At 39.7% G+C, this 64,432-nt stretch overlaps 2 protein-coding genes across 3 annotated transcripts in view; one reads left to right on the forward strand and one right to left on the reverse strand.

Annotated features, from left to right (window-relative positions):
- LOC107200542 (transmembrane protein 68-like) overlaps nucleotides 1-4,366 on the reverse strand; it is a 19,816-nt gene extending 15,450 nt beyond the window's left edge. Inside the window, exon 1 of one of the 2 annotated variants that reach the window (XM_015619197.2) lies at nucleotides 4,267-4,366. The gene's annotated coding sequence lies outside the window, so the exon portion shown is untranslated. The remainder of the gene's footprint in view (nucleotides 1-4,266) is intronic. The other variant, XM_015619198.1, reaches the window with a different exon arrangement.
- A 32,092-nt stretch (nucleotides 4,367-36,458) lies between these two features.
- TGS1 (trimethylguanosine synthase 1) lies at nucleotides 36,459-60,139 on the forward strand. Its single transcript, XM_015619639.1, has 13 exons — nucleotides 36,459-36,596; nucleotides 37,273-37,337; nucleotides 38,735-38,907; nucleotides 40,767-41,619; nucleotides 42,396-42,513; nucleotides 43,495-43,581; nucleotides 44,365-44,536; nucleotides 45,989-46,343; nucleotides 47,194-47,367; nucleotides 48,325-48,468; nucleotides 49,455-49,671; nucleotides 50,692-50,770; nucleotides 57,896-60,139. Exons 1-13 carry the CDS (start codon nucleotides 36,499-36,501, stop codon nucleotides 58,010-58,012), a joined length of 2,652 nt encoding a protein of 883 aa, XP_015475125.1. The 5' UTR covers nucleotides 36,459-36,498; the 3' UTR covers nucleotides 58,013-60,139.
- Nucleotides 60,140-64,432: the final 4,293 nt, after the last annotated feature.

Consider the following 64,432-nt stretch of genomic DNA (forward strand, 5'->3'; position numbering starts at 1 on the left):
CTAAGATATGGGAAGATCTGGACATTTTCACTGAAAATAGATTTTATCGATAACATGAAAGAAAAAAGGAATAGTCTGCATGATTCAGATATTAATTTATGGTAGACAGTGTTTAAGAAGGATAAAAGTGATGGTGCAGTGCTACTTTATAGTAAGTTATTGTTTGTAAAGTTCTGATAAGAGCAAGGACTACAAATTCTCAATGAGTGCAAAGCATGCTGTGCTGACAGAGCCCAGGAGAAGGGCATTTTAAGGGGGCTTGCCTCAAGCTACTGAATCAGAAATACTGAGCAGTACTTGGAATAACTTGCTCAGCCTGCAACATAGGGTGAAGAAAGAGTGGATTTTGTATTGTGATTGGGGGTTTGGATCTGGAACACAGACTACTACAGCCAGTAGAAAAAGTGTCCTAAAATCACAGGTACACACATGTCTGTATCCATAGCAAATGCATCAATAATAACCCCTATATGATATGGGGATTAATTTGGATATAGATCACTGATTAACAAGACATCATATAACCTACCAACAAGATTTAAAATGATTCCAAGCACAAGTAATTGCAGACTCAACAGCCAGATAAAGTTCTGGCAAGATAACTGAGAAGCTGGTAACTGATGCCACTCATTCTAATTTTATGGGAAACAGACCTTGTAAACAAATTCACCTCCATTCTTTGAAGAAATTAGAGGTTTAATAGCTTGTACAGGTTTCATGCACATGTATTTTTAACAGGAGCTTTTAAAGAGTCATTTAAAGTCTCACATGAGCTGCTACTTGAAAGTCATCCTTCCACCAGTCCTTCCCGCTATGTTCTTGCCCCCAGCCTGACCTCCTGCAGGATCCCCTGGCTCCCTGCTAAAGGGATGCCAGCAAAAATGCTGGCACAAGAAAAATCACTCTTGGGAACAGCCCAAACTTAGGTTGGCATATGAGTATTATGCAAGTATATTACCAATGCCACTTGGCATTTTTATTAAAAAATAAATCTATTTTAAATGGAGCACATATTCAATGAATGTCGTCATCGACTAGAATGACAATAAAATATCCATCAGTAATGGAATCTCTACCAAATGAGAGCTGAATCTATGCCCTACATTATTCAGCATTTTCAGAATTTTCTTCCAATATTAATAGGATGTTTACATTGATCAATTTTAGCAATGTAACTTTCCACTAATTGCTCTTCCTCCAACCCAATTTTTATGTAGTAGAGAATCACTTTCTGGCTTGGAAAACAAATACCCTTAACTTTGTTAGCTCACAGACTACAGTATAAATTAACATCTTAACTTATTATTTTCTGATTATAAGTTCAATATAGACACCGGAAAAAAAGCTTTAGAAAGAAAGTAAAATGCACCAATGTGCAAAATAATTTTGTTTGCTTTTTTAACCCACAAAACAGATTTAACAGTACGTATTTGATCAAAGACATCTGAAAGTAGTTGTGTATGCACAGAGTGGGTTCATCTTCTGCCAGTTAGCTGGATGGGTGGGATTCAAGCTAATTCAACATCATTCCAGCTGAGTCCAAGGATAGAAAAAGAATAAATTATTGACCAATTGAGGAAAAACTAAAAGCAGCATGGCTTTCTCTGGAAATTTGGTACTGTGGTTCAGTTTCTGCTCTCACAGTTCCGTTGCACTACCTCAAATATTTTGTAAGAAAAGAATGAATTCCAATCACTGAAACCTGGACCCCGGTATTTGGACTATATGATGCGAATCCAACATGGTAAATGCATCCCTCTACTGTCAGTATAACATCAAAGGGCTACAACAGGACAGGACTTCTATTTTTCCATGTTCTACTGGCTATGTCTCACCAATCCCCTGCTGAAACCACAAGTACAATTTTGAAGCATTCTTTCTATCAAACAACATATATGAAATTATTACAACTATATGAGTGCCTATTGCAGGCCTGTTACTAACAACCTCCTTGACTATGCACTAGGAGACAATGCAGGTGTGTCCCCACAAAGCAAACACATTTACTTATAATGGCTTTGGTTTGCCCCAAATGTCAAATTTAAGAGAGAAATTTCTCTTCTGCTTTTATCAAATCTGAGCCAGGAGCAGCTCCAGTGTGCTTCAATACTGAATATCCTCTAAAAGGTTAACAAGTGGGTATAGTGTTGTATTATTAAAAAAAACAAAAACAAAGAAACATTTTTTAAATTGCCTACATTTTTCTCATCTTATCTAGTGATGGACTTGGAGCTACTGTTCTGAGTGGTTTCATTGTTCTTACAGAGAACAACATGTGTGTTGACATGTGAGGTATTTGTCTGGGCTCCACCTATAAAGCATATCGAATTCCAGAGTAATCACTGTATCTACACCTGTAAAATTACAGGTGATGTCAGAGAAAGACAGAACTACTGTGAAAGGTGCTCCCCTTTCAACAAAAGTCTCTTGTAGTACAAGGCGTTCAGATCCTAAAGTCTTGCTGAAGAATCATTTGCTGATAAGGATAATCTTACCAACACTATAATCCCAGGGAAGAACAAAGCTGTCACAAGAGACCTATTACACTAAAATTAAAACCTTGTCGCTGGCTTTCAACCATGATTGAAGAGTCATCATCTTGGTCCTGCTGCTCAGTAGTTTGCTCTTGGCAATAAGTGTAGCAGAGCATAGTGAGAAGATGCTTTACCCAGAAGCGAGTGCAAAGCAACTGCAGAATTTTGGAGAGAAAAATTTTTGACACTTGCTTTCTTGTGACAGGCTCCTACTTTTTGCTTAACTCTAAACTCAATTGTTCTGTTTCATGAGGGGAGTCATCCAACAATTCTGCCCCTTGCTTTTCAATGTAAATGAAGTTACAGTTTTATTTTCCCTGGACATTTTGTGGCAATTCCATGGAAAGAAAATAACTCACTTTCTGGTCTCAACCAGCCGCCACCCACTTTATTTATCTCCATAAATCCACCACCTTGTACCCTCCTGTGTTTGTAGAGTTTCCCCCACCTTCAGCACATCCATCCCCAAAATGAAGAGTCTATCCCCTCCAGACAGAAACTATCAGCAATTACAGTGCTCAATCCATCAGGTTTTTGCAGCCATTCTACCTTTTATACTCTACAGAGGATACTAAACCCAGCACACTGTTTCCCATTTACAACCTCAGCAAATACAAATAACTGAATCCCCACTTGGGTTTATTGAGCATGTGGACATTAGGCACTACCCCTAGCTGAGCATCCTTGCTCAGCTTGGTTGCCAGAAATGCGGCAGGTATGAGCTAGAAGAATAATGAAATCATAGAATGGTTTGGGTTGGAAGGGACCTTAAAGAGCATCTGGTTCCAGCCCTCCCTGCCATGGGCAGTGACATCTTTACTAGCCCAGGTTGCCCAAAGCTCAATACAACCTGACCTTCAACATTGCCAGTGATGGGGCATGCACCACTGCTCTGAGCAACCTGGTCCAGTGACTCCTCATTCTTACAGTAAATTTCTTCCAGATATTTAATCTAAACTGCCCTCTTTCATTTCAAAGCCATTCCCTCTTGTCCTGCTGGTTACATGCCCGTGTAAAAAGTCTTCCTCCAGCCCTCTTGTAGGTCCTTTTCACACACTAAATGGCTGAAATGAGATCTCCCTGGGGCTTTCTCTTTATCAAGCCGAACAATGCCAGTTCTCTCAGCCTGTCTTCACATGAGTCTTCTGATCATCCTTGTGATCCTTCCCTATACCTGTTCCAACAGGTCCGTGTCTCTACCGTGCTAAGAACTGCAGAGCTGGATCAGCACTCCAGGTGATGGCTCACACCTGGAGCAGAGTAGAGGGCCAGAATCATCTCCCTCACCCTGCTGGCCACACTTCTTGGGATCCAGCCCAGGGTATGGTTGGTTTTCCTGACCTGTGAGCACACATGGTCGGGTGTACAAAGAGGGAGTACAAGGAGCAGCATCTGGGTTCAGGTCTGGTACCTGTCTTGCTCAGGCACAAGTGAAACACAAGTGCCCACACCTACACTTGTCCCTTTACTTCACCTGGAAATGTCATTTAACATTTCCAAACGTCAATACCGCGAAGATGGGGGTTTCCTCAGTGCCGGGCGCTAAGGGCCCCTAAGAGCAGATCGTCGCTGAAGCGCTGGAACGCGGCCGGACCTTCCCGCGGCGGCGGCTCCGCTTGGGGCGGCTCAGGCTCCCCCCGCCGTCCCTCGTCCGGTCCGGTCCGGTCCGGTCCCGTCCCCTCCCGTCCGGTCCCGTCCCGTCCGGTCCCGTCCGAGCCCCCGCCCCGCTCACCTGCCCGCGGCGGCGGCGCCGTCCCGGACCCCGCGGCTGAGCCCCGTCCCGGGATAAGAGCACCGCCGCCCCCGCACCCGGGAGGAGGAGGCGGAGCAGAGCCTGGCACACACAGCAGGCTCCGCGCCCACATCTCCGTGTGATTCTTCCACGATAAAAATCCCGGGACGGGCGGCGAGTGCTCCGCCTGGGCTCCTGGGATGGAGGAGCCGCTTCCCATCGCAGGGGAACAGGGGAAGCGCAGAGCCTCCTGCGGCCTCCGCTTATTTGAAGGAACAAGGCTCCCTAGGACGTGCTTCCAGTCAATTCACGTCTACACTTATCAAGAAAACTTCCCGGCAGTGTCACTGACTGCTAAGTTGAGAAAATGCACTGGTTTTGCAAAGGAAATAACCTCTTTACAAAGGTTAAGAGACTTGGGTGTCACACAGATTCAGGATATAATCAAAGCAGAACACTAATAGAGCATTCTAATATGACTAAATTCAGTGGAGGAAACCTGAAACTTAATAAATACCCTTATGCTGTACTGTTGTTCACCTTCCTTATATAGTGGAGGTCTTATTTAGACTGATAACAACTGATAGATATCAATTTTGAAGTTCAGGAAATGGTTCATCCAACCTGTTTAAGGCAGGTGATCAAATTTCTTTGATTGATTTGATGCAGAACAAGAAATTGGTTCCCATGAAGTAAAATGCATGACTCTAGTACTTTGCTTCCCACACACATGCAGTGCTAAAGCTGTGGTCCAGAAGAAGGGGACACAAACCTACAAAAAAAGCATCCACCATTGATGCTTTTCTGTTGGCTTCTGGTTTTTATGGCACAAGACAGATTTGTTCAATAACAGGTTTTCTTGTGAAGGAATAAAAAACTTGATACTCCTTGCCTAGCATGAAGCAGCAAATCATTGGAAAAGTGGTTTTGCTAGTAGAGAGTTTGATAGAATACAGATAGAAAGTATTTAAGAGGTAAAAGTACATTTAGATAATCAGTGCAGAGAGAAAAAATGTTGTACATAACACTTCCCAGCCAACACAAATGTAGCTGAAATTATTTTGTTTTATTGGCATGTATTTTGCTTCCTTGTGTTTGCATGATGGTGTAGTATCATCCAAAGAGTCTGGATGGAAATGCAAGAACTAAAACTACTATTAAAGGACAGAACTAAAATAAAACAGCAACGTGATAATGTGGATATTGAAAAATACGTTGGAATAAAAACTACTGAATAGCATTGTGTGAAGAAAAAAAATAATTGCATTGCTATCTTTGCTTCTCCTCATGTTGTTTTTTGGGTTTTTTTTGAGAGTCAACTTGAAGAAAAAGTGGTATAAGGCTTTTTCAGAGTATTTTTAGGAGTCAGATATGGGCTTCTGTCGGCAGATTTGCATATGAAGGGAGATTTCTAATGACAGACAAAACTACTCTGAGGAATCCATGTAATTACATGAAATCAAAATTTAAGTATTTGGATCTCAGGGAATGGGAAAATATAACAGAGATGAAAAATCTCAACAACATGGAATTTTTAGGTGAAATAATGGCTAAAAATTTTAGAAGGTTTCCGAAATTCCTACAGATACCTAGTGTACAGTGTGTATTATCAAGACTACAAAGATTCTACGAGAAATGGAGCAAAAGGAACTGATTGGCATAATAAACTGTGCCATGTGAATCAGAAGCATATGTTAAACTTCAGCTAAAAATAAAAGCAGTAACCAAGGTGAGATAAATATAAAAAATTAATAGGGCTGAAAAAGTACTTTGCTCTAATTTTGAATTAAGGTAATGAGATGGAGAACTGGCAGATTGATCATAAAGATGAAGGAGGAGAAATAATAAAACGGGAATGAAAAATCAAGGTTCAGACATGGTAAGAATAGAACCAGTTCATTTTCTCAATCTATGCAAGAACAATGTCTATCAGATTTAATTCCTGGCCCAGCAGTAAGGAGTTTCTAGTAGCTTTTTGGAGTTTAGAATACCATGTGACCACAAATAGCAAATTTAACACTTATATTTGAGAAATTAAGAATAATTAGGAGTCTCCTGTATTCTGCACTACCCAGTGTGTTACAGACCAATTAAGTGTTAAGAAAACAGGAATTCAAGATGTGGAGAAATGGTAAACTCATTTCTTTTTCTAATTGTTAATGTTGCCAGGCAGTCCTGCCAATGGCATGAAGCTATGGGAAGGGTAAATACAACCTTAGGGCTTATCTCACAAAGTTCCGGGTAGGATTACCGAAGTGTTACAGCTAACATTGACGGCATGGCTGAGATCTTCTCTGAAATATTTTATTTAATTCTATTTCTTCCTTGTTTGCATAGATCAATTTAGATTGAAACAAGGACAGAAAACAGTCTAAAGAATGAGGCAGAGGCATGTGGCTTTTTTTAACATATCAAAATGAAATTCAAAATGGGATATACCTGTTGCTGTTAAATAATTTTGGGAGTAAGAAGGTAAAAAAGTAACTCAGTTAAAGTTCAGTCAAAGCGCAGAATAAATGAGAGTTAATGGAAATATAACTTTGGCACATTATATATTCCAGTAAGTTTTCCAGAAAGAAAAACTGAAGTTATGAATCTCTTTACAAAAGAAGTAATAGAGTTTCTACTGCTATTTGAAAGTTGAAAATAAATAGTTTACAGAATTTGGTAGTTCCAGTCTGGTGATGCTTGCATGACACTGCAGGTGAGTTGTGCTGTGAGCTGGCTCCCCTTCTTCAAGGATGATTCCAGTAGAACATGGAATGATTAATCCTGTTAGTAGCTGATCACAAGTGGTGTTCACCAGGTCTCAGTATTGGGGGCTGCCCATTTTAATATCTTCATGGATGACCTGAATGAGGGGATTGAGTGCACCTTCAGTCAGTTCACAGACAATACTAAGTTGGGCAGTAGTGTTGATCTGCTGGATAGCTGGAAGGCTCTGTAGAGAGATCTGGACTGGCTGGACCAATGGGCCTAGGCCAGTTTTATGAGGTTTGACAAAGCCAAGTGCTGGATCCTGCCCTTGGGTCACAACAACCCCATTGCAGCTCTACAGGCTGGGGCAGAGTGGCTGGAAAGATGCCCAGTGCTAAAGGACCTGGGGCTGCTGGTCAGCAGCAGCTGAACATGATCCAGCTGTGCCCAGGTGGCCAAGAAGGCCAATGGCATCCTGGCCTGCACCAGCAATAGTGTGGCCAGCAGGAGCAGGGCAGTGATCATCCCCCTGTACTCAGCACTGGTGAGTCCACCCCTCGAGTCCCGTGATCCCTCTTCTCTAAAGAAACAAGCAAGATGAGATGGTGCCAAGTTGTACCAGGGGATGTTAAGATTGGCTATTAGGAAAAATTTCTTCAATGAAAAAGTTTTTCAGGCATCAGAACAGGCTGCCCAGGGCAGTGGTGGAGTCACCACCCCTGGAGCAGTCCTGGAGGTATTTAAAAGTCAAGTAAATGTGGTGAACAGGACATGGTTCAGAGGTGGACTTGACAGTCATAGGTTAAAGCTTGGACTAGATCATAAAAGTCTTTTCTGCCCTAAATTATTGTGATTCTATTCTTAACATAAAATGACAATTAAAAGAAACTGATTACTTGGTTCTAAAAATCTGCCTCAGTCTTGCTTCCTGTCTCTTAATACTTGCTTGAGTATGTATGCCAGAACCTAGACAGGATTAGCAATTGCTACTAACCCCATTCTGGAGCAATGGCAGTCTTCATGGGTTCTTAGGGTTCAATCCTATTTCAGGCAGAAATGTTTCAGAGTGATGGGAATAGAGACCTGTTTCGGAGGTCTCAATAAACTGAACTTGAGCCCTCTCTTTTTTTTTTTTTTTTTTAACACTGACATTCTAAACATATCCTTCACTGATGCAAAATGTGGGAATCAGGATAATACCACTGATGTGGGATTACTTCCAGGCAGGCTTGGAAGCTTTAGAGGTGGCTGCCAAGGCAAAGAATAATTAGTTTTTATCTTCTTGGAGAGATGTTTCACTGATGATGAAGAAAATGTGCTTTTCCTTTAGATACTGAAGGAAACATCTCCCAATAACATTCTTGGAAAGCTGTTATAAAGATAGGATTTGCTGACTGTAGATGTAAGAAACTATACTGCTCAGACAAGGGTATTCAAACATTATGTGAAAACTTGTTCTGTTTATTCCTATGTAGAATCAGCAAAATCAAACCAGATTCTGCCAAGGCTCAACCTTATCCTGTGCTTGCAAATATTGCTACTGTCCTGGAGGAAAACATTAAGTCACTTGACATTAAAATTTAGTGGTCTAAAAACTAACTCAGTTCATTTGCCTTGGAGCAGAAGATGATAATCTGAGGAACAACACAGAGTACTTACTCCTAGCTCCAGGAAGAGCTCCTTCACCTGCATAAGCCATTCCCCTTACATATGCAAGATCATGAGAACCAAGGCTACCTTGCTGCACAAGTTTCCCCATTTCTTTTTCGTATCCCCAATTTCATCCTTTTCTCCTACAGCTGTCAGTGTGGTCAGCTGGCTCTAGATTTAGCATCTAACTACTGTCAGAAAAAGTGGTGTCAGCCTGAAGGACTGGAGACCTCCTAACCACTGCAGCTGGAGGTTGCTGCTTGACAGAGGGGTATCCCTTCACTAATACCACAAGTTTATATCCTGCCTTCTTGTCATCCATGGTTTTCAGCACATCATTTGCTGACAGCAGAGATGTGACAAATCATCAGGATTTTTTGGGTCAATTTATAAGAAAACATTATCTCTAGGAGTTATTGTTATCTTTCTGCATACCTTAATATTTTGAAAGTGGCCTCTGCGTTCTTTTCCAATATATGTGCACTCTACTGATGTTCATATCATTTTCCTGCCTTCCCTTTTTTTCTTACCTAATTTCAGTCTGCATTATTCTTACTCCCTATTTCTTTCCCAGCACTAGTCCTTAGGCTGAGGTTCTCTCTTTTTCTGTTTTCAACATTAATCCATCTCACTTGAATGAGCCCTGCCTTGTCTCCATCACCTTTGTTCCTAGTTTCTTTTCCCAGTTTATCACAGTGTCACCAAAGAAAGTTCCCTTCTATGGTTAGGTGCACTCTTCCCAGCATCCTTTCATTGACCCCAAACTATTGAATCTCCACAGCCTCATTATCTGGAAATGCCACTGTCATTCCCAGCTCTTTTACACACAATGGTTTGTTTGAAAATAATGCTGTTTCCCAGCTTCTTTCCCTCTCTCATACCTGTGAAACCCCACTGATGTTTCACAATTCCCACCCTTCCTTCACACAAACATCACTACTCCCTTGCACTTCTCTTTCCCTCCAGTCTGCTGGAATTCAGCAGATGCCATAAAATTTCATGGCCTGCACTGATAGTCTTGTGCTGTTCAGGTGCCTAGAGGCAGGGTAAAAAGGAGAAGTTTTCTTGTTTTATTATCATTTTAGTCTCATTAACACTATATATTGAGAAAAAATATAGCATAGAGAGGACATAGTCTGGCAGATCATGGAGTCATAGAATATTTTGGTTGGAAGGGACCTTAAAGATCATTTACTTAAAACACCCCTGCCATCTAGACATTTAGGTATTAAAAGGTGGCACTTTTCTGAACATAAGCACTCTACATTTTTTACTGCGTAATAGATCAGCCTCAATTCAGGCCAGAAACATCTGGTGATTTCCCTCCATTCAGTCCAGTGTCACAGTGGATTATTTAGCCTTTGAGTCTATGGCTCAAAGCCTAAATAAGCAGTTGGTAATGTAACCAAGAGCAACATATGGGTCAAAGGATAGAAATACTTAAAATTTGCCTGTAAACCGTAACAAATGTGTCACACACAACCTGCTGTCATCAAGACAGGACAAGAGGGAGGAAGAAACAATTTATCCCAAATACAAACAGAGGTTCAGAAATGTTTGCAGTAGTTGCACACTGTTTCCGGGGTTGCAACACCCGCGGTACCTCAACAAAACAACGCACACATAGTTTCTCTGATAAAGCAGTGCCATTCTGAGCAGAATGAACCAAGACCAGTGTGATGTGAACAGTCAAAATACTAGTGATGGCCAAAAGTTTATATCTTTTAGCAGGACTGAAGTGTATTTAATGTACTGGTCCTGTGTTGTTGTTACTGAGAGCCACAGATGCAAATAATATGGCCATTTGCTATTGCATGGTTATTTTCTAAACTCATGTACATACAGATACAGTAGAGCATGGCCTTATCTCATTAGACATTTTCCATTATGTAGAGTTGTAAGGCTCCTTCCATGGCTGGACTCAGGTCTTCCCTTCAGAATTGTCTGATGGTGCCATTTCTCCTGACATTGTGCACCACTTCAAGCATCATAAACAGCATTTGCCATCAAATCCCAAAATAAACATCGTAATTTAATTTAGATCCGGATTGTCAAGAGGTTGGATGACTTTGCTCTAGTTATTACTTCAGTTAAATACTGTAATAATAGCATTCTTTCTATTGCAAGTAGTTGAGTGGGTGTATATGTAGCAATTATCTAAGTGGGTAGAATTTGCACAGATGAAAATGAAGTAGATGAGCTGTAATATCAAGTGTGGGTGACACACCTCCCTTTATACACCCTTTCACCTTGCCCACACAGGAGGTATATACCAAACAGGGCCAACTTCTGAAGGGCTGGAAGGTCATAAAACCTTAGTGGAGCATGAGTTTTGCTGAATGGATCTGTCTAGGATGCTTTATGCTTCAGGAATTTAAGAGTAAAGTACTTGCTTTTGACATTTATGAAACTGTAACTTCAAATATTCTGCCTAAAGTGAAAATTTTAAGCATGTTTTCTTCTGCATAATTAAGAAAAGGCTATGCGAATTATAATCTTGACTAAGCCACAGCAGATAGAAAATGCTAAAACCTATTTCAGGAGTTTTTTGTTTTGGAGATTTTGGGGGGGATTTGGGGATTCGTTTTGGTTTTTTGTTTTTGAGATAAACAACAACTCTTCTCAGAGGGGAATAGAGTTAAAGACAAATGAGAAAATATTGTAACATCATTTCAGATTGTGGGTGTGTTCCATTCCTAAATAAAACCGGAAAACTCAGCCTGAAATGTGACAAACGTCACCTGTATGTTGACTAGGAGTCAGAATCTGCAGTCAAGTTTCTTACTTTTTAATAATTTTTATTATGGTGGAAAGTACAACAGATGAATGCCTCAATAACATGCTTGGCCCAGTGTCACTGAGACATTTGAACCATCTCTTCAGTAAGCCACTGAACTGGGAAGGACTGGGTCTCCTCAGGAGGGGATCAGATCCATCCCCTTGCTTATGGCAGTGCTGTCTGTGTCCATGTCTACATAGATGTTTGTTTGTATCAGTCTAAAAAAACCCTGGTGATAGATATTACCCCACAACCCTCCAACACAATAATTAATATTATTATTTTGTTATGAGTCTTCTGCAAAGCAAGCTGGCATTTCAGGAGATAGAGGATTGTCTGTTGGAAGGCACTGAAAGACAATAAATTAAAGCACTTTAATATTCCATTAAAATTAGTGGTAATCAGAGATACACATTTTCTTGGTTGTAATTTTAAATGCTCATTGCATGACACAAGAAAAAAATTTAGGAGCTCTTCAGGAGCATGTGAAATACAGTAATCTTCACAATTAAACAATAATAAATCATGATTTCAAGTAATTTTGCAAAGGCAATGCTACTAGCTGAAAGGACCTAAAAAATGGGGAAAACCTTAAGCTTATATTTTAGTAATAAGAAAATGAATCAAAAGCACCATACTTTATTAATTAGACTGGCTGAAAACTTTCATCTTCCCTGCATGTTTTTCAGTCCTCTTTTCCTTCTAAAAAAGGACCAATGTGCTTCTTGAAATTTTTTTTTTCTGGATTTTTAATTTCTAGATTTTCAGTGATCAGCCACACTTTGTACCAAACCAAACAAGGATTTTTCAATACCCCTATGACTAGTAATGAATTAAATAGCTGATTTACAATACAATGACATTATTCTATCCTACATTTACTGGTATCTAAGGTTACATTGTGTCATGTTTTAACCCCAGATAGCAACTAAGCACCACGGTGCTGTTGAATCCAATAGCCTACAGGTAGGATGCAGAGGAAAAGAGGAAAAATTTGAAACCTGTTGAGATAAGAACAGTTAAATAATTTAAATACAGTAAATAATAACAATAACAACAACATGCATGAAAAGGGAGTTAACAAGAAGACATAGAGTAATAAAACCCAGACAGACAAGTGATGCTCATTACAGTTGTTCACCAGCTGCTGACCAATGCCCAGCCCATCCCTAAAGTGGGACTGGCACCTTCCAGCCAACTCCCCCCAGTTTATACACTGAGCATGACATTATGTGATATGGAACATCCTTTTGACCAGTTCAGGTCAGTTGTCCTGGCCATTCCCCCTCCTGGATTCTTGTGCACCTTCCCACTGCCAGAGCATGGGAAACTGGAAAGTCCTTGACGTGGGGTAAGCCCAACTTAGCAACAGCTAAACCATCAGTGTTTTATCAACATTATTTGAATACTAAACCCAAAACACAAAACTGTACCAGCTACTAGGATGGAAATGAACTTTATCCCAGCCAAAACCAGGACACATTTGTAGCTGCAGTGGCTACTGATAAAAACTTGTTAAAATACTAAGTTTTTAACTTGGTTAAAAATTTAACATGCATCTGAAATAGAGTCATCCAAGAAGGAAAATGTACCATCCTTTACATCTTTCAGAATAAAATTTCAATTTACTAGACCCTCTGCAATGTGTTAAACCACTTTGACTTCACTCACTGTACCACAGACATATTTAGGAATGCTGCCAATTCAACAGAGGATCCTTAGTTCTCATCCACATTTGAACTCTTTTTATACTGCTCTAGCAGAGTGAGGACACCTGAAAAATCTTATTATTCATATATCTCTAGGGCTTCTTTACAGTCTTAGAATCTAAAATAAGTTTTCTCTAAAAATACATAGTTTACATTTAAAATGCCCTTCACTTAATGAAAATGTAATTCATTTTAGATGCAGTTCATTTTGAAAATATGTGTTGTATATTCACACATATTCATTCCTCTGCCCAACATGGGAATGTGCCTGTGCTTGGCCATCTCAGATCAAATAATCTGAACAATAAAAATCCTTCTCATCATTTTTTCTGAGGGTATTTTGTAATAAACACTGCTTTGCTTTAAGGATTGAACTAGTTTCCTTTTCCTGTCTGGATAATCAGAGCATTTTTTTCCAGAGTTCATGAAGTGATTTCCCAGAAGATATTTCTGGATATGGATTCTGAGCCACAGAACAATCTGTTCAAGTCATTGACCAGCAGGAGATAAGATGCTGTTTCCAGTTAAGGATGCTGGCCTTGATCTGGACACATCACCTTGATGTAGCTGGTTTCTTTGCCTCTTCTTACAGCAATATTGATAGGAGCTAAAAAGTACTAGCCACAGACATCATCATTACTGATTGCTGGCTGTGCCTATGAGAAAATGATGGAATCTTGGGCAATCCAATATGTTCTTGCATGTCATGATTAAAAGTGTACTTGATAATTTATCATTCATCTGAATGAAAAAGAAGGAAGAAAGTGGCAGGGAGATTTCCCTGTCTTTTTCAGTGAGAAAGCCCAAGACTTTGCCTTTTTCTTCCCACCTTAGCAAAGAACTCAGTGGTGCTCTTCTATTCCAGCCCAGGAATTCCCAGCATAAGGGTTCATCTGCATTTGTAGAATGCTTTTTCTTTCCTTGTTAAACTAAGTTTTCCTTGTTCTTTCTAACTATAAAAATGGATCATGATATCTGGTTAACAAAATGCATCAGATTATCAATATAATGTGTTCTTGTCCCTTTCCACCTGCTGATTTTTAATCATTCTGAACTCTCAATTACAACTGAAGGAGTCTACAGTATTCTTGGGTCAGTCAAAGACTGTGTCGTTTGGTAGCTAATCTGGTAATTAATTTAGGCCACTCCACAGCATTTCTGTATTTCACTATTTCTACAAATATATATATATTTCAATATTTCCATATCAAATTACACACAACTGTTTAAAAGGGATTGGCCAACTTTTTCCCATCTGCAAAAGAGTGTTAGTAAAGGCCTGATGTCAGTATTTGCAGCCTTCCTGTATTCACCTATTGAGCTCCTGGAAATTTATTCATTACATGCATTCAGAAAGGTGTTTTTCCCAATGATAAGTTTCCATGAGGTTGGAAGATACCAAGACAAGTGTGGCTGCTTCTTCAAACATAGCATTCTTTTTTTTGGTTGGGTACCTGTGAGACAAATTTTTCCCAGATGTTAAAATTTAATCAGACAAATGACCTGTGCTCTTTCCTAAACTTTATAACTCTGAAACTTAGACTTTATGTTTATGCTGCAGATGCCAAGAAGGCCATCTCTTTTTTCCCTCTGCAACATTATTTTTTCCCAGGTGGACTGTGTACCTACAGAGCAGATTGCATCAAGGCTTGTTATGACACTGCTAAGGTGGACGGAAGTGCGCTCTGTCATCACAGCCCACACCACCAGTGCTCAGGAGGTATCCTTGGCCTCAGTGTTCTGAGGATATACTGCCATTCTCACACGGCCCACATCTCGTCTGTAACTTTCTGTAACTGCATCCATACTGCTTCTCACTGCCCTGCCACTACTGAGACCTCCAAAGGGACTTGCTCTAGGGATAAAGCCTTCCACATTCCTTATTTGCCTCCAGGATTAAGAAACACGTAACTCAGTAACTCTGAACAACTCCTGAAAGTATCCCATGAAGTTTTAATATGAACATAAACAGCCACATGAAATTAAGTGAGAGTGACTACTCCCAGCTGCAGTCCTTTAAAGTGCATTGCCTTTATGGATATTTGCTTCTTGCCATTCCTCCTTTCTTTTTCAGAATCTGCTAAGAATCTGGATTCTGGGATTTTGGCATCAGGAATTTGGTTAATGCCAGACATTTCCCATCCCACAAACTCATGCAGCAGGCATGGAGGGAGCAGGGGAGATCATGATTGATATACTTTAAGAGTGAAAACTCTCCAAGCTCTGCAGACTGGGCATGCCAGCATGTAAATCTGGATCACACACCTTCAAGATTCCAGTTGCTTTGCTGCTCAGAATACCTAACAGTTGGCAGAGTCTGGGTAGTTCTTAATGCAGCAGCAGCTTTGATACAGGACAGACTCAGGACTGTCTCAGGTTGGAAACAGTCTTAGCCTACTGACCTTTGATGGCCAAGAAGTTTGTTAAACCCTAAGGAGTGAAGTGATTAATTCTGATGGGAGATTATAAAAATAACTATATGTTTTTAAATACTCTGTTATTACCTCTGATTGTTAGGTAAAAGGCAAGTGCACTCCCTCGTTATTTGGTCACGGTTTGGTATTACAGATTTAATCTTGAATTAATGTCCTCTTTCATCTGCCACCCTAGGCTTTGTGACTGCCTGTGTACTACATGACTCAGTACCCCAGCTAAGATCATTCTTGTTTCTAGCCATCAGGGGTACTGGCTGTCCACATAACTCCAAACCTAAAAACTAAAACTGCAAACAAAATACCATTGCTCCTGGTAAGATATTCCTACTACTGTTGTCTTTGGGTAAGAAGCTACTGAATTTTTTACCATTTTCATTTGCAAATATGTGGTTGAATTGATGAGTTAAACAGTACCTGAAATAAAGATGTCCTTTTAAAGGTACTCTTTAAAATACTTGCTGATCAGTGTGTGCAGTTAAGTGCAGCTGTCATTATGCTGCTGTTTTCTATAACATGATGAGCTATAAGTAAATTGCTAGATAGCCTACTCAGTTAACAAGACTTTCAAAAGTTCTGTCTTCTAGTGATAAAGTCCAAAGACCCCTAACGAAACACCTATCTCCTGTACCCTGTAGGGCTTTCAGTACAGTGTCTTTGAATCATTCACCCAACAAGGCAGCTCTGCTAAATGTGCAGCTGAAAGTAGTCAATAAGAAGAAAAAACAGCATTTGTGTAGATTTTTCTTTTCTTGGTTTTCTTGCCTCAGTGGTGTGCCTCCATGCAATGATGCCTCAGTGAAAAAGCATCTCCTGACCTTCACAAATGTGGTCAGTATGAGAAACTCCTTTAAGTCAGAGAGCTCTTCGAGATTCAAGATCCCTTTTTATCCTGCTCAGAACTGACCAGGCTCATTAGAGTAAAAGTGAGAGAACAAACCACTAATTGATTTCACATCTGTGGGTCAAGACCATTTTTAAAACCAATAAAAGTGTAATTTACCTAGACATTATAAGTAATAGAGCAGATATTATAGTCCAACTTCATTAACAGTTTAATCAAAGTTATAACAAATAATTAACTCTTGCATTAACACCACCCAGATGTGGAAATAATATTATTAATCATCCTGAGTAGAGTAGTGCTTGTAAATAATCTTGCATAACACTTGACATTATACAGAGCCTTTCTGTAGAGAAATTTTTTTTTATATATTTTATGTGTCTAGATACAGACTGAGGTTTTGGGGGTTGTTCCTTTTCTAAGAAAAATTTCATAAAAATCCCTATTTAAAAACAAGTTTTTAGAATAACAAAAAAAAATGCTAAAAGGATTTTTAGTTCCTTCAGTGTCTTGATGCATCTGCAATCACCAACTAATATGTGAACCCTATGAAAGGAAAATTTTGCCTTGTTCATCTACAAAAGAGATCAGCTAATGTTGTAGTATTGAGCCTGACACTGGCAACTTCTGATAATATAATAGCAAATCTTAACATCCTTTCTCTTTAGCCCTTGTTTGTAAAAATTAGTTGTGCTTGGCACCAGATGTAGCAAAGGTAGCCTGACTTACATCTAAAGCTGGAAAAATCTAGTAAGGGGGTTGCTCACAACGTAAATGGAGATTTTGAAGGAAGTTAGAGGCAGTTTGAATAAAATTCATTCTCATACTGGACATCTGCTAGGTTAGAAAATCGTGTTCTATTGACATGCTACTACTACTCTGTAAAGTTCCTAGTAGTCCCTCAGGCATTTCCAGAAGTTATGCATATGATAACTGCCACTTTTCCTAATCAATTATGAAAACAAATCTTAAATTTTGGAGGGTAAAATGTCTTTTTCATCTCTGACAGTTTATAGCTCATGGCCACAAAAGGATCATCAAGATTTTGAAAAAAAACCCAGTTAGGTGGTCTGAAACTTTGAAAAATTTCTGCTGAGACTCATAGCATCCTGATATCAGGATATCCACCCTATTACTGTCCTCCCAAATTATCACATCATATCCAAATTATGAGAAGGGTTGACATAAAATCCAGTGGAATTCTTGTAAAAAAACTCAAACAAACAAACAAAAAAACCACATCAAAAATGAAAAAAAAAACCAACAAAACAACGAAACAAAAACCCCACCACAAAATACCCAAAAACAAAACACAAAAAAACCCCAAAAACAAAACAACAAAAATCAAACCAAAGAAAAACAACCCCAACCTGAGATGTATAAAATTATAAAATACAGTGCAGAGACTCAAGAGGTCATCTTGTCTATCCCTGCTCTAAAGGAAGTTCAACCATCCCTCATTTCTCTGAAAGACAGTCATTTCACATGCAGTCCAGAGGGATCAGGATTCAATCCCATGACTTCCCCTGTAAGACCCAAGGTCCATCACTAGAACCCATTAAACAAAAGTATTTCCTTATATTACCTTGCTTGTAAGAAAGCTTTTGTAGTTCTTCAGTAACAACATCTTGGCTGGCCAAAATCTTACCAGTCTAAATATATCTAAATATAGATATTGATATATATCTATCTAATATATCTAAATATATCAATATATTGAATTAGTAAAAGCATATTTTAAAGTTGCTCCTTGACCACCAGCTCTGTGATGAGTTCACAGACTTTTCCAACAAGATTGGTAATTTCCTGATTAATTGCACAGCAATAACACAAAGTTGCTTTGTTTCCTTCTCTTCCCCAAAATGTGTATGATTGATTTCTAGTTTGGGAAACTTTTTTCCAGTCTTCTTTCTGATTTAAACTGTTTTGTCTAAGGCATTTTGGGTAGATAGCATTGACTTCTTGAGATACATATTTGTGAAGCCTCCATGGATGCCTTCATAGACACCTTCATGGACTTTCATGCAGCTCCACTAAGTGCCAAGACACCGACCTCAGATCCGATGTTCCTAGAAAGTAAAAATTGCTCCAGAAGGGAAATGGCATCAGACTTTACAAAAGGGACAACATGTTCTCTAACAGAATAGGTCTCCAAATATATTTTGTGTAAGGCTACAATATTACTTTTAATTACTTTTAATCCACTATTGATTATTTTTGAGACCATGAGATTTTTGAGATCATCCTGAGACCATGGCAGTTTCTCAAGCAAGGATTGTGATAAAAAAAATCCTGATGGACTGACCTTACACTCCTTTTGATATGCCAGTAGAAGAGAAACCAAGGGAATGGTTGCACTTTGCATAAATATTTCTTTTCCAACATGTAATTTCTTATCAGAAGTGTGAACACAGCTCCCTAAGTTCTTACAAACTAAATCTGGAATGCATTAACTGGTTTTAATGAAATGCAATTCTAGAACATCTTCTTTTTTTTTTTTTTTTTTTTTAATCTATAAATTTATATCCTCTTTTCTCATACTATTATTTTTTCTTTACCAGTTAAGTGCAGGAATAAGATTAATTTCTACTGAAAATATCTTTTAAGTCCTGTAATCATAATTTCTTATACTGGTATAATGTGAGGTCTTCATATTTTTGCTTTCCTGCTTGAAGAACACTGCTTTGATTTTTTTCTCTTTTGTAACTTAATGATAATGAATTTAATGTTAAGTACTTTTTGTCATTTTTCTTCTCATTAAACAGCTTTGAAGATTAATTGCTTAGCAAAAACAAACACAGACAACAAACATACGAGTACAGGTAAGAGTCACTTAATCTGTCACATGAAAAAAACATATCAGAGTTTTGAACAAATAAATGCAAACAAAAATAAAAACTAGCAAGCAATCATTTTCTTTTTTAAAAAAGTGGGATTTTTAACCTTTGGAAAAAAATTTGATCTGGCTGATTTTTTTTTCTTTCTGAAATAATATATGTAAGTTGGGTGGTTCTTCCTCGGTAGCTTTCTTTTTATACTATTCCTTGGTCTGTAGAGAAACTGCAGAAGAGAAGAGGCTGCCTGATTCCTTGGAACTGCTTCAAAGTCCAATGCTTCCTGTCCACAAGGGACCTGTGGTGACCCTTGCCACAGAGAACAGAGATCCAGAACTACAGCTAGTCATCTTCTGTACCCATACAAGAGCAGAAATGAATCTGATAGAATGCTTTTATCTCATCCAATCTTATTCAGATGAGAAAAATATTTTACAGCTAGTCCAGAGTATGTATCTCTTTGACAGCCCCTTAGCCCAGTAACATTCTCTATTACAACTCAATTTTATTCAAATTTTAGCCAAATTGTGTATTTTATTGAAAAAACATCAGAACTTTATCTGTATTGAAGAGCTGAAAAGCTAGAGGGATAAAACAGTTATACACTGTAATTTCATGTCTATTTCTCTTACTCCTTAAAATATCAATTCCTTTAAAAATCCATCATCTTTTTTTTGGACTAACCACTGAATTAACTACTCTTCTTCTGATTCTAAGTATCTCGCATTTGATTGTACAAGCATTTTGAGGGATTCAGAATAGTAGTTCACAACCTTGTGGATACTGGTAGCTAATTCAAGCAGGAGGTGAGTCAGTAATCAAGCATGGTTGGTTCACCAGGTGACATCCTTCTTGAGAAATGCAAGATGTCCAAAAGGTAGGCTGTATGTCTAAATCAAACTCCCTTTGTTGCAACATCTTTCCCTCAAGCCTTCCCAGTGATTAAGTTTTCTTGGTCTGTTTTGTCAAGGAGAGCTGGATCAAACAAATTTAAACACGTAAAATAAGATGGGATAAATATTGCTGTCTTTCTGTTTCATTTCCATGGTGTTCGGAAGAGATTAAATTTGTACTTTCCAGGGGGAAAAAAGAGCCATTAGTGTGCAGAATAACTCTAATAGGAAAAAATTACTTGACTCCCTTTTGCAATATAAAAACACAGAACTGATCTGTATGTATCCTGTCTCTAGAAAACTCTGGAACAGGCAGACAGCTACTGAAGAAGCCCATAAAGCATCTACTCTACTTGCAATGGCACATCGTGATGCCATATCAGCTAGCTTAAGAATTTTAATAAGAGGTCAAGAGCCATAGCAATTAAGTGTAATAGGACTAGAATAGAACAGATTAAGGGAGTTGTCAGTGACAGAGTTATCTGCAACAAGAAGGAATTTGTTGAAGAAAACTCACAGATGGTGGGAAAAATCTGTAGTCCCTGCCAGACTGACTTAAGGAAAGATTCTCTGTTGACTGCAATTCTGGCCAAAGGTGTTAATGCTGAACATAAAAGGAGTATGCACTAGAGATCCACCTGTAAGGTTTAATGTCAATAGAAACACATTTTGTCTTGCAAACCCAAGGTTAGGAAAGAGGGGGTAAGGTTACAAAAGAGGCAGGAAGAGCCTTTTGCTCTACTCCAAAGACAAGCAGCAGAAACTGACACACAGATCAACACAGTGTTTGAATTTTCATACAGAAATGCTAATAAAAGTCCCTTTTTCTTACTCCTTCAGAGACAGTAACACATGCAGTATATACGAACATAATTTTCTCCCTGAGAATTTTCTATATAATCCTTCCAAAATGTTTCAAACTCAGTTTTAAAACCCTTCAGGTTTTTCACATTCAGGACATTATTCCAAACCATGTTTTCTGATACTGTTTCCAAATTACGTGTATTTATTACCAAGATATGAATTTTATCTTGTGACAACACTGCCCTTTAACTGAAACAAATCTCCTTTATGCTTTCTATGTGATGGGGTTTTTTTTCTTTTATTTTATCTAGGTCAAAGCATCATATACTTTAAGCCGATGAAATTCAATTCCTCACCTTTCTTTCTGTTTTATCTTAGCATCTGGTGATAACCAATTTGGCTGCAACATTCACTTTGACCTGTATGTTGCTAGTTCATTTTTTTCATCAATCTGACTGTATATCTCAGGGCAGATTTGAGGGCAACCTGGGCTATATTTGATTACAACATTTTTCTTGAAAGCAAGATAAAATCTCACCTGATTCCTTTCCAGCAACTTTTCCACTCATACCTGATGCAACTCACCAGTGGTGTTTTCTGTGCTCTCTCCCTGTTCCCTCTCCTCTTCAGGCTCTGTTTTTCCCCAGGTGTAAGACCTAATAAGTATCTAAAAGCACAGAACTGTGAACACAGTTATGGTAAGTACCAGAAAATCACAAAAAGGTCTGCACTTGATCCAGAGAACAAGTGGAAGGTATTCTCAGAGAAAGCAGCAGAGCAAGTAATAACTGACATTTTAGTAGGGCAAATTACACTATGTATATCAATCACAAGTTGTTTAAAGTAGAGAAAACCAAAGGAAATGGCTGTAAGCAAAAAGTGTAGAAATGCTGGACTTCTTACCTCTGGCAGAAATGGCTACAGGGTGCACCATTAGGCTGGTTTAGGTAACCACATCAGAACAGAATTACATTAAAATTAGATCTGATTGCCAAAACAGGATATGACCACCTATGCTTATCTACCTCCTCCAGTTTTAATGGAGTTTCATTTTAATAGTAAGATTATAAGGGAAAGGCTTGTCTTTGAGGCACAGCTTCCTGGCCCTGTGTTTATCCTGGTACTCCCACCACCTGGAGGTGCAATGAGACAGTCATTCTGCACCATATTATTTTGAAGTTTAGGCAATGTTTATCCCTAAGAGACCAGCCTCCTGAGTGTGTTTCTTAACAACTTAGAATGCATTCATTTCTAGTATCAAGATTCCTATCTGTCAATGAAACTTTGAAATGTCATTAGGGAGGTACTTTTCCTTCTGGCAACATTTGTCCTGTTTTATTTTATTCTCTATATTAATTTCTTAAATATTTTGGAACAAAGAAGTTCAAAATCAGTTCTAAAGTAAATTCCTTGAACAATTTACAGAGATTAAGTAACCATACAGCTCATTTTACTAATAAATGAGAACAATGGAAAATTATTTGGGATCAGTTGCAAAGTGCTTTTGAAGGAAGTTGCATCTGACACATAATCCCAAAGAGCAATCCTGGCATTAACATTGAAGGTTGCTTGAAATCATTAGCTAAATGTTTACTGGCATTTAGACAACAAGGTAGATACTGTCATTTTGTACTAGTGCACAAGTATGATGCACCTAAATCTTGAGTAATTTTTATAGTTGATGTAGTCATATGTCACAAGGGCACAGACAAGTTAGAAAGGGCATAGGGAAAGGCAATCAAAATGATGAAGAGAATGAAACGTGTCTTTTGAGAAGACAAAAAACCTGTGAGAGTGCTGTTTCAGAAGAGAAGGCAGAGAGGAATATATTGAGGTTTATTGTGTCATAAAGGCAGCAGGAAAGGAGAGCAGAGAACTCCTCATCAACCCCACAGCACTGGAACTAAGGCAAGCTCAATAGAACCAGTAGGGGATTGGTTTAAACAAAGATAAAAGGAAATACTTGATTACACAGCAGACACTGGACTTCTGGAATTCCCTATCAAAGAAGCTCATAAAGGGAAAGGTTATCAATGGGTTCAAAAAGGGTTTAGACAAAGTCATGAATAACTGGTCCTTAAACAGGACAGGCAGAAATGTACCCTGTAACACTCCTAATATTTCTGCATGCTGCAGAAACACACAAGTGAAAGAGAAAATAGCCAGACTCACATGGTCTTCCTGGACAGCATCTGCTATTGCCTCTCTCAGACCATGTTGTGCTAACTGGAATTTCTGGTCTATAGAAGTACAGAATGTCTAATATTCTTAAGAAAAAGCAGTGTTTGTGCCCTCTTCTGGATGCATTTGTTAGATGTTCATAAGTACAATTTCCCTTTCTGGTATTAAAGAAAATCTCTGTGTGTAAGATAACATAAATTGATTGGTCCACTTTTTAGAGATATTGACTGAAACTGAGTGAATCTATAACATAATATAGCATTATATATGTAAATGAGCTATACTTAATAGCTTTATACTATAAGCATTAGATACTCAATTACTTGAAATATATTCATAGGAGAATGAATAAGGATAAAAGCCCAAACAAAACCCAGTTTTGGTCCTAGGGCAGAACTGTAGGAATTATGGACATGTCAGTTGTAACATCCTCAGCTGTAGATACAGATATAATTATTACTAGATTATCTGTGCCTCATCCTGAAATAACAGTTCAACACATTTCTGATAAGCAGGCTGATAAAGAATTAAACATACAAAATAGATGTGGACTAGTGGCAGAGTACCAAGAAATGTGCAGTGTGAACCTGATTTGTTTTCAAAAATAAAAGAAGTACCTTGTAATTCTATAGAAAAGTGGGCTCATAGGATCTAAACCAAAGATTGTTTCATGTAGAGGCATGGATGGCATGGTTCTGACATTTGTTTGCAAAGGGCAAATACAGATGTCAAGCACACATATGCTCATGCTGTAAAAGAGAAGTCTGTTTTGCTCTCCTGAGGATTCTTGAGGAATCACAAGTCAGAAGGCAGAATTCACACAGCTTTCCAACCAATCCAGCCACTCAGATGATGAGAGACTGTCTCATGTACATACAGCAGATTACAGAGAGACCCTCACTAACTCCCACTCTTTAGGTTTGGTCATATTTCGTCATTTACAGAGAGATTTTAGGAATGCTATACATACAGTTCAAAAATTAACCAGTAATTATTTACTGGTTAACAAAAAGCATGAATAGTTGGGACTACCACACAACACTGTTGCTTACCATTTTCTTTCAATTCCCTAATTTTTTCTTGCTATCTTCTGTTGCTTACTTACTAGCAATTGCCACCTCAATAATTACACTTTGCCTGTCTTATGACTTTTCTCATCTTAGGTGCCTATTGCTCAGTTCTTGCAGCTCAAAAATAATCTTCTCAAAGCTCTACATCACCAGTGTAATGCACCAAATCCACAAGGACTCAAGGTCACAGAGAGCCTGAACCTGAATCCGTGGGCTGAGTTACATCTCCTGCCTGTGTCATTCTTTGAGTAAGTTGTCTCTGAACTCCTCTTTCTTCTGTCAAGGCTGTCCCCTGTTCCTTTGCACAGTTCTTAAAACCTGTATTTGCCTGTTATGCTTGTACACAGCAGTGCAGCATGATTTAATTACTGTATATGAAATCCATTTGTCATGCTGATGTAAAAGGTTATTTAAAATGGTACACAGCTTTGCTTGCAAATCTGACATCAAATGATTGTAAAAATAATTAAGTAATTAATTATCCCAGATGACAAGTCTTTGTCTAAATTGAGCATAAATGAAATATCAAACAGGAAAAACATGAAATCCATCCTGCATATTGTGGTATGAAGGCTGGTGTCTGAACCTAGATTACAAATTTAGGCTTTAAACATCTTATTTACTGCAGAATTATTCACCTAGTATCCTGCTGATAAAGTGATCAGTTGCTGAGTGGCAGAGGCAGGCTGTGTTAATGCAGGAATCAACCATAATCTCTAAGAACAGCATCATGGTAATAAGCAATAAGCAAAGGTCCTTCCAGTGTGGTTTCTGCATCATGCTGTTTATAAATGGTCAGGTGCTCAGAATGCAAAACTTCAAATCACAGCTTCAGGCAAGGCATCCTACAGTGTAACTCCTCACAACATGCTGAGGACACAGTAACTGAAAATACACATTGTCAAGATTCAGTGGGCAGTTAAGAATTAAATATTTTCACAATTATCATTGAGTCTTGGCACTCAAATACTTTAGCATGCCAATGTGGTCAAAATTCTGTGAAGAAAAACCAAGAGCATAGCATATGGCATGCTTTACTTGTGTAGTGTTCAGTTTATTACAGAGGTCTAAAATTTGTTGATTATAGTGCTCCTGTGACACTTATGTAGTTATTACAAGTCAATTCAATAACAGCTTTTTTAGCACCAGTTTGTGTAACTTACGAATACATGAATAAATGTACCATGCTATCATCTGGAATTTAAATTCACACTTAAAAATAACACAAACATAAACAAACACATGAAGCAAGTAAGAATAATTCTGAAGTCAAAACACTGAGAAGATTAATATGAAATTGTCACAGGCTGAGCACAGGAGATTGTCCTAGTGATAGAGTTACCCATTCTTATGATAAAAATTTTCATTACACTTTGCAAAGAAGCTACTTAAGAAATCTGCACCTGAAACTTTATTTTGTCCTTGTTCTATGCACAACATAGTATTTCTGCATACAATATAATCAAGTACAGGAAGATACTTCCTAAAAGAGGTATTAAAATTCATGGGATTTTTGCTCTGGTCATCATTATTAAAAAGAAAGATGCATTGCAAATTCATATCCACAGAGGAAGGTGGCCAAAAAATTTACATTTAATTCAGAAATGGTAAAGGAAGACTCCTAATAAAGGAGCAATTCTAAAAGCAAAACACACACACAGTTTGAAAACTCTTTATTAAGAAAAATGTCAAAAAGGCAATTTACTTAACAGTCCTTTTGTTTGTTTTCTAGGTAGCACTGTGACTGACAGCCTCAGGCAAGATTGCATTTCCATTTTCAGCTAAAATCTCAAGAATTCTCAGAGACTTCTGCAGCATCTTCTGAAGCTTACAGAAAGAAGTCTGAACAGTTACAGACTCCCTTGGATGGTTAAATTATCTTGTATTTGGTGACATTTTGGCAACATATCACAGGTGCAGAGGCTTTGGCCAGCTCGAAGAAATACATTTTCCAGAATACCTAACATACAACACCCTTGGAATGAAATCTAATAACTAGATGATACCAGACCATCCCTTTCCTTTTGTATAAAAAAATCACTTACAGATAACATCTCTTCATATTTAATTCCTAATAAAAACAACCATAAAGATAACGAAATGTTTTTTCTTAAATAGCAAAGCTATTTTAAAACAAGTTGTAATCACTTGTTACATATTGCTTAACAGTTCAAATAGCAGTGACTTGAAAGAACATTTCCACAGCTGTTCTTTCAAAATTAAAGTCCATTTTCTGACTTGCTGTCATTAACAGTAAGTATGAAAATACATATGTCACTATAAACCTGCACTAATATTAATCTGGAAATTCTGAGTCAAAATTATTTTAAAGGCGCTTTACTAAGAAAACCAAAGAGATGTTCTGAAGAAATCTGTCAAGCAGGAGGTTACAGCCTAGTGCACTGTTGGCTCTTTCTTTGTTTTTAACTTCTGAACACCAGGTTCAAAGCAGCACAGTTCTCCTGCAAGTGCTTTCTCAAAATGAATGAAGTCAAAAGTATCCTGGAAAGGGGGCCAGGACTGCTAACAGTGATTACAGCTAAGAATGTCATTAATAAATGGTAGGATTTACTGTGCTAAGGCATGGGTATGAAGAAGTGTTAAGGGGAAAAAAAGGAAGTAAGAGGCAATAAAAGAACATGGCTAAGGCTTTGACAGGTAAAAGGAGGTGAGGTAAATGAATCCTACTGGGAACATATAAGCAGCAGAAACTATGATCATTTCCCTGCAGTCAATGTGATAACACCCCATATTCCACTATCAGAAAAGACTTCTGAAAGTCACTGGCAAAACCCCTCCTGCTTGCAAAGACCCACAAGCTACCCCAAGATATCTCTAGTACAGACAGCCCTAATCCCATTGACAACAGCAAGGGAGCTGAGTGAACTGCACAGTGAAAAATCACTTTCTAGGATTTTCCTTTAAGGGCTGAAAGTGAAGCACCTTTAAGCACAGAACTGCCTTGAAAGGAAAAAAAAAATCATGAACTGCTATGCTATTTATCTGACGTCAGCTTTATATCTCTTCTTATTCTGGTCTTAACACTACAAGACTTGTTGCAAAATCTACTGAAGTGCTGCAAGGGTGGTGTTTCCAGAATAGTCTGCTCAAGTCTGATTTATTTTCATTTTAAAAATCAGTTTGGTGGTCTAATCTCTCATCACTTACATAGGAATCCCTGAAGATTAGTGGGATGTCACTTGCAGGCTTTGATATCAGCTATTGCACTTCCCTGATTCATAAAGATGTCACTCACTTTATCTGATACCATAGATTCAAATGATACCTTGCCTAGAGTATCCCATGGTGTGAAAGATCCTGCTTTTTGTCTCAGACCTTTCCTCTGCTTTAAAGTCCCTTATTTATGTATTTGAAGCTGTCTGTTGTGTGCCTAAGTGCCATGGGCCCTCATTTTTCCCAGAAATCCTCCCATTCCCATCACTTTATCAGAGCCCACTCATACCCTGAAGCTGAGCCTCAGAAAGGAGGGAGAGGCCAAGAGGTTAAGAAGGAGATCTTCTCCCTTCAAGGCTGGTAACACCCTGTGTTGAGGGTGTTTCTGCTCAGATCCTTCATCTCCATCCTCCACCCTGGCCTCCTCTGCCATCTGCTGCAAAGTTCAGGGGAGCAACACTAGGGATCCTGATGAGACCTCCCCACCCAGCCAGTCTTCCTGGTGGTGGCCTGGTTTCAGAACATATATAATTCAAGTTTATCAGGAGACCTACAACAGCATACACAGCTTATTCTTTTTTTCTTTCCTCAGTCTTGGTTGGCTACAGTTGGTCATGGCTAAAGAGACTGAGACAACACCCCCTTTGGTTTGTCCCTTTATGACACTTTTTTCTTATCAGCATTACTGTACGCACATATTTATCTGTGAGTTTCATAAAAATATTTTAATCAAAAATATTTCTTACTTAGCATAATCTCATACAATGAGAACATTTCCCTGGGTTTTAACCGTGAAATCACCAGCTATGGAGTGACAGAGCCTGTGCCTCACGCTGGGCAAACTAGCAATGAAGTAGGAGTCACCAAGGATGTCTCCACGGTGAGTGACAGACCATCTGGTGTTTCTTCCACCTCCACGAAGCTTCTCACCTGTCACAACCATAAAATGTTATAATAGTAATTTTATACCAGTTGAGTTTCAAGGTAACAAAGCCTCCTGAAAGACCTGTCTTGAGGAGTAACTCATTGTATGAAAGTAGAGTGGAAACAGCATGTAAACACAGGACACCCAAAACTGCCTGATCTGAGAGGTTACCCCAAAACAGGAAATGAATAATGACAGTGCTTGGTTACAATAGGAATCCGTTGGATTAAGCTGCAACCAGGGGATTACCAAGAAGCTTTTGAGAAAAGAGTCATCTTGAGAAGTATAAAACATGGAAGGAAACTCGTGACTGTGGGGTGAGATGTGGGAGTGGAAGGCACTCAGCACAGCAGTTTGAACCCCAGCTCAGATCCTGCCAGGAGTCACCCCCTTGCCATCGTGTCCTGTATCACCCCAGGCTGCGGTGCAAGAGCAGAAGAACCCACAGCTTGGAGCCCATGGAATTCCTTCTCACCAGCACATGGACTAGCAGGCAGCAGAGACCTGCACTGGTACACATAAAGACACAGGAACCCCCTACCCAGCACGATAGTATGTATGGCCACAACAGAGGGGTGCACTTGTCACACCCTGTCCTGTAAGAGAGGGGTGTGCACAACTAAGTATGCTCCTGTTGGACTAGAAATGGTGGAAATTAGGGAGTCTAGCAATTTATTAGGTGTGTTTTAACATCCTGCAAGTGTTTTACACTCTGGTTTATCTGTCAGCCTGTTGATATTGATCCAGAAGGTGAAGTTCACAGACTGTCAGCTAATTACGTGTCATTAATAAATCACTAAACCACTTAGATCCTGATCTGAGTTAAACCACTTAAGTGAAACAAGTCTTGCCTGCCATAGTCCCTGGTGTTAAAAAAGTCATATGCTATTAAAAACACAATGAGCAATTAGCTTAAGTACCCCTGAATTGCACTCAAGTTACAATAGGTCTTTAACTTGGATGATTGACTATTTCATTTCCTAGCAGAAATGTAGTTAGAAGTTAACATTCTTCTTCTTGATGCTCTAATTATCTCAAAGACAGTTCCTGGCTCCAGTCCTGTGCATTCCTGTGCCATTCCTCTCTTTATGTTGTCACCCTAATACAAGCTTGTATTACAGAAAGGAAATTTCTTATTTCCAAATCATGTTTCAGCAGGTAGTCTCTTTTCACAAGCATTGGTGTAACTTGCAGCCCAGATGTTGAACCTGGGAAAATACCTCCCAGGTGAACAGTCTCTAATTTCTCATAGTTGTCATGCTATAACTAAAGAAAATAAAACTAACTGATGAGCTGAGAGAGTGCAGAAAGAGCAGAATTAAATAAAAATTTCCTGTTCAACAAAAGAATTGAAAAGTAAAATGTAACTAAACCTTTTGGATCCTCAAGTATGAGCTGAAAAGCAAGAGGCTTCAACGATTAGTTCCAAAGAAACAACACATCCCCTAGAATTTTATTGAAAATAATAATCACGAAACATGGCGAAAAAATTTTAAACATATAATTCAAATGTCCCACAAAAGAAATACACATATAATTGTTATGAATTTAACAGAAAGAAAATAATAAAGCTACTGGTCACCTAAAGTTTTCAACCTAAAAAGAAGCTCTAGCAAGGGGTCAGCCCACCAAGGACATCCTTGTATCTGCAGATCAAGACCTCAGCAGAAAAAGCTCAGTTTCAGAGGAAGATCCCTGCATGGAAGACCTCCTTCCTATTATGGAAGGCCTAACATTAAACTGCTTTACTGCAGATAGGCAAGGGCACATCCCTAATTTGCCACCCTGTTTTTGGGGAGGTTAGATCCATTTCATTAGTTTTGTTACCCTGCAGTTACTTAAACCAGTAGGATCTTGTTTTGTGGTTAGTGGTGACTGTTGAGGTGAAAATTAATGCTTTCTCAAAAAACTTGCCTATGGCCATATCCTTTGAATTATCTTTCTTTGATAATTCAAAGAAAACACCACTTTTTGGCCTGAAAGCAGGAAAAAGTCTTGCACTCTTCATGCAAAATTGCTACACAGTCTTTAGACTAGAAACAATCTTTTCAGTAAATGTAAGATGTAGATGTTATTAAGTATAATGGGTTTATGATTAGAACTCTCATACAATGCCGAAGAATCCACAAACCCACAAGTAAAAGTTAACAACCAACAAGAGAAACATAAAGTTATAATTTTCAGAGCTATATTGGAAAACAGAGTTCAAATAAAGCACTATAAAACTTACTTATAGGAATATATATAAAAACCCAATTACACGATCAATATGCTTTATGATGAAGAAGAATAAAAGCTACACATCTTCAAACTAATTTTCTAAGATGCCCCTGATGGATTCACAGTCCTATTATGTGGTCCTCTTTGGCTTAAACTTAAAAAGTACATCAGCAGCACTTCCAAAGGTGCAAATGAATAATGGCCATTTGTAAAATAAATTAGCTGGTCCATTATCTATCAAGAGCTATGGAACATGATTTAACTGTATTTACTACCATACAAAATAAAAAAGGGAATAAAAAAGTTAAATCCAAGACTACATTGGCAGAAACAGAAGTATTAGGTTAACAGTGTCTGATAACTGGCAAGACCAAATAGGAACTGTTCCAATTAATTACAGCTCCCACATGACTCAAGGTGCTTTGACAGCAGCAGGCACCATCAACTGCTCATTTGGGCTGTGAAGACATATTGAACCAGGGACGATCAAATCCACAGTACAAGCATTAAAAAAGTTATCTGTTAGCTTTGTAGTTTTTTCTGGCTTTTGCCTCCAAGTGTGAGCTAGAAGATTCTTTATCTAGGAATTAAAGATGTCACCAGTGGGAATCCCCAGTGCTGCATCAAACCAGTTATCTATCCTGTGGCAATTTCTCCACTCTGGTAAAATACTACAAATGCTTATTTGACCTGGTTTGTGCAGACAGAGAAACAGAAAAGATATCACTGAAACAAACAACCAAGAAAAAAATAAACAAAACCCAAACCCACAAAAAATGTATACACATTGTAAAAAAACAAAACAAAACAAAAGCAAACAAGTCAACAACAAAGAAACTCAGAGCCCTTCACTATATAAGAACAATTAAAATTCATATTCTGTCCTAGAGTCACAGAATGTGGAGCTGTGGCTGAAGTACCCTTATTATTGTTTTCCAGTAGATTTTCTCTTAAACACTTCTGTTTTGCTCTGTGAAAGCAAAGTAATTACTGTTTAACAGTACTACTGTTTCACTGTAATTGCAAATACTGAACAACCCATCACAGCTAAGGCAACCACAACAATCACAAGAACCCGCAGCTCCCACAGATTTGGCTAATGATACAATCTGAGTATAACTACAACATAATTAGAGGATTCTGCCCATTACTAGAAGGCTGAGACTTGAGGCGTCTTTAAGAAGGAAATTAGGAGCTCAAAAATGCACTGTATAGTAAGAAACAGACTTATATAACTTGTCTGGATACCATGTTTGCTCTGTTTCTTTTTAAATGTTTGGCTCATCTACCATTCAAAAAGAATACATCATGTATCTGGGATGGCTTCATGCTCAAGCTGAGATTTCCTTCATGAGGAAATGGCCTCAAGTTGCACCAGGAGAGGTCTAGGTTACATATTAGGAAAAATTTCTTCATGGAAAGTGTTGCCAAACATTGGAACAGGCTTCCCAGAGAAATGGTTGAGTCACCATCCCTGGAGGTATTTCAAAGACTTGCAGATGTGGCACATAGGACATGGTTTAGTGGTGGGCTTGGCTGTGTTAGGTTAATAGCTGGCTCAGTGATCTTTTCCAACCTAAAGGATTCTATGTATTTTGAAATAAAAGCAAAAGCTGAACAAAAATAGAAGCAGAAAGTTTTCAGGAGGACCATAGTTTAATTTCCACTGAGATAATATTGCCATATAAAATTACTTTCTCATGTGCCAGATAAGTCATATAGAAGTGTCAAAGGTGGTCACAAAATCATATGTCAAACAACCCTGACTTTTGCATTTGATTAGTGGACTCTCATCCAAGTGCAAAGGAGATATTACTCTGAGACCCCTAACTCTGCAAGTGATGAACAGTATTTGAGCATTGGTTATTTGTACATCAGTCAACACCTTTTGAGAGGATTGGAGTGTCTCTAAAGCTTAATCCAATAGTATGTCCTTCTGTGTACATCTGCAACTGCTGAAGTGATGTGTCCTCCATCTTCTTTATTAGAGACTATTTCTAAGCTAAAAGAAAAAACCCTCACTTAGCCATAATTTTCCATACAAGTTCCACAGATGTCACCATTTGCCACCTTCTGGTCCACAGTTCATTGGAATAATGTCCCTTCAAGCCATCCTTTTTCTTATAAATGTGAAGCTAAAGACTGAAAGGTACAGAGCACCAGGAAGAAAATATTCAAGTAAAAAGACCATTATAACTGGCATTTTTATCAGCCAAAACAGAATCAGGGCACAGGATGCAGAAAGTTGCCCAGATCTGAATCAATTTATTTCAATATATGAATTACAGAGATTAGAGATGCTCATGTAGGGAATTCAGGTTTACCTATCCCTTCCTGCTAAGAGAGAATGCAATGCATTGACTTAAACATTCTCAGATATTTATCTCAGCTTATCCACCACATGAAGGTGATAGAATTACTTGTCTTTAGAAACATGTAAATTAGAAAACTTTACTCTGTTAAAATAATGTTTTTAATTTCTTAATCTTATCATCTGCTTACAAAGGGAGATGTTGATAACTATTTGATTGTTTAATTATATTCAGATACATATCTAATCCAATAGTTTTGTTGAAGGAAACAGTATATGCTGTTTTCTGAGAGTTCATCCATAAACATACAAAAAGCTTCATCTTGTTTTAGAAATATTTGCCTTATTTGTCCAGCACTATTCTTACATGCTAAGGGAGATGTGAATGTAAGGGTGGAGCTCAGAATTATTGAGCAGGTAAGAGTTACTGCAAGAATATGTTCTCTTTTATAAACACTGCATGTATTTGCTTTTGTTTTATTTTTAATAGCTAAGGGTGTTATTCCCAGAATCCTTCATATCAGCATTATTTGGTCAGTATTTGTCATGGAAGTTAGCTTTGAAAAGGCATTTAAAAAAGAAATAATGAAAAGCTTTAAAGCCAGTTGGGAGGCAAGGTCACCTTTTGAGAAACATAGATAAAAGCAGCAAAGCCAGGATCACTGCAAAGGGGAGATCTTCACTATCACCTAAGATACAAAAGAAAAAAAATAACAGATAGGTCCAAGAAGGGCTTTGAAGCTGAGTCCCATGACTGCATGTATGAGCAAGGAGCAAAAAGACAGAAAGAGGTGGGGGAGTAGAGAAGAAGCATTTGAAAACAGGATGCACCAGAGGAAAGGAAGGCTATGCAGGGAAGGGCAGGTGGCCTGGGGAACAGGCTACAGCAGTGCAGGTTGCTTTAGTGTTACCTATGTGGATGAGGTAAATCATGGCTTTAGTGGAAGGACATACCAGCCCTGCACCAACTCAGTGTGAAGTAGTCCATTATCTTCCCATGAAACAGGCTCCTTGTCAATACCAAACTTTTACTCATTTCGTTACATACGACTTTTTAAATCAGTAGAATCTCATCAGTGGAAAATTTTTAAGGATGGCTTATTTTACTTTGATTTAAACATGCTATTTGCCAGTACAATCTAAAGTGAAACAAGTGTTGTCACAAGCATCTTTCTGCTAGTTTAAGTGTCACATTTTAAAGTCATTTGTGCTAGAAATCACAGCCCAAGTGCATTGCCCTGCCTAGGTCAGACCTATGAGTGCAGTCGTGGTCCAAAGGGGGTATCTCCAGTAGGGTGAGTACAGTACAAGTACAGTAAAGAAGAAAAGAAAGCAATGGGGTAAACCAGAGGTATAGACCAGCTCCCAGAGAAAGAACATTGGATTGCCAGGATTTGTCATCTTGGAAGAGATTATAAGGAATATGACTGATATCTATAAAAACCACTAGCACAGTAGCTGCATTTGGATCAATTGCTCACTTATTTTTCTGCTAAGGGAAGCATCATTTGAAGCTGGGAGAAGCCATGGTCAAAATGGAAAAGGTTCCTTCTGATGCAGCAGCTCATGGGGTAAACTGCTATCCTGAGAAAAAAATCCACTGTCTTACTAAACAGGCAGAAAACATGTCTTCAGCTGCAGGTGGCTGGGGAATGGGAGAGTATTAGAAGGTATTCCCACATAGGTTTAGCCTTACCTGATGGTGGCTGCTCGGGCAGGCTGCAGGATATTGGGCTGCAGTATTAGAAAAGAAGATGTATCTTGCTCTTATACAATACTGCAATTCTCTGCATTTCACTAAAAATGTAGCAGTTTTCTTAAGGAGTATCATAATTCTCAAAATATTTTGCAATTCACAGTTCAACTTTTACGCACAACATTTGGCTGTTGCTAAACAATTTGTGTTGAAAAGTTTTCATTTTACTGAATCTTCACTTTTGAAATATGAAGGTGATATATCATCCTAATTGCAGATGCAGTTATACCCACGTAAATGTTAGAACTGGTGCAATCTTTCCCTGTATTTCCAAAGTATTTAATTACTGTAGTGATAGACATATTCAAGCCATGACTAATGCTGGCATTTAACATTTTTGTTTACATCAAATGTAAGATGGTGAGTGATTCAGGATACTATTATGATTTTTTTTTCTGTAAATGGATCGAATTTGTTGTTGTAGTTGTGCTGCTGTCACCTGAACATCCTTCTGCCTCCAAACTCCTCTTTGCATATTTTCCATACAAAATGTCTTATAAATCCTGAGGCCATCTTGCACCCTCATGAGGCTGTACAGGCTTGTTGCTACCTAAAATACACTGATGCAAATGGAATGAGACAGCACAGCAGACAAACTGCATAGCTTATCATACACTGAATGCAGGTAACATAAAACCCAGTATGCCAGCTTGCCAAAAACAAACACATTCCAGAGGGCCTGTTGTGGTTTAGGAATAGTAGTCTCCATTTTAGCACTACTGCAAAAAAAAGTAACCCTGTCCTGGTCAAAACCAGGACAGGGCCTAAAAGTAGGGCAGATATGAGGGCTACATGTCTTTCCCACACTCTTTCACTGTCCATTAAGCAGGCAAGCAGGTACAAAGAGATCCCAAAGTCTGCAGCTTTTACCTGAGAAAGCCTGTCCCAGTGATGCCAAGGCAAACTTTGTAACAGTTAGAGACAAGAATTTCATGCATCTTTATCTAAAGTCTGAGTAATCTAAGTAGAACTGAACAGTCCCAGTGTTTCATGCAGGAAATCTCCCAAACCTAGTGCACCATCATATAAATTCTCTCCAAGAGATAAAAGGATAGAATCTGATTCTACAGGGCAGGATCCTGTGGTCTGCTCATCACTGCACCTTCCCTTGTCTGCAACAAACCTATTCTAAACATCCTCCAACTCTCTCAAGTCATCAGGTCTCTCAATGGCGTTTTCCCAGGTTATATCTTGAGCTATTGCCTGAAGCAAGACCCCAAAGTAAAGAAATCTGTGAGGAAAACATGGTTAACTGTATCACTGTACCCTATCACACATAGCTGCCTGCCAATGGTTTCTTCCCTACCCAACCTCTGCCTCCAGAACCTCATTCCGACCTTCCTGCCTCACCCTGCCTCCTCCCAAGCCCCTTTTCTCACCAGGCTTTGGTTTCATTCTGACTCCCTCTGCCCATCCTGTCCCCTCTCTCTCTCCGTTTTAAGCTCTCCTGTTCATTCATTACTGCGAGAGTGACGAGGCACTGAGTTTTCCCGGAGGAGTTGGGGATGTCCCATCCTGGGAAGTATTCCAGGCCAGGCTGGAGGGGCTTTTGAACAACCTGGTTTAGTGGAAAGCGTCTCCGCCCCTGACAGAAGCGTTGGTACAAAGTGTTTTTAAGGTCCCCTCCAACCCAAAACATTCCGTGATTCTATGATTCTGCTCCAGTCGCTACTCCAAAAATGCCTCGCTCACTTCCGTTTCGCACTCCCGGTTTTACCGGATTTTGGCTGCTGCTTCTTTTATTGCAGACTTTTGTCGCGATGCCCTTTCCCCCGCTCCTTTTTACCCGCTCCGAGCCCCACCAGCACGCCGGTACTGCCGGTGGGCGCCGCAGCGAGCGCAGCCAGCCCCGTCCCCTCAGGCCGCGCTCCCGGCCGCAGCGGTGCGGGCGCAGGCGGCAGTTCCGGCGGAAGGCGGCGGGCCCGGGCCCGGCGAGGGGAGCTGCCCGCAGCCATGGTGCAGGACCCGGGTCCGAGGCTGGTGGCCGAGCTGCTGCTGCGGGCGGGAGCGGCCGGCGGCATCCTCTGCCTCTGCTCCCGTGCCTTCGTCGAGTGAGTAGCGCCGGGCGCGCCCCGCGCGTCCTCGGCCCCGCGGCCGCGCTGGGGACGGGCGGGAAGGGCCGCGCTGCTGCGGCAAGGTGGTGCAAGCGGAGCCGGGTTTTGAGGGGCTGTGCACAGAAGAACCCCGATATGTTTGTCATGTTCATCACTGGCGGCAGGGGACAGAAAAGGGCGGGAGGAGCCCCCAGACGCCGGTCTCGCTGCCGGAGCCAGCGCCCTCCCTGAGCCGGGGCTCAGCGCGCCCTCCCGCCCCCTTCGCGCTCCCCATCCGCAGGGGAGCAGCCGCTTCTCAGCGAGAGGAGGAGCAGCAAATTTAATTCCGGAGTGCACTGCAGCGTTATTTTGAACGTCTCTTCTATGGGCTTCCCCATCAGGCTTTAATGATAGCCTTTTCCAGATGTTGTTTGTTCTTAGTTGTTTCGCGTGTCTGGAGTCACAGGACAGCCCGTGTGGGAAGGGACCAGGAAAGGTCACTTGGTCCAGCCTTTCATGGGAGCGAAGCCTAGAGGAGGTTAAGTACTCCATCCAGTATCATCTTGAAACGTCCAATGGTGGGGATTTTATTCCATCCCTGGGGAGGCTTTTTCCACTGAATGATTGCTTCTACTGTAAAAAAAAACGTTTCAGTGGTGACTTTCTGAACATGTGTCTATCTTTACTTTTGCAGAGATCGAAAATTATATAAACTGGGATTAAAAGGATTTTATGTCAAAGATGACAATGACAGTACAGGTAAGGTAATACAACGTGCTATGCAATGTGATGTGCAGTTTTAAAGTGAGTTATGTGTGGTTATTGAAGTTGTTCCTATTTTTGTGTTGTTTTTCAGTACTTTTGCTATAGGGACAGAAGAGAATAATAACTTAGAATTTACATAGCTTTTAGGTTACCCTAATCTTGATATAGAAGTTTGTGTCAAACCAAGTTCAGTGCTTATATCTGTCCAGATAAACTTTACCACTTCACATAATATTCACCTGTTGCATGGAACAGATTATAGCACATGTCCCTGACCTGGTCTTAAATCATAATTTTGACTTAATTCAAAATTGATTGCATAATGGAGGGTCTGTGGATCATAGATGTTTGTCTCCTGCTGTCTCTACCCCAGCCTGGGACATTAGTTGTTGCTAGTTAATCTGCTGAGGCAGAAGTAGAGAAGAAACAAAAGCACTGATGGGGAAAAGTATGATTCACATACATAAAATGAATCGTATTAGGAGGACCAGAAAAGTGTCTCACTTGGCATGCTTATAATCTATGAATTATCATGGTGTATACGCTAACAAATTCAACACCACTCCTTTATTCCATCTCCTGAATTCCTCCTAGAGATGTTTGACTACCTGAACACAATTCTTTTGGTATCTCTATTTATCATTGCTGTGTTGGTTGATCCAGCAGCATAATAGCTTGATTTGGAAGGAAGTCTGAGCAGAAATAGAAGCTGATAATTAATAGCACAGATTAGATTGAGGCAACATGAGAGGAGTGAAAGAAGGAGATTGTAAACTATTTTTTGTACATGTGTGAATGATTTGTGGTGAGAATAATCAGTTAAAAATTGAAAGGTCTCATGTTATGTGATAATTTGGCAGTAAATATATCCTGAACAACCAAACCAGAAACCTTGAATGTTTCAGTATTGTCAACTGAGTCAAGAGTTTTGATTTCATGATTTCTATCCATGTTCAGCTCCAACTTTCCCAATATTATTTGTGATTTTATATAAATATATTTTGCTTAACAATTTGATAGAAGTGCAAGCTTGCTGGGGAGGGCAGAGTCGGGCAAAGGGAAAGTTAAGAGGCTGTGTGAGTACTGCTCAGCAGCAGCCTAAACATCAGTGTGCTGTCCACACTGTTTCAGCCACAAATCCCAAACACAATGCCATAGAGGCTGCTATGGAGAATGTTAACTCCATTCCAGACAGACCCAGTCCAGTGCTTTCACTGTTGAAGTTACATTTTGATTCCTACTGATAGTTATGCAGAAACTGAGCTGTTTATGAGGAAGATTTTTAAATGAGAAAGAAAGGATAAGAGGCAGTTCTGCTATTTTCTGTATGCCATGCTGTTGCATTGCAGTGTCAGAACCAGATTGTATTCATGACTATAACTTGTTAACAGGGGAAGAACAAGTGTCTGAGGAGGAGAACAGTTGTCCCAGTGCGAGATTAAAGGTGGATACTAATCATGCCCTGGACCTGGAAGAAGTTGAATTAGACTCAGAAGCTGAGCTTATGAAGAGCATGGGATTGCCTCTTCAGTTTGGTGGGCAGTCAGCCCACAGGGACTTTGTGGTAAATCTTTACTTGCTTTATTTGTTCTCTTTGTGTTGTATTTCCAGACCTAGGGATGTGCCTCCTCTCAGTTATTTCAGAGATGGCAGTTCATGGAAATGTATCTGAGCTGCCTTTAAGCTGCCTGCATTGCATCCTGGTAGCAACACACAGCACCTTGATCTGTTCTAGGTTGTAAAACCCCCCTGCCAGTTGGACAGGGTCAGTGCTGTGCTTTCTGTTTTCATATCTATACTGCTCTCTTGACTAGAGGTCCCTGATTTAAAATAGCTGTGGTAAAGCTGATGCTGCAGATCAGGACAACTAGTACTGGACTAGTACACTCCAGTCCAAGCAGGTATTTTCACACTGTCTACTTTAACCATTTAGCTTTTGATAGGAATGTAAACAGCTAATTTTTCAAAGCCCCCTTACAGCTGATAAAGCCAGGCTGTTCCAAGAGGCAGGAGTGAGGCTTTGGTGCTTTGCTTCCTATAGGGAGCATTTGGGCTTTAGAAAGGGCCTGAAGTTTTCACAGATGAGAAAAAGACAGTGCAATATTCACAGTGTCCACTTTATGTAATACAGGCCTCCCTGACAATGAGACAGTGCTTTTGTGCAGAGCACTGCATGGTTCCAACCTGTTTAAGCTGTAAATAAATAGTAGAAACTTGTATGTGATTTTAATTGATAACTTGTAAATACAGTATACAGGCATCCAACTTCAAACCTGAAGTATATATACAATTATTGTTGCTATGTAATAATATGCAAATAAGTTGAATGGGAAAATAACATTTTGTTACTTGATTACCACTAAGCATTGTACTTTGGACTGTGTGTACTAACATGAGGGATGTGAATGAAAGATCAGTGCCAGTTCTTCAGTTTTAATGTCTTTATAGTCCACCTTACACTTTTGTCAGTGTAGCAAACCTAAGGATTGCAGCTGATGGGACGTACATTCAGAGTCCCTTGTCCATGTGAGTTTTTTCATCACAGGAAGCTCCTCTGAAACAAGTGGAGCTGTAACCAAAAAGTTACCTCAGTGTTCCTTTCAGGACCAGGTTTCTGTCTTCTGTTCCACCAGATAACTGTAGTAGCTGAGTTTGTTGTAACAAATTAAATTATTGCATTGCGAAAATGGAAGGGACATTCCATTTGGTTTGGGCAGGAGATTGTTGTTTCCTTGTATTTCTGTTGGCCAGCTTGGAGATTATTATGGGATGGAAAAGATATTGTCCCTTCTTTTGGGTTACTCTTTTCAAGACATAGATTCAGCTGCAGGATTTATAGAGTTTTTGCATACAAAATAATGGGGTTTTTTGTGTACAGTGTCCAAAGATAGCAAGGATTTAACATTCTCTGAGGTTGAGCATTATGTTTGCTCTCCTAAAAAGACACTGAACAGTGTTTGCTGGTCAGGCAGATACCAGGTAAAAGTTAGGGTTAGCCACCACAGCCCCAGAAAACAGATCCTTGGTGTTACTAAGATACTGTTTTGCAGTTGAGCTCAACCTTGTCACCTTTCAATTCCTGACCAACTTCCCTTTAGGATTTTATATTGTTTCTTGTTGATGACTTCCTTTCTGAGCTACTAATGACTTCCCACTCAGCAGCCCCACTTCTGTCATTCTGCTTTTTTGTGTGTATTTCTACAGACTTTCTTACAGCTCTTCCTTACACCTTCTTCAGAAGTGTCAGTTGAGGTTATGTAGCAGGGCCATATCAAACCCAGAAACTCTACAGCCTTTTTGGGGATAAAGCTAACAGCAGGGTTGCACTGAGAGGGAGACTTTCAGTGGAAACTGAAATGTGATTGGAGAGAGGACAAGACTGTATATATGTTGTAGACTTCTAACTTTTCCATTATCGTTTAGGCAACAGAAAATCACAGAAAGAAAAATAACGTGAAGATTATGAAAAAGAAAAAGAAGAAGAAAAAAGAGTCACAGCAAAAACATGAGGATAAAATGGGGCAGGAATGCCAGGACAAAGCTTGTGGTGGTTGTATCCAGTCTGTTTCTGGTGAGCTGGTCCGAGCTACAGAGCAATGTGAGATGAGCAGTAAACCTCAGGCTGTAATTGAAGGGAGCTGTGAAAGTTCAGAAAGCCTTGCAAGTGAGGCTTTACCCAGTGAACTTAAAGAAAAATGGGAGAAGTACTGGAATGAGTACGGAGAGGGCCTTCTTTGGCAAAGTTGGTTGGAAAAGCACCAAGAGGTCTCATCGTCTGAGGACATCACAGCCTCTGAGCCTTGGAACAGTCCAGATACTAAGGAAGAATGGGAGCAGCATTATAGTGAACTGTACTGGTATTATTTGGAACAGTTTCAGTACTGGACAAGTCAAGGATGGACTACGGAGAGCTCACATGGTGACAAGGTGGAAATTAATGGGGTTACACAGGAGATTGGTTTTTCAGGAGAAATGGGCTTGGTTAGCCCAGGACCTGAGCACAGTGAAGTGCTGAGCTTGGAGCTGTCTCCCTCCAACACCAGAAGTGAGGAAACACTCCCTTCAAGTGCTGAGCCCCACAGTGAAATAATCTCTGGGATCTGTAATTTAAATCTGAATTTGGAGGAAGTGGAGCAGAGCAGTGGTGCTCTAACGGTAGGCCCCAAGGATCCTGAAGAACAGAGTTCATCTGACAGCGGAAACCGGGATGAGCCCTGTGATGGAGGAAGCAGGAAAAGGACAGCATCTTGTGAAAATAAAAGTGTTAACCAGTCAGGTAATACAAAATCAGATAAAGTTTGTTATCAGAATTCTCTAGGTGGTTGTATGCAGGAAACAAGGGCATGTCTGTATTATGCCATTTTTAAAAAGTTAATTAGGTACTTTGTGGAATGATTACATACTTGATTCCTTTTTCTGCCCTCTTCTTCTTTGGATGATTTCTCATCCCTAATGTGTATGTGGAATGTGTTCTTCAGCCAGAAGTGATTTTAACTGAACATGTACTTCATAAATCTTCACATGTACTGCAGAAATTGATGAGAGATTACTGTTAGTGCATATTTAATTATTTATCTTTGTATTGATACTGGAGTTGAGACTTTAGTCTGCTGCTAGTGACTTTCTAAGAGAGGAAGAAGCACGTGTGGTCCCATCTTGATCCTAGAACTGGAATGGGAGAAGTGAAAAGAAAATCTCCTTTCCAAAAGGAAAAGAGAAGAGTGTTTAAATCTCCTCTTATAAAATCTCTGTGAATATTTTCACATAGCTAATGAGATGGAAATTTTACACACAAGGAGGAAGCTCTTTCAAATTTTGTACCTTGTAGGCATTTTATTTTTCTTGGACAGATGAGATAATTAGAAGTTAGTCCTGCATAAGATTGTTAACACTACAGTGTAATACTGGAAACTTTATTAGTATGTTGTCCCTCAAAGACAGGTAAAAATGTGTTTTTGGCACACTAACTAGCTGTAGCTGCAGGGGTGCTTTGGGGACAGGAAGATAAGGAATTGATTTATGCTGAAGGAAAATATGATGTATCTTTTTTAGATGTGCAGGAGTCATGTAGCTCAAATTCAAATGAAAAAAAGCAGTTGCTGCTTCATGACCAAGATGAAGATGAGGATGAAGAGCCTCCTGAATACAGACATGTCAAAGTCAAGAGAAGGCAAGTCATGAAATTTACATGAGCTTTTTTCTCATGAAATCCAGGTCCAGGAGCCTTCTGATTCATACTAACTATAGCTTTGATTGACAGTATGAGTTAAAATGTCAGTACAAAGCCATATAGTCTTCCATCACTGCTTATTGCTTTGCCTCACATCAAGCAGTGGTTATTTCCTATTCCAGTGCTTTATGAAAACAGTGTATGGCCTTGATGACTGTACAAGGTGATGGTACCATTCTTGTGCCACTGAAGTATACAAGATTATTAAATTACATTGGGCAGCTTGCTTATTTAGGTCCTATTAGTGTAGACAATACCAGAATAACATAAAGTAAACATAAAGTAAATAATCTCTGTTGTTTAACTGCATTGAATGCTGCCAGTAAAATGCTCAGAGCTATGGCAGTCATAAAATAGACAGTATCTGCCTTGTCACAGTTTTTTTCCTGTTTTCTCTAAAAATATATAGTCTCAAAGATGGTGGGATGGCTCTTCCTCTCTAATAAATTTGCAGACTCAAATGTGAAGGAGTGGGTGGAATTGTTACCTGCCGATCATGTAGCTTTGGTTTCGTTCTAGTATTTTGCTGTTGCTGCAGCATTAATAATAGATAATAATATAGATAACACGATAGATGATGAAGGTAATTTGGAAATAGGGTAAGGAAACGTCTTCATCATGTAGGGCTTGCTATTAAGTATTTTAAGAGGTTGTTCAGAATAGCTGGAATGTTATAGCCCCAGTAGAAGGGCATTTCTCCATAGAATAGGATAAAGAAACCAAACCAACCCAAAAATTCATGCACAAGTATAGAGTGGTGTTACTTGCTTCGTTTGGTTTCAGCAGTAGTTTCAGCGTTTGGTTTCAACTTACTTGAAGCCCATATTTAGATGTTTTCAATTCACAACATTTTTAATGGTGTAGCTGTAAAATGATTGGTTTCTTCACAGTAGTAACTTTGTCATCTGTGTTTTTCCCTAGCCATGAGCTGGACATGGATGAAAACCCAATGGAAGATCCTGAGGAAACCTGCTCTGTGTTGGGTTTCAAGTGTGGCACAGGACAAAAGTAATCACTTATGAGGAACTGTGGGGCTTTTCATAGCAAGTCAGCTCTCTTGTTATTATGGAAATAGACCATTCATCTCCATTTCCTTTTTGTTAAACTTTGGAAGCTGATTCCCAGAGTTAGTCTCTGGGAATCATTTGTACAACTGAAAGTACCTTACCTGTTACACCTTAGTGTACTTTCAGTTGTAAAAATGTTAACTGGCTGGTCAACTATTTAAATTTGAGCTTAAAGGCTGTGAAAAGGAATGGTCCTCTCAGTTTGGAGTCCTGTAAGCTGAGGTCATGATTTCTAACTGTTTTATATTGGAATGAAGTTCCTTAATACTAGTGAAATGTTGCCATACTAATGAAATGTTGCCAGGTGTTGGCCAGTGAAATTTTTTTTAGTTGCATTTGCCAGAAGGTGAAAGTAGTTGTTTTGGAGAGTCTTCCCAGCCACCGAAAAGATCTTTTATTCTGCTAATCAAGATATTTTTTCAATTTCCTATTTTTCAGGCTGGCCTGGGAAATTGTTTTTCATCTAAAGTTATACAGCTATTAGGAAAAAAAATCTAAAACTAATTAGGTTAAGAATTTTCAAATAAAAATTTTTAAAATGTCCATGAAGGTACATTGCTTTGCAGCTACACCCAGTGACGTATTTTAAATGGAGCAATAAAAAAGTGCTTAAGTCAATATCACTTTTTTATAGACCTCAACATTCATATTGAAGCTTCTAAACTCAAAATTAAGCAAGTCCTTACGTGTGTATGTATTTATCTATCTGTCTGTCTGTTTTCAGGTATGGTGGAATTCCAGATTTCACCCACCGAAGTGTGCAGTACTTGGAGAAAAAAGCAAAACTCAAGTCCAGATTCTTGGATATGCGCAAACCAAGGAAGAGCAAAAACACACACATCTTCTTTACAGAGGAATCTGAAATAACATGCAAAAAAAGCAAAACTTTGAAGAAGGTATGTTTAGTTGTTAACACTGTTGTAATTCATAGATTTATCTGCTGCTTTAGATGTTGTTGTATTATGAAAATGAATAAAAAACCTAATTGTCCAGAGTATATGGCATTTTTAAATGTCAGCCCACTTGTCCTTTTTTTTCCTTGTTTTCTTCCCCTCCTCCCTGCCTCCCACCAATGTGAAGAGTATTTAGATTGGGATGGCTATGGAAAGGCATTGGTGGGCTGTGTCAGGAGGAATGTGAACTTAAATGGCCAAGTTATGTGAAAGTCATTCCTAACATCTGTGTGCACATCACTTAAGAGAGGTGTGTGTAGGTTTCTGTTGTTACTAAAGGTATCTTTGATTGTAAATTGCATGTGAGGCCAGTTGTTAATGCTGGCATTTCAGCAGTAACAGAAAATCTTTGTGTAGATTAGTGTATTTGTTGTAACTCCATTTTTTTAGTAAATTTGAAAGGGTTTTGCCTATACCTCTACCTGCATTTATTTTCGTCTATAACTTTACACCTCTTTTTTGTTTTTTAACTCAGAAATTGCTAAGAAGTAGAAAGACTTGTTCAGTGGAGATTTTAGTCAAGTCTTTCTGTGAATCTGAGGGGACAGATGTTAATGTTATTTCACCTTCTTTTGGGATGCTTGGCATTTCTCAAAATCCAAGTGCAAAGCACTTTTCTGGTGGTGGCCGTACATGTTTTATTGAACTCCAGTCACATTGCTATAATTTCTGATTCATTTTTGATTTTGTACCTGGGGCCATTATAGTTTGAGGGCAACTTTAATTATGTGAAGGGGGAAAAAAGTTATGAATTTCCTCAGACTTCCAGGTAAGGAACTCCTCCAGGTCTAGAGCTACTCAGAGCAACAATAATGTAAAAAGGAGCATCTGCATGTGCCTTTGAGGAGTTTGGAGTGGTGTCTGTGCGTTGGTTAGGAGCTTATGTCGAGCTCTCTGCTGTGCAGCAGAACCCTTTACCACCTGCACCATTTGGTACATCTTGAAGGTGAGGCAACTAATGTATGAAGGTAATTTTAACTGTTTATCCTAAAAACCTCTTCCCTGAGAGGCAGAGTACATCTCTGAATGCAGATTAGAGAAAAATAGGTGTGAAGTCACAACTTGGTCACCTGGGCTGTGGCAAGTGTGACTATTTAGATATTACATGATAATTATTTACTGAATTTTCCATTGATCTTTTGGTTGGTTGGTTGGTTGTTTTGTTTCTCTTTTAGAGGTAGATAATTCCAAAAGACATCTTGTTTCCACATATTTTTAAAAGGGGGCATGGTTAAGGACTTCTTCAATGTTTTGAGTCTGGATATTTTACTGTTCTCAAAATACACGTGGTAGAGTGTCCCTGCAGTGGCCAGTGCTTTTGAACTGTGAGGCTTTTAAGCTGTGCTCTGGATAACTGATCATCATCTGATTATCTGTGATATTTGGCAATTACAGGTGGAAATGTTCCTGAAGCAGGTTAATAAACCTGAGGAGGAAGACACATCCCAGCCAGCCGCCCCTCAGGGTGAAGCAGAGGTGTTGTCTGCGAGCAGCAGCGACTCAGAGGGTCAGGAGGGCGTTACTGCCCCACGGAGTGCGACGCTGGATGCTGAAATCCAAGAGCCACCGTCTTGCAGTGCAGCCTGCACAGAACCTGGAGGGAGGAAGCTTGAGGGGGAGGCACAGGATGCTGCAGTGAGTGGCTCTGATGAGCAGGGGGCAGGGAGACCCGAGCATGGCAGTGAGCGGCAGCTCGTCCCTCTGGATATTCCTGATTATCTGCAGCCAGAGACGGAGGATATCAGCCAAGGTAAATTGGTTTCCTGCAAACTGATGAAATGAATTGGCAATGGACTTAATACTGCCTTCTCAAGTTACTGTGGCATGCACTGCTTACTTATTTTGTTATTCAATGAGACTCGTTAGATCTAAGGGGTAATGAAAGAGCTGTGCTAGTGGAATTAGCTTATTTCTGGAATACCAGAATCCCAGGTGTTGACTTTAATGGTAACAGTATTTCTTTCTAGATGAACAGTTGTTGTTTATCCTGGACATGCTCTAACAGGTTTGCAATTCATGCCTTTTTTTTCCTCTGCAAGGATGAGGGTGATTAAACCTCAGGTGGCTGCACAGACCATCAAGTTTTGGCTTCAAATGCACATTACTGTGCTCTGGGGAAGATGTGTTGTTCAAATTATTTTCTAGGATTTAAAAAAAACCCAGTAATATGAATTTTTCTATTTAACATGAAACAAAGGAAAGCAGGATTATTCAGGTGGTTTTTTTTTAATTTAATCCTTCCTACAGTAGTTCAGTTACATTAGATTCTTACTGTAAAAGTCTTGTCTAGATTGGGTTTTTTTCATAACTGATAAAAGGGCATTAAATTGGTCTCTGATCCACTTGTTTGCTCATTTCATAGAGTTTATTGTCTCCAGTTGAAGATTAGGGCTCTTAAATAATGGGTGAACAGTGACGATTTTTAGGACTAATCCCTTGAAATACAGGATGCTATTTTTTAATTTAAAACGTTTAATCTTCATAATCTGGCAAAATAATAAAGAACATTTAGCAGTGTTTTTAAGTCTTAACACTCACCTACCAATTACATTCCCTAGCCTACAAGAACAGTGACTGTTAACTTTTGCAGTGTCTTCCAGCTGTAGATGAAAAAATTACTGCAAAGAAGAAGGAGACGAGAAGAAGAAGGAGGAATAAAAATGCACTGAGAACTGTACCTCCTGAGATTGCTGCTGATCCAGAGCTTGTCAAGTACTGGGCACAACGCTACCGGCTCTTCTCTCGGTTTGATGAGGGAATTAAACTAGACAGAGGTGTGTTCAGTACTAAGTGTGCTGCCTTGTTGGTGTATCCAAGGTTGTATCCAAATCTGTGGTCCTTCTTGCAGTTTATTACAAATTTTCTTAGTTGAGGAACACTACTAAATGTGTGTTTGCACCCATGGATAAATTCCTTTCCCACCCAGCAGGCAGGGGAGTAGAAGTCTTTGACTTCATATGTGCTTTTAGCGTGGGACATCCCTGTCTGCATGAATCCTTACAGTTGCTGAAGATCTTGCTGGATCCAGATTGTACTTTGTCAAGACTTGTTCAGAAACTCAATATTTTTATATTTCTATATTTTATAAAATAATTTCATGAAACTTCCAAGTATGCTGATAGATCTAGTTTCGTTCTGTTTTGTTCTGACTCTCAGCAGTCATTTGCAAAGCGACTTTTTTCCATGTTTAATTGTGAACCACTTCAAGTCATAATGTATGGGTAAAATCATAAATGTATAGGTAAAAGAGCAATTAGGATTACCAGGCATTTTTTGTAGGTTGAGTTTGTAAGCCTTCCATTTCTAATGCTCTCCCCTCATAAACTTGCAGATTAATTGGCAGACCAGACATTGTGGTGAATAAAATAAAATGTTGGATAAGAGAGAATACATTTCTGGTTGTATTTGCATAATCATGATGTATAATGTTTTTCATAGCCTGTAGACTTCTGCTTGATAAACTAGAATCCTCAGCACCAAGGTCAACAAAGCATGTACTGAGATCAAGGCATATCAGTTAGCTTCAGTGAGACTTTGTTTGCTTAGTAAATCTCTGGACTGAGCAGAGTTTATCATTATCAAAGCCAGTATTTCCTGGTGGAACGCGCTAAGCCAAAATTCTTGGGATTAATGCTAAACCTTCAGTTTTATGTGGGGCTTGGCTGTTTGTTTTTAAATTAGGTGACTTGGAAATAAGAGGTGAAAGCAGATTTCTTCCCTTTCCTCTGCAGAGGGTTGGTTTTCTGTTACTCCTGAGAAGATAGCTGAACATATTGCCGTCCGCGTCAGTCAGTCGTTCAACTGCGACATCATAGTGGATGCGTTCTGTGGGGTTGGAGGAAACGCTATTCAGTTTGCATTGACCTCAAAAAGAGGTAAGTAGGTGTTGTATACAGTGCATTAGTTTTGTTTCTTTAGTCTTTTTCCTGACACTGTTTGGGTATGTGCTCTGTTGATTTATTTTGTTTTTTGGTGCTTCTGTAAGCAACAGCAGCTGTTTTACTTCATCAGACTCACAGCATGACTTCTCTGTTTTCAAAAAGGACCGATAAAACTGCTTTTCTGTTTTAGGTCAGAGTTGTGTTGTACTAGTCAATGCTATTTTTGTGTGGCATAATACCTGGTCTGTCAGATACTCCTGAGATCACTGGGAAAAGTGGACTTCTGTCAAAGCTGCTGCTTTTCCCAGTTGTTACTTGACGTCTGTGTACTCAAAAACAGGTTCCACATGCACAGTACTTAAAACACTTGAATGGAGTCCCCTGAAGGTTCTGCAGAACTAAGTACAGAAAGTGATGATAACTTCATGTTAGTCTAATGCCAGCTAATGAAATTGTAGTGAAATGTTGAGAGAACCTCCTGTAAAAACATTTCCTGTTTGATACTCATAGCAGTTCATCTAACTCTGACTAATGTTTAAGCAAGACAGATGGTAGTTTTTACTGCGTTGTTTGGTAGGCTATGATCCAGTCTATACATCTCACTTGGCTTTTTGTTTTCTTGGCTAAATTTTAATTTCTGTTATTATGTACTATTCTTGTATCATCCGTCTCCCTTGGGCTGTGTTGGTTGGGGCTTTTTAAACTCAATTTTCAGAACTGTGTGGCCAGCCACAGATAAATATTTCTCTTTAACAAAGGAGAAGGGTGAATTTCTGATAGACATTACTGAGGTTTTCAGGCTCCTGCCAAACCTGGGGCAAGAAGGCCTTCCTCTCTCAGGCAGCCAGTGCCGTGTCCTGTCCTGGAGCCGGGGTGCGGGGTTGTGACAGCAGCAGGTGTCTCACTGGCAGTGACCTGCCGGTGCTGGGGTGGCATTCCCGGTTCCGTTAATCCCTGTGTTTGCCATCTCTCGTGGGCAGTGATCGCCATCGACATCGATCCCGAGAAGCTGCGGCTGGCGCGGCACAACGCGGAGGTGTACGGCGTGGCCGAGCACATCGACTTCCTGTGCGGGGACTTCATGGCGCTGGCGGCCGGCCTGCGCGCCGACGTGGTGTTCCTCAGCCCGCCCTGGGGAGGGCCCGACTACGCCACGGCCGACATCTTCGACATCCAAACCATGATCTGCCCAGATGGATATCCTTTCCAAGTTACACCTTGTGCTGGGCTTCTCCCTTGCCTCTCCTGCCTCTCTTGCCGTGGGGTTTGCACGCCCAGTTTGCTGGCTGTGGATGATATGGCCGGCAGCTGGAGTTCCAGATGCAAAGTGTTTGTTTAGTCCTCTTCCCCACCTAAAGTCAAATATTTTTAATTTTTATTACCAAAAAAACAGTGATGAGTTTTTCCTGAAAGTGAAAAATCCATCTGTGAATTGAGTAGCTCTCAACCTAAGACATTAATTCAGCAGTTTTTACTCCTTTAAATTATTTTATTAAAATTCCCCAAAGTAATCAAATAGCCATGTGATAATAACTAGTTGTGTGAGCTGTGACCTTATCATTAATTCCACTTTTTAATTGATTCATAAAGGGAGTACCTTAAAATATCATACTAAATCTGTTCCCAGTCATAGCACCTTCCTATGACTTGGGAAATCACAGAAGAGTGCAAGCAAAACATTAACTCTTTTAATTAATATATAGAATTTTCTGTTAGCTTATTAACACTGATACTGAGCACTCATTCATCTGGGAAGGTATTAACATAATAGCTTCATCATATTTGAAGTGTGAAATTTCTTCTGTCACAGAACAAGCTTAATTTGTTTCCTTTTTTTGCTAAAATGTAGCCATATGTGTCTGAGTAAGAAAACTTTGTATGCATGTGTGAGAGATTGATTCCACAAAATAGATTGAAAAACAAATATAAACCAAATATACTAGCTACAAACTGCATTCAGATTTCTCAAATACTTCTCTGCAGTTCAGTTAAATTTTCATAAAAAGTGGATGTTGGGGTTTTTTTCTACTTTTAGTGCCCTAATGGTGAAATAGAGTTTCTGCATTTCAGAAGAGAGTCCTACTTACACACTCAAAAGACTAACTACAATATAATTGCATAATAGCTGAAATTGAGACATATGTTCAAAATGAATGAATGACTATGAAGAAACTTTTCTGTCCCCATTCTGTTTTTTTTTCCTTTACTGGCTTCTACATTTGAAATTTTCAGACTCTCCAAGAAGATCACCAACAATATTGTGTATTTTCTGCCTCGGAATGCTGATATTAACCAGGTGTGTTACAGGAGGAGGTGTTGGTAGTGAATAAAATGCTCAGCTGACTTAAAACTTAAGTATTATAAGCACATACATAAGACTTTTAAGTCTGTTCAGCTGAATGGGGGATATTTGGAGTTTTTAAATTTGACCCTTGTGTTAAGTGATTTCTTTGTTTGCTGTACTTTTGGTATATTTAGAAATGGGAGTATAAGATTATTTCCATGGTTTTGACACAGTTTCTTCTTAAAGCAACAGAATGGGATTTCTTTTAGAAGTTTCAAAGCCAATTGCCAGGCACATACATCATTATAAAAATATCAAAACCTCATGTATTTTAACCAGCTCTCACGATCTGTTAAGTTGGTGAGTCCCAGACTTTGATAGCTCTCAGTTCATGAAGGAGTTGCAGGAAATTACAGCCTGCAGTCACTGTTCTCACTGATGAGTAGATCAGACACAAATGTCATGCCACCAAGAGTGGTAATGTTGGTGTCCACACAGGTGTGTGGTTCCATATAGGCTGCTTGTGTTGAAGTGATTCGTTATAAACACAGAATCTGAGGCACTGGTGTGGGGTTTTTTTGTATTACACATTTTTGATAGAATTTTTTTTTAAGCAGTTACATGACTAACAATTCCCCTGAGTGTCTGGTTTAGTTTCCTCTGTGTATTTTCTATGTTAATTATGTCTTGTAGCTTTTTGTAAAAAAGGGAGCAGTTGTTACCTGCAAGATATCACAAGACTTCCCAGGACATTTTCCTGCTTTCCCAAAAACTGTGTCTGACTTAGAGTTGGCAGTGTCAAGCCATATGATGGCTTGTGGAATTCTTGGTGGCAAACAGCTGGCTTGAGAAATAGGCTGAAATTCACGTGGCCTGAGTATTAGAAGACTCTAAGCCCATGCTATGCAAAGCACTATTGCTTTGGCAGGTGATTCAATTCCTTTTTGAGTTTCAGGGTAGTGAAATGTCGAAGTGGCTTATGAGTCTTTGAACATGGACCTTAATTTTAGGTAGAGTTTCTTTAATTACAACATCTTATAACTGCATTTTATCAAATATTTCATTCCCATGATGAAGAGTGACCTTAGAAAGTTTTCTGCTCTATTTATGAGAACTTTTTACTGGATTTCTAAGTGGCCAGAAGTATCTACATTTCACTTGCGCTTCCACAAAAGCATCTGGGCCTGCACCTTTTCCTACAGAGGAGCTGATCTCTTGCAGGTAATTGGGGCAGATATCCTGACAGCTCTACATCTTGGTGCAGTTGGCTCTGAATGATGTTGATTACATTCATGTGTTTGGCTGAACAGAGATGGCTGCAGAGTAACAACTGTTGCTCAGAAACATGGCTTACTTGTTAAAAGTTCATGGCTGAGGTCCTGGGTTCAGTTCAGTTCAGTGTCCCAAGCTATGGGCTACTCTCAGGAAGAGAAATCAGCTCCTTATACCTTTCTTTAGGAGTAGTGTCAGTATAAGAAAAAAAACAAAAACAGAAGGTTGATGATTTGAGAGGGGGAAAGAGAATGTTAATCAAGCCCGTTGTTTAAGGAAGTGTCTTCATCCTGTATGGACAAAGGTGTGCCAAACATGACTGTTCCAAATCTGACCTTGGTGAATAGTCTGGTCCACTGGACTGTTATGGGTTTGGCTACCAAAATCTCTGGCTGTATTCAAAAATTAAGTTTCTGAATTAACTGCCACTACACTTCCAGGGCTGTGAAACTCCAGCAAAATAAAATAAATAAATAAAACAAAAGCAATTAGAAGCAGTTAAAAGCAACCTTGTGATAAAAATACTGTTTAACCATTAGTTAAGGTGGTTCGAATTTAGTGGAAAATACATAATTTTATGAAATATAGCTATCAGATGACTGTGAAATAGTAAACATAAAATAGAGATACAGAGATCCTGCTGCTGGAGTGAAAGCAGGGTGGTGGCTGACCTTGACCTAGCTGTGTCAGAGGATTTGGTGTTCATTGTCTTACTGGTGGACAAGATATCCACCCTTGTTCCACATGATTTTATTGCAAAAACAGCACTTACTGCTTCTGCAGGCATGGCCACTTCTGTGTAGAGAAGATTGGTCTTGTAGAGACCAATGGGATTCTTTGAATTCCCTTTAAAAAGTCAACGGAGTTTAGGTCAAAGAGAAGTGAACTTCTGTACTTCTGCCTCGAGAGGGAGCAGCGAACCAGTGCAAGACATCTGGTTCATTTACAAGAAATGTAAAAACACTTCCCTGAATTGCATCAAATCTCCTTGTTTACAAACATGTTGGAAAATTTGTAATGTATGCTGGTCTTTTTTTAGGTTGAATTAATCTTTAACAATATTCTTCCTAGCTAGGAATAATCAGGAAGAATAATTATGTGTGTGCACGTACATTAAAAAAATATGTGTGTTTATTACTGCCTGTTATGTAGTTCATAAATATAATTTATGAAGTGTTTATCAAGCTGTGCTCTGCTTCATTGGGCAGAGTGAGGAGTGTGTACTCACCTCTGGGAAATGGAGTCATTCCGGGTAGTCCAGTCTCTTTCACAGATCCTTTTCTGTACCGGGTAATATTTCTGCATGTTAATATTTGCAGCAAAGAAGGAAGAACCTGAAATTTGTTGCTGTAGGACCTTCTTGCTAATGGTGGAATCTGGTTTTTTTAACCCATTGTAGAAATTGTACTCAGTTACTGGTGGTCTCTCTCTGGTGGTCAGAATGTTGTCAGGATTCATGGTGGCTCCCCCCAATAAACTGGTGAGCCTGAAATATTGGTGATCTGGTCTGTTGTGAGACAGATAACCACATCAGCATCTTTACCAGCCTAGCCAGGTTTGGGAGGCAGAGCAATGAGATGTTTATCACTTACCCTGCCTGTGCGTGGTTAGTGACTCAGATACTGGATTGTGCCTTAGTGATTGTTTAAAACTTCTTTGAAGACAGGAATACTGTTGTTTGTGGTAGCTATGTCTCATTTGGTCAAACTGTGCTGTTGTTGGAGCTTTTGCTGTCCTAAATGTCGGTGTCTCAGACCTGGCTTATATTTAAAATATTGCCAGAATACAGGAATAGCTTTTTGTTTCTTGTCTAGTATAGAGTGGTTCTATGAGCCTAATATTAAGCAAAATGTTCTGGACCGTGATAGTCCTAAAAAATACACACATTATGCTGCTACTTTCCTTTTTTTTCTTATCTTTGTTCCCACCTCATCTGCATCAATCATTTTGAGAAAATTGGGAGTTAGACACTGAGGCGTTGATCTGTCTGCAATATTACTACCTGAATGGAAAAATGTTTTCTGTGTTTCTGTTTGGGAAGGTCCAATTGTTAAAAATGACTGCTCAATGAAGGGAGTGTAAAGATGGGTAAAACCCATTTATTTATTTGAATTCTCTCTTTTAGCTATGATTTTAAAATGGAGACCTAGCCAAATAGGACTTGCCAAGCAGAATCATTTTTATTTAGGAGTAAATAGAACAAATGAGTAAAGCAGGGATTGAGAGACCAGGAAATGAACAGAAGTTGATTTGATAGTATTTTTAAGATGCTTGGGTATTAGGGGAGTTGGCAGGTAAAACCCCGTGGGTTGATGTGTTTTGCAGGCTGATAATTTCTAAGTGAATGTAATTGCACACACTTCAGCTGTGACTATTGTGTTAATAACAACAGCTTTTAAACAGCCCGCTTTAAACTCATGTGTTCTCTGTCCTTGATAAAAGAGAAAGAAGTTACCCACAGCATATACCAAGCTAGAGTGATACTTCAGTCTTCCTAAAGTTCATAGAGTTAGTGTCAGTGCATACTGAATTGTAGTTTTCCTACATGAAATAAGAAAAAGATAAATAAATGTCTGGCCTGTTAAAGGGTGGCAGCACCACTGTGGCGGTGTCATAATTCTTATGCATACCTGTACATGTTCAGAACTGCTGCCTGAGAGCATTTTTTTTATTATGTTCAGTGTAAAGAGTACCATTGCCTTCTTTCTCAAGTGGGTTGGGTTTTGTTCCCCTCAGATTTTGGGTTGGATGCAGGGGGAGGGGTTTCTTCATTTTAGTAGTATACTGTAAAATTAATTGATTCACGGTGTCCTTGTGTGACTGCATATCAAGTCAGAAAGCTGGTATTTCTCATACCTCAGAAAACTTTCTATGAGATAAGAAAAAAATATGATAGATTTTTTGTCTACAGTTATGTTAGTTGGTGGCTGGAACAGATAGGAAGTTACTTTACTAAAAGAGTTTCAGTATGATTAAAAGAATGTAAAAAGCTCCCCAAAACCGATAGGAGAACCTTCAAAAGTACACCTGAAGAATGTAAGGGAAGTTTGCACCTCAAGCAACTTGCTTCTGAAATAATCTTCTATGTTTGCTTCCCCCTTCATATTTTCATCTTTTCTGATGTCTCCTTTTCAAACCTCTCAGCTACTTTTTTGATGTGTTGTGGCTGTAGCTGTGGACTCTTTTTAGCAGTAGCCACTGAGCTGAAGGATGAAGGTGAGAAGTGAGAGGGGTTCAGGGAGGTGTTAACTGAAGCTGCAGCCTCTGCCTAGGGACAGCAGTACAGCAAAGGAGGCAATATCTGTCCACCCAAGTAGTGTGAGTTTGGGCTAAAGAATAAACCAGGGTAAGGAGAATTGACAGCAGGGAATCATTGTACACAGGAAAGTGCAAAATAAATAAATTTTGGACTAGGCAAGTTTTTAAAGGAAATTAAGAATCCTTTCTGTATTCACCGTTGTAGTGCACTGCAAAAACAGGAGATGTTTGTTGGTAGCTCTAAAAATAGCTGAGCACGTTTGTTTTTCTCAAAGCATCGTTCCTCAATCTGTTGTTATTTTTAGAGGGTGTCCCTGTGCCAGGCCAGCACCCTCCTGAAGCTTGGCTTGTGGCAGCCTTCCCCCACTACGCTTTTCAGGGTTGACTGTGCCCTGCCTAGGAAAACTTGGGAACTCCTGTTGTAATTATTATAAAAATTGTAATTAAATTTGCAGCCTCCAGCCATTTACAACTAAGCATTGTCACAGAGGATTTGCATTTCTCTCCTCTGAATATCGGCTGGGTTAAAGAGGGTACAGTACCTGATCTGTCACAGTAGAGCTCATTCCCATGTGTTTGTTTACATTTTTTTCACCTTAGGGTTTATCAAATACCTCTAGTCGTTGTTTGAAATTAATCATAGTTATCCTGGATTTAACACTTAGAGACAGCTTACGTAAGTTTTCAGCTGTCCCTTGGTGGACACCACCTGTCAGTGTAGGAGCATCTTGTTTTACTTGGTCTTCTAAGAGGAATGTTTAGTAAACACTAATGTTTAATATCAATGCATTAGTCATACTTAGATATGCTAAGTATGTGCCCAAAACTGTGCCCAAAAAGCAGGAGTGCATAACCCCAAGACACTAATTTCTAAATATTCTTATATTAAGTTGACTAATCCAGTGAATATTTTAGAGTAAATAAGTGACATCAGCTATAAAGTGCAAAGCCTCTTAATGCTTTTCAGAAGGGGCATTCCAGCTTCTGCTTGTGAAAAATTTAAAGTTCACATCTTCCTAGAAAAGCTATGCATCACCCCACAATGCTTTGTGGATTTGAAGTAAGAACAGATAAGTTGTAAAATTAACATTCCTGATCACTTGCCAATTTCAGATTCTTGTGCTATTTATAAGTCAGCCAGCCTCTGTTTTTTTACTTAAGTGGCAGGTTCCTCTCTTACAAAAACGCAGAGCGTTTTTTTCTATCACCAGAAGTTGAAGGATGAAGAAACTGCTCACACTTCTGTCTGCAAAAACAAAAAAATTAAAAGAGTGAAAATCAAAACAGAAAAATAAATGCTTGATTTAGATACGTGTGTGGCAGTTTTCTGGACAAGTCAGTAAAGGTTCAAAGTGTAATTTAAATTAATCTGTTATTTTCTCATGATAGTAGGCTGATTTTTTACTCACAATAGAGGAAGTTCAGCTTGTTTATATTTAAACCTGCACGACAGAATCAAGTCTCAAGGGGCTTTAGAAGTGCTAGTAGCTTAAAGTTTCAGCTGCTAGCTTCATCTTGGCTTATAGATCAGTTAAAATCTCCTGTGGGCTTGTAGACCCTGATAACTTTATGTCTGCCTGGGCAGTTTCCCTGCATGAGGAATTATAGAAATAATTTTCCAGCAGCAGCCTGGGAGAATGGCAGCACAGAGCAGAACTGGCTGTGGAGCATGGACCCCCTCACGGAACAGGTCCAAAGTGGAAGGGGAAAAAGCAGACAATGTTCAGTTTTGGTGTTCATCCTTCTCACTGTGCAGTCTCTCCTGATGAGGAATTGCTGGCCTGTAAGCTGTTATCCCTCAGGGATGTCCTATGAGGTATCCTGAGGGGAGAATATTGCGTGCTCCAGTCCAGAGTGCGAGGTCTGCTGTGAAATGTTGTCTGTCTGTAATCATTAAGCATTAAAGGTGTGCACCGGGCTCAGTCCAACAGAGCATGAATGGTGAAATTCTCACTCCAGTGAGATCACAAACACAAAGCTGGGACCAGTGCTGCCTGACAGGCTCCCCCAGCCTGCAGGGGCACTGCTGCCCCAGCCTTGCCTAAGCACTGCCTGCAACTGCAGTGCATACAACAGCTTTTTCTTTGGTTGTAATAGAAGCAATAATTAACTGGGGCCTTTTTTTTGTGAGTTTCTCTGTGTGTTTGGGGCTTGCAGTGCCACCTTTACGCTTCCTAATTCAAATTACTAAAATTTGTTTTACTCTTCCCCCAGAATTTGGGGTGTGACATCTTTCAAGCACAGCTTACAACTTGCTTTTTGCTACACTTGTGTTTGTCTAATGCCAAGTACCCTGCAGAACAGAGTTTAGCATCTCTTGCCTCAGCACAGCATGTCAAGTTCTGAGTGTTTCTCTTTGGCTCTGAAATCCTCTTGTTTTCATGATTTGGGTGAGGAGGGTTTTTCAGTCACAAGCCACAAACGGCTTGTCTGAGTAAAAGGAGACATAAAAAGAGGATCAGAGGCATTAGCTGCCAAGGAACGTTTTCCACCAGTATTAACAGAGCAGAGATGATTTTTTTGTGATTGTTAGTGCATTAGAAGGTTTGGGGGTTTGCCTCTTTTCCTGTGCATTGATTGGTTTGCTTTTTGTTCTTTGTTTTTCAGGTGGCTTCCTTAGCAGGGCCAGGAGGGAAAGTTGAAATAGAACAAAATTTTCTCAATAACAAACTTAAGACAATAACAGCTTATTTTGGTGATCTAATAAGGCATGACATCTCCTGAACTCCGTGTGGATTCTTCTAAACCCAGCCTCCCTGACTGCTGCTTTGCTTAAGTTTTTGTACAGCTGGCTGGTCAAAAATGACTTAAAGCCATTTTCCGCTTCAATTTCTGTTTACAGAAATTTGTTCTGTTTATTGCTACTGTCAATAAATGTTTTGTAATAATTTTAACAACACTGTAAATGTAGAAAATCTGTGAATGTAAATGTAATTTTTACAAAGAAAGATCTTTGTAAAATGCAGTCCTGCAAGATTCAAGCCCAAACCTTGGAAGTGGGGTTCAGGATTCAGGGTAACTCTCACATGTGCTACTTCTGGGCTTGCTCTGGTTTTGAGTACCGAGAGAGTCAAGAAAAATAGCCTGAAAGCCACAGGAGCTGCTGTCTGTGCTTGAGAAACAAAAGCATCTGAGCATCAAGTGGAACTAGAGGGTCAGGTGCACCACAGGAGGTTAAGCCCAGTCCACCTCTCCCCGCTCCATGCTCACTGAGAAACCTTTTCAGGTTTTCTTTGCAGGATGAAGATTCACACATTAATTCTAGTGAGTGCTCTGGCTTGTTGCAGCTCACAGAGAGAGCTGGGTGTGTTTGTGTCTGGAGGTGGGACTCAACCCTCTGGGTATTGTCATTTTATTTTTCATCTCCCTGCCATTCCTCTTCATTGCAAAAATATGTTGAAGAAACCTTCTGCCCAGAGGTTTGTATCAGTAAGCAGAGGTGTTTCTGTCCCCCCTCTTTTCTAGGCCTTTGGAATCCTCACACAGGCTTCAGGGAGGGCAGAAATAAGCCAGCTTTTCCTGGTGAGGGATCCCTGCTCCCACTTGTAGTTTGGAGGGGAAGAGTGGCCTTTGTGCAGTTCTCAAAGCAGAAGAGGAGGCAGGTGAGGGGTCATGGTGTTCATACTGAAATACTTTACATTAAGTCCCCAAGCTCAATGTTGAGCTTGTTTTTGAGGTAAGTGTATACAAATAATAATTTCAAAGATAAATTAATGCTGCTTCTCCTCTGCTTTGAGTGCAGCAGGATGCTGAAGGCAGCAGAAACTAAGCACTAAACACATTATTGCTATCCAAGAAAACTAGAATAACCAGAATAACCGAAAAAGAGGATCTATTTTCCACATTAAGGAATTAAATTCAACTCTTGTTCAAAACAGTTAAATAGACCAAAGTGTTTGTGTGTGTATGGATTGTTATGACTCAGTGTGAGTTTGCAGTGCAGTAAAATAGCCCTTGGGAAATAGCAGTTTTCTGGCTTTGCTGTCTTTCCAGAACCAAACAAGTGCTAAATTGTTACTGTTACATTCGTGCTTCATGTAAGGTATTTTATGAAGATACTTTGGCTAATTTGGATCACTGCACTTTGCCACAGTGCTACAGCAAGGAAGAAGTGTTGTGCTGGCTCTGCATCATTAAAAGGAATTATTAAGGAAATAATAGTTCTTAGAAGTTTCCTATTAGGTCGTAGGGGAGTTTGGCAGGAGTGCTAATACTACAGGAGCTCTATACCTACTGTGGCAGTGGCATGTGAACATAATAATGCTGTTAGATTTTCACTACAATTAAAAATCCAAGTCCGTGAGGCTGAATGAAGAATAGATTGGTTTATATCATGTATGTCACAGTACTCTGTACACTAAAATTTTATTATATTTGGCTTATTGCTGCTTGTAGAAATACCCTTGTCTTATAATTTGGTCCTCTTTTCCTCCTTAAGGAAATGCTTTAGAAGCATTTTGAGATGTTGCTGATGCTACTCATATGAAAGGAAACTGACTGTGAAAAACCTGTGAATTTACTTTTACCTTCTGGAAAGTAGTTAGGTTGGTTTTGGTACCTAGTATATAAAGTGTGGAAGCTAAAATACAAAAGGTACAACATTTACCCATTTGAATTTTTACTTCAGTGTAATTAACTTAATGGTAAAAAAGAGCAATTTCTCAAAGGTGTCTGCTGAGCTTGGCAAGCACATGGAGCATCAAAAGCAGAAGAATATCTTCGTTCATAGTTGTTCCTCTCTAACCAAGAGGGACAAAAGGGGAGTTTGGGGTATTTTTTTTGTTTGTTTGTTTTTTGTTGTTGTTGTTTTTGGTTTTTTTTAATTACAACTTGAAGTCAGAATACACTCTGCTGGGCTGTGATAAATGTTTGCCCTCACTTCCCACTTGCACAGAACTAGTGAAGTTCCCCAGGGCTTTGAATCTACCAGTCCGTTAAGCCTAAAATACATCTGTGAGTACTTTTAGTTTTTGTTAATAATTTCAACCAACAAACCCTCCTTGGAGGAGAGCTTCAGTCATGACTTGCTATAAAATGTTATTTTGCTTTATATTGGAGAAAAAAGTTAACATGGGCTGAGACACTGTTAAATTTCTGGACAGCTCATGGCCACTGTTTTAATACTCTTTCTGAATTTAGGTAGTATTTTGTAAATGATACATTGGGCAACAAAGAAGTTACATTGCTACTGTAAATTCACATAGAAGTTTCATCTTTTACCCATTTGAAGACAGAAAATAAGCTACAGAAAAAGTGCAGATTTTTGTTTTCTAAGGACTAAATGCGGTAAACACGTGCTGAGTTCTACTTTCCAGTATGCTCTTGAGCCCCTAATCTCTTTAGGTTTATCATAATTAAATCAAACATTAAATCAAGCCCATTCATTTCTTTTTCTGGTGCATGGCATGAAGAAAAGTGATGGAAGATGAAATTAGGTGCATTGCAAAGCTGGAGCTTAATGCAGGGGGTTCAGGAGGACCAGAGCAGAGATCAGCAGGACTGAGCAGCTGTCTCTTCATGGTAGGACATCACTGTGCCTTTCTCTGAATGAGACCCCATTAGTGTTAAGAGAAAAAATTAACTGTTCCATGAAGTTTCATGTACAGGTTTTAGAAAACCTCCCCCAAGTGTAGTATTTCTTAAATAAATCTGGGTCTATATGTGCAGCTCAGAGGTTATATAAGCAAATTAATGTTACACCACATTGACCATGGTATTATTTAGCAGAGGGAAACCCCGTAAATAGCAGAAGGAAAAAATTACTTGCAATAGCTCATTGAACAAATCAGTAGAAAATTGGGTTATTTTCACTTGGTTTGCTCTCTCAGCTGTCATATGCCTCATAGTCACTGGTTGCTTTAACTGTCCTCCCCTTGTACACAAACCTTTCCATCTTCAAATACCAAGAAAGGGGGGTAATCCTGTCACTTAGTGTACAGTAATTTACTGTTGCTGGTGTAGCCTTTCCAACACAGACATCTTAGTATTCCTGCCACTTGAACACCTTTGTGAGGTCCAGAATACTTAGAAAAAGTTAATTCTTCAATGGTGAAGAAGTTTCAGATTTCTTTATGAAGGCAGTAGAGATATCTTTGTAAGTATGTGTTGCAGTGGCAGAGGAGTCAATGCTCTAAAACCAGGCTTGAAATCAATTCAGATCCTGTCCTGTTTCAGCTGTCAGACAATGAAGGTGTTGAGCGGTTCAGCCTGGTCCATCTGGATGGAGAGTTAGGAATAGGCACACTCCAGCAAAGTACATGTGAGAGTGATGCTGTGCTGATGCAGTTAAATGAAATCCCCCAAACACCAAAATTCATTCATACAAAAAAAAAAAAGCCACCCAAAAATATTAAAAAAAAAAAAAAAGCCAAAAAACCCTTATTACATGGGGGGCTGCAGGGGGCTTCAGAAGCCATCAGCAGCTGAAAGGAAGCAATGGGACTGGCTAAAGCCAGCTGAAGTGACTGAACCTAGTTAGGCTGGAGATTCACCCAGGCTCTGAAGGTCGGAGCTGCACACACGCAGGGTGAAGGCAGGAGTGAAGGCTGTCTGCAAACAGGGCTTGTCCACTGCAGGCTTTGGTTTCTGCCTCTACTCAGTGTGGTCCTGTAGTGTCTCTCAGCAATCCTTAAGGTTTTGATGTTGCTTGTTGATGCTGAGAGCAGGGCTTCTGCCCAGGGTGGAGGTGTGGAGAGCAGCAGCACACATGAGAGGCCTGGCAGCACTGGGCTCTGCTCAAGGGTTTCCTCACCCAGGGGAATTCCCAGTCAAACTGTGCACACAGCTCCTCAAAACACTCCCTGCCAACACTTCTGCATACTAAGGGGTGTCAGCCCTGGATTTCTCCATATAGAGACCCAAGGAGCAGTGTCTTTTTAGCATGTGTCACAACTGAGTATCAGGGAGTGTGGTTTTGCTGCCTGCCCCTTGTGGACCCTTCTTCAAATCTCATGCAAATGTATTTTCTAAGCTCTTACTTCCCACACATCTCTGAGGTCTTGGCGTGCCACTTTGCAAAGTTTAAAAACCAGAGCAAGTTTCAAGATGCTTCCCCAGCAGCTTTATTGAGAACCCAAAACATTGCTCTGGGTTTCTGGGTTCTCAGATTGCTGAGGAAAAAATTATACTGTTGGAGGCAGTCTGGGTTGATGACAGCGCAATTCTTCCTGTCTCTCTGTGTGCCTTTGCTCATTCTCTTCCTTTTTCTCAAGGCTGTGCTTCAACCTTCTTGTGAAACCCCTGTGGTTTATTAGAGGAGCGCAATGGCAGCAGCAGAGCTTTAGCACTGTGTAAATATGAGTACAGGGGCTCACAGAACACCTTCAGTGATTTGGAGCTAATGAAATGCCTTTCCCTGGGATTTTATCCCAAAAATGAGGCCAAAGAATGGACATCAGAGAGGATATGCCTCTTCATAGCCATCACAGGTTGCTGCAGGTTGAACAAACACTTTTATCACATCAGTGCGCTACTACCTAAACCTCTGGGGGGTCTTTCACATTGCCACAGTGTCAGATACAGTGATGGTAACAGTGGCAAGAGCCTTTGTGAAAGGCAGTATTGTGATCTGACAGCAAAACCTGTCCTAAAGTATTCATTAAATTGTTCCAGGCACAGGCACAGCCTATGATTATGTCAAACAGGGGAGCAAATTGTACGCTCTGCTTTCCCGGTATGCGCAAACTTAATCTGAAAGTCTGCCTGGGAAGGTGAAACACAGACAGCTTTGTTCAGGAGAACTCCAAACTGGCAGAGCCCATCGCCCCAGAGGGTCACCTGTGGGGGACTGCCTGTGCCAAAGATCTGTGCTGCTACGGGAATGCTTTCTGTGGGTGCAGGTTGCAGCTTGTCCAAGGGGTTCCCTCAGATGTCAGAACATTTGGATGTTCCCAGCAGATGCAATGCTATCTGTAGCTCAGGCTAATATCTGTACTTCTGGAAAGTGGTCCCCAAAACAGAAGCTGGAGTTCCCCAGGAAGCAGCTGCTGCTGGTTTCTCCTCCTGCGGGAGAAACCACGCTCCAGGAAGTGTTTAGTGTGGGGTTTTGACACGGAAAGGGCCGGTTCTCACAAGAATAATGAGCCTTGGGGGAGTTCTAGACCTTACACAGAAATTACCCACCAGGGTATGCCTTAACCCTGCCAGGAAGAGTTGCTGGTAGAGTCAGGCTTGAGAACAACGCTTGTGATCATGTAATGCAGAGTGGGACAGTAACATGCAGGGGTTCCTGATGGCTCAAGGAACCAGCCAAGGACTGGGAGCAGGACAGAGAAAAGGGCCCACAGGGCCATGTTCAGGCTGCAGGGCTGAATGCCATAGTGCCTGGGTTGTGGCTTCTACAAGAAGCCTGCTTCATACTTGCTTGTGAGCAAGTACTTCATTCTGCTTGTGAGCACTTTTGCTTCATACTGCCAGATTTTGTGACTTTACTGGCAGTCTTTAGATTTTTTTTTTCCCCTGCAGCTTGTAAAGAGCATTGTTTGAAAAAAAAACACCCAACCTTCCTCTGAAAATAATAGTCCTTACAGTTAAAAAAAGCAAAACAAAACAAAATAAGCAACAAAAAAAAAAGAAAAAAAACCCCAACAACAACAACAAAAAACGACCAAAAAAATCCCAATAAAACAGCTGACATAAAAGCAAGACCTGGATGCATTACAATAGTTCAGAAATCAGATAAGAATGTCCAGAATGTAACTAATTTTAAATTGCTTTGTAGGCAGGTTCACCTCATGTTTTGGCCTGAGGCATAGAGATAGCAGCTGACATGACTTTTCAGCATTTTGGATTGACCATACTGCTTGTCCCTGCTGCTGCTCCAATTTATCAGCTTTGTTTAAAGATCAAAGCATTTAGTATAAACAAATTGAAGTTGGAAACAGTCTGACTTCTTGCATGTTTATTTTCTCTGTTAATGAGAAGAATTACCTAATCCAAAATTATTATCACTTTTTCTAAAAATTCAAAGTGGAGAAATAATTTAGTTGCTTCGCAAGTAGAAAAGCAGCTCAAAAATGGATGCAGAGGCTGCATAATCAAGGTCTGCCAAGAAGAGTCCAATATGGCTAAACTGGCAAAATCAACAGTCCAGATAGCTAAGAAAAGAAAGAAAGAAAGAAAGAAAGAAAGAGAGAGAGAGAGAGA

Source organism: Parus major, chromosome 2, assembly GCF_001522545.3.
Source record: "Parus major isolate Abel chromosome 2, Parus_major1.1, whole genome shotgun sequence".
NCBI classification, from domain to species: domain Eukaryota; kingdom Metazoa; phylum Chordata; class Aves; order Passeriformes; family Paridae; genus Parus; species Parus major.

What these genes read in the sequence shown, in the direction of transcription:
- TGS1 (XM_015619639.1), top strand. Translation starts at nt 36,499, where the DNA reads ATGGTGCAGGACCCGGGTCCGAGGCTGGTGGCCGAGCTGCTGCTGCGG. An exon ending in GACGGAGGATATCAGCCAAG is followed by an intron (nt 46,344 to 47,193) that starts GTAAATTGGTTT and finishes AGTGTCTTCCAG; the next exon opens with CTGTAGATGAAAAAATTACT. An exon ending in TGCATTGACCTCAAAAAGAG is followed by an intron (nt 48,469 to 49,454) that starts GTAAGTAGGTGT and finishes TCTCGTGGGCAG; the next exon opens with TGATCGCCATCGACATCGAT.